Source organism: Primulina huaijiensis, chromosome 3, assembly GCF_012295235.1.
Source record: "Primulina huaijiensis isolate GDHJ02 chromosome 3, ASM1229523v2, whole genome shotgun sequence".
Taxonomy (NCBI): Eukaryota; Viridiplantae; Streptophyta; class Magnoliopsida; order Lamiales; family Gesneriaceae; genus Primulina; species Primulina huaijiensis.
Window position 1 is genome coordinate 4,130,482 of NC_133308.1, and position 70,688 is coordinate 4,201,169.

General features: G+C 35.1%; 7 protein-coding genes and 2 long non-coding RNA genes across 10 annotated transcripts; 6 read left to right on the plus strand and 3 right to left on the minus strand.

Annotated features, from left to right (window-relative positions):
* The first annotated feature begins 2,385 nt into the window (after positions 1–2,385).
* Positions 2,386–3,034, plus strand: LOC140972110 (uncharacterized). Its single transcript, XR_012174435.1, has 3 exons — positions 2,386–2,603; positions 2,698–2,721; positions 2,942–3,034. It is a non-coding gene; the product is annotated as an uncharacterized lncRNA (long non-coding RNA).
* A 5,286-nt stretch (positions 3,035–8,320) lies between these two features.
* On the plus strand, positions 8,321–12,313 carry LOC140973186 (probable receptor-like protein kinase At1g49730). The gene is made up of 7 exons (XM_073435796.1): positions 8,321–8,635; positions 9,449–9,707; positions 10,241–10,293; positions 10,365–10,432; positions 11,342–11,431; positions 11,518–11,587; positions 11,654–12,313. Exons 1-7 carry the CDS (start codon positions 8,563–8,565, stop codon positions 11,956–11,958), a joined length of 918 nt encoding a protein of 305 aa, XP_073291897.1. The 5' UTR covers positions 8,321–8,562; the 3' UTR covers positions 11,959–12,313.
* A 757-nt stretch (positions 12,314–13,070) lies between these two features.
* On the minus strand, positions 13,071–15,763 carry LOC140973188 (dnaJ protein homolog ANJ1). Its single transcript, XM_073435797.1, has 6 exons — positions 15,483–15,763; positions 14,687–14,852; positions 14,450–14,591; positions 14,054–14,330; positions 13,762–13,960; positions 13,071–13,662 (listed from the first exon to the last, which is right to left on the minus strand). Exons 1-6 carry the CDS (start codon positions 15,630–15,632, stop codon positions 13,343–13,345), a joined length of 1,254 nt encoding a protein of 417 aa, XP_073291898.1. The 5' UTR covers positions 15,633–15,763; the 3' UTR covers positions 13,071–13,342.
* Positions 15,764–26,823: 11,060 nt separating this feature from the next.
* On the plus strand, positions 26,824–29,131 carry LOC140973189 (glycosyltransferase BC10-like). The gene is made up of 2 exons (XM_073435798.1): positions 26,824–27,992; positions 28,735–29,131. Exon 1 carries the CDS (start codon positions 26,895–26,897, stop codon positions 27,978–27,980), a length of 1,086 nt encoding a protein of 361 aa, XP_073291899.1. The 5' UTR covers positions 26,824–26,894; the 3' UTR covers positions 27,981–27,992; positions 28,735–29,131.
* A 2,694-nt stretch (positions 29,132–31,825) lies between these two features.
* Positions 31,826–35,527, minus strand: LOC140973190 (outer envelope protein 39, chloroplastic). 2 transcript variants are annotated; one of them, XM_073435800.1, is made up of 11 exons: positions 35,099–35,527; positions 34,949–35,015; positions 34,782–34,823; positions 34,447–34,591; positions 33,758–33,916; positions 33,591–33,661; positions 33,397–33,475; positions 33,175–33,290; positions 32,763–32,910; positions 32,262–32,331; positions 31,826–32,085 (listed from the first exon to the last, which is right to left on the minus strand). In XM_073435800.1, exons 1-11 carry the CDS (start codon positions 35,130–35,132, stop codon positions 31,928–31,930), a joined length of 1,089 nt encoding a protein of 362 aa, XP_073291901.1. In that variant the 5' UTR covers positions 35,133–35,527; the 3' UTR covers positions 31,826–31,927. The 2 variants fall into 2 exon arrangements, with proteins under 2 accessions (XP_073291901.1, XP_073291900.1); XM_073435799.1 differs by having other exon boundaries at positions 31,827–32,085; positions 34,782–34,826.
* A 718-nt stretch (positions 35,528–36,245) lies between these two features.
* Positions 36,246–41,441, plus strand: LOC140973191 (GTPase LSG1-2-like). The gene is made up of 7 exons (XM_073435801.1): positions 36,246–36,665; positions 37,706–37,810; positions 37,896–37,982; positions 38,400–38,493; positions 39,656–39,712; positions 39,977–40,056; positions 40,137–41,441. Exons 1-7 carry the CDS (start codon positions 36,442–36,444, stop codon positions 41,296–41,298), a joined length of 1,809 nt encoding a protein of 602 aa, XP_073291902.1. The 5' UTR covers positions 36,246–36,441; the 3' UTR covers positions 41,299–41,441.
* Positions 41,442–42,907: 1,466 nt separating this feature from the next.
* Positions 42,908–55,802, plus strand: LOC140973192 (serine/threonine-protein phosphatase BSL3-like). Its single transcript, XM_073435802.1, has 21 exons — positions 42,908–43,704; positions 44,402–44,462; positions 44,589–44,667; positions 44,742–44,821; positions 44,937–45,031; positions 45,114–45,213; positions 45,500–45,569; positions 47,051–47,152; positions 47,272–47,353; positions 47,477–47,656; positions 48,249–48,516; positions 48,620–48,857; positions 48,961–49,131; positions 49,559–49,797; positions 51,060–51,144; positions 51,223–51,321; positions 51,401–51,600; positions 51,694–51,769; positions 54,639–54,774; positions 54,880–55,019; positions 55,120–55,802. The coding sequence occupies exons 1-21, from the start codon at positions 43,275–43,277 to the stop codon at positions 55,201–55,203; spliced, it is 3,015 nt and encodes a 1,004-aa protein (XP_073291903.1). The 5' UTR covers positions 42,908–43,274; the 3' UTR covers positions 55,204–55,802.
* Positions 51,776–54,582, plus strand: LOC140973193 (uncharacterized). Its single transcript, XR_012174592.1, has 2 exons — positions 51,776–53,786; positions 54,091–54,582. It is a non-coding gene; the product is annotated as an uncharacterized lncRNA (long non-coding RNA).
* A 505-nt stretch (positions 55,803–56,307) lies between the features above and the next one.
* Positions 56,308–58,340, minus strand: LOC140972112 (protein FAF-like, chloroplastic). The gene is made up of 2 exons (XM_073434581.1): positions 58,182–58,340; positions 56,308–58,059 (listed from the first exon to the last, which is right to left on the minus strand). The coding sequence occupies exon 2, from the start codon at positions 58,015–58,017 to the stop codon at positions 56,539–56,541; it is 1,479 nt and encodes a 492-aa protein (XP_073290682.1). The 5' UTR covers positions 58,018–58,059; positions 58,182–58,340; the 3' UTR covers positions 56,308–56,538.
* Positions 58,341–70,688: the final 12,348 nt, after the last annotated feature.

Below are 70,688 nucleotides of genomic sequence, written 5' to 3' on the forward strand. Positions count from 1 at the left end.
CATGGATGACCCAAATAAAAGATCCGTTTCACAAAATATGAATCGTGAGACCGTCTCACACAAGTTTTTGCCATATAATATTGATTAAGTTTCATTATCTTATTTTTTTAAAATATCGTTTATCCCAAAAGTCTATTTATGTTGATTAATATCAAATTATGGTTTCCGATCCAGATAAAAATCAGTCAAGACATACCAGAATATTGAACCAGATGAGATATTACCCAGCAGAAGAAAGTGACTACCTTAGTTTAAGGAAAGATAACAATTAACATGTTAGACGTAACTGTCGATTAATTTTTAAAAATCTTTAGACGGACAAAAGATAATTTTCTTACTCGGAAAAAAGACTTTGTTATCTGAATATTGAATATCGAGACATTCATAATTTTCTAATTGGATCATTTAAAGGTTAACTTGTCTTAATTAATAAGTACTCGAACAAAATTATCTTGTATTTGGGATTCCTCCCAACTAAAGTTGTATTACATGTCGAAGTGAGTTGTAGGTTTAAAAAAATAGCTATATCACAACTAATGTTGAATATTAAAAAAAATATTTCCAAAGAATATTGTAAAAAATGTCAATAATTTTAAAAATAATAAAAAGATTTCTTAATTAACTAAGAGATTTGAAATCGATAAAAGTATCGTAATTATAATTTGACAACCATACCATTTTTTAAATTTTTTTTTTTATGTAAATGTATCAAACTTAGAGAAAGTCTATCATAGAGTACATAGAGAATTAATTTGGTGGGTACTTACAAGGGTTTTTTTTTTTATTATTATTATTAATTTAAAAATAAAAAAAATATTTCAAAATAAAATAAATTTCAAAATTACGTTAAAACGTTATCGAAAAAACGGATGTTGTTATTCCAGTTTCTCCATATGTGCACGGTAATATTTAAAATTTGTTGTCGTAATATAATATATATCTCATATAATTTTTTGATATGTAATTGTATTTGTTGAATTGTAGGTGGAAAATTGGACTTACTTACACACATTCGTCGACACATGCCGTATGAATTATAAGGGATTCTCTGGATCGTATGAACAATAATGAGGTATTATCGAATGTTTAATATTTTATTCTGATTAAATGAATTTTAAAATTTATTATGATTAAATGAATTTTAAATTTTAATCTTTATATTTTTTACAGTTTAATTAGATCGTTTACAAAAAGAATGACATAGATATAAAGACGATTATTAATTCATACGACAACAAAAAATGGCGATATGTTTGTTCCCTTATTTTGCTTTGACATCGTGGAGATGCATCGTCTTAATAGGGTGATGCGACAATTCAAAAGACGACAATCTATTCAAGGATCTGCTCTTGACAACGATGATCTTCATAATAGCACGAGAACAGGTCATCGAAACACAAATTGGATAGAATATCATGAAAATTCAATTATTATGTGGAATAGTAGGTTGAGATATGTTGCTAAAGGAGGACGACACGAGAGATCGAGGCAAACTGATTAAGATTATTTTCGATGGTATAATTGAATAAATGTACGCAATATATCTCCTACAGTTAATGCTGTTGGTTTTCAACCATATCTATACAATACTTTTGCCGGACAATTTAATGTCCAACAAAATTTCAGTACATCTTCTCTTTTTTCGCATCAGTCATCATTTGGGCAGCGAAGTGATATGGTCAGGCAACCAAGTGGGTTTGCCACTAGTGTTCCGTCAACTGAGTTTAATATTGCAGGACCTTCTACTACTCCACCTTGTTTTTTCAGTTATTCAGGGATTTCTAGTGCATCAGGTTTTATTGGTAATACTTGGTCATTAGGTGCTGACTTACATTCGTTTGGTCATCAGGTTATCAAATTCCATTTTGGTCAAACATACAAAGTTTCACAAATCTGCTTAATGTTGGTCCTCAACATTTTGTCCATGATATGCGACCAGAGAGGAATGTTATTTCACCTATCATTTTTACAGGTTACTCATATGAGCAAAATTCTGAAGATGTTGGATTGCGTAGAGGGACGAGAAGACGCAATTCACCCGGTTGTGAAACCGGGAGTCAAGTGTATTATCGCAGATATAAGAAGTCTCAAGCACCCTTTGACACATTATTTAAACACTCTGACATATTGGTCATCATCACCCCACGATACCATCCACCGTCATGTAATGACCCGATTTAATTATATGTTATTTGACGATAATTAAGATTAATTATTTTAAATTCATCAATTTAAAANTAATAATAATAATAATAATAATAATAATAATAATAATAATAGGAAAAGATAACCATCATCATCACCGATTTCACCTTCTTCCCGTAACTCTCTGTACAAAATTGTCAAACCACTTCCGTCCCTTTGACCGCTGATTGTGAGCACCGGTCGCCGAAAAATTTAAATAAATATACGGTTGGAAAGCTCTCGACGTAAGCTTTCCGTTGATACCACGTTTGATAGGACAATCGAGATTCCCGAAAAACCATCGGAAACCCGCCGCCCTTTTCTCCGCTGAATCGTCACCGTACGTCGCCGGAGTTCGGAAATTGATTGAGGGTTTTTGTTCTTTGAGTCATAAGCTTCGTTTTGATATGTATATTGAGGTATAAATTATGATTCCAGAAATTGTTTAAGGATTGCCCCATTTTTGGTTAAATTTGATATCAATATTGATATTGGTTATATTTTTGGATGTAGGTACAAACTTTGAATTGATTCGAGGTATCGAAAAAATTTCAGAATGTTTAAATTGAGACTATAAATCGAGTATCAGCGAGTTCGATGCCTTAGAATTGTTAATTATAATTGATTTTAGGCATTTTAGGCGAATATTGGAATTTTAGAAATTAAAATGCCTAAATTGTTGAAATTGGACTTTTAGTGAATTTAAATGGTTCTGGAATTTTTATATGATAATAAGACCATTTAAATTAATATTCAGGTGATTTGTCTGAGTTGGCATTTCCAGGACTTTCTTGAGGATTTAAGATACTGGTAAATGAGTTGAGGTACGTAGAAATCAGTTATTTTCACGATGTCTGACAGAGACATCTGATGATCCTATGTATGATTAATGATTTATGTGTTATTTGTTGATTTATGTGATATTATATGTTGACTCGCATATTATCAGTTAATAATTGATGTGCAAAATAAAATAAAATATTTTTTTGGTTCACACACATTTTATTTTAGTTAGACACATCAATACCACTGAACATATCATATTGAGCCTATCTGTTATTGAGATCCAGTTATATTTCGGTTGAGATCCGTTATATATATGATATGATATGGTGTTCTGCAGATGTTTGGCTACCTTGATTCGGTCCGGCTTAGGTAGTTGCTGGCTTCGAGGCTGGGCCATATCCCTGGCACGGTCCGCTGAGTCGTGGACCAGCTCGAGCATATATGTATGATTGTTGATATCGATCATTTGATTCCTGATATCCTGATATCTTGCACCTATACATGCATTGCATTCATGCATGGCATCATTGCATTTCTATGTCATATATCGTGGTTTCTTGATGTCTCGTACTGGGGTTTCTGACCCCCGAGAGGGGGCTGTCGTGTCTTTTGTGTGTGGACATGACAGGTGGTTCGACCTCAGGCGCTCGAGAGGAAGCCTCAGGAAGTACCAGAGCTCTTTGAGAGTAGGTTCAGTTGTATTTAGGTACTGCGCGATGTTGCTGTCTCCCAGATACTATATGTATATATTTGGAGGATTGTATTATGGTATTATCGAGCCTTGTCGGCTCTATGATATTTTGGTTTGTATATGTCATGATTGTGTGTCTGGCTGACACATGTTTATGTTGTTGTGTTTATTGAGGGCATATGTTGTTTATTTTGAGTATTTGATTTTCTGGTATGTCCTGTTTATGAGAAGGTCATGCCGAAATTTTTATAGGCCCAAACGCAAATTTTTAACTCATTTTTCGCTGTTTACTAATTAATCATTAGTGCATGTTAATAAATTGTGATTAGGATAACGGGCCCTCACAGTCATGAGACATACTCCATTTTTCTTTCACAATTCAGGCCAAATATATGTGCGCCAAAATGTTTTTGTTCTTGACTGCCTCTACTGTTGTTTTAAACTTACAAATTTGATTTTGTTTGCCTGACTCCAAGTATAAATCTTTCAAATGCACGTCTTTGAATTTAGCATTAAAATTTGAACACACATGTTTCAAATAAAAACAATACACACCATAAGGAGGTTGAAAATAGGGTAGATCTTTAGTTGCTCGCACAATTCTCTTATGCTTATCAGAAATTTGGCACACACCATTTTCACCATAAACGACATGTCGTCCAAGATTCTCCAAGAACCATTTCCAAGAATCTGATGTTTCTTCATCCACAATAGCAAATGCTAGCGGTAGAACCTGATCGTTCGCATCCAGAGTGACAAAGATCAACATTTTGTGCTTGTATTTGGTATACAAGTGTGTACCATCGACAATAATAATTTTTGACAATGCCGAAACCCATCAATACACGGCTTGAACGCCCATAAAACATAGTTCAATGTATTTATCATTTCAATGTTGGATCTGAGATGCTTCCACTCCAAAGCTGTTCCCGGATTATATTTGGACAAAGCACGCATATATTTTGGAAGTAATGGAACAGAGCTATCTCATGTACCATAAGCAATTTCTACAGCACGTTTCAAACTTCGTCATGCCTTCGTATACGAGATTTAATATCTATATTTATCTTTCACATTTTCAATGATATATTTAATCTCGTACGAAAGATCACAACGAACAATTCCAAATAGTGTTTGTGTCACCATATCACTGTTCAAGTTCGATGGTCTATACCAACATTGGTAGATATACTTGTGTGAGGCCCGCCATATTTGTTATTTTTCAATAACCAGTTTTGAACTTTAAAAAAGCGCGTAGACCCCATCGACAAATGACCGTAGAAGAATGATTTCTGCAAATTAATTTCCACAAACTGCGTGTGCTATCCACGACACGATACTCACGCCTGACAACTCTAACGGAATAATCCTTCACAGATGCAATGAAATCATTCTTATCTTTAAATAACATATTTACGCATAATTCATCTCTCCCCAGATTATAATAGCTTGTTCGCATTCCAGAAGGTATACCGACATAACCAGGAGTCTCTTCCCCAAAAACTTTATCGAAAAATGATGGCTTTTCAGAAGTGTTAGAAAAAAATGGTACGGTTTGCCTCTCTAACGTCTCACGAGGTGATTGACGAGATGATGTCCTCTCATCAGGATTTGAATGTGTATTCACATCTTCATCATCATTCACTTCTTCTTCAAACTCGCTATATGACATATCGGGTTCAATATCACTCCTAGAAATATTATCATTAGTGACCAGATCCGGACAACGAGCCCTCGTATCTAATGTCGTATTCGGCCAATATGGAGCATGATTTTGTTCCGACGAGCCAGTGATATATTGATCCCACGACCCATTTACATTATAGAAATTTATATTGATGTCCTTCAGTGACCTGTGGAACATAAGATTCTAGATCCTGAAAACCACCATATGTAGAAGTATCGGGTTTGTTATTGAACCTTGAATCAGATGTATGTGGAACGTAGGATTCAGATTCATCAAAACCAACATGATGATCAATTGAATTTGTTTCCACGTATAAATGCAACATATGCATATTGTCATATTGCATTATAAACTCTAAAGCATCATCATCACCGAAATTGACTTGAATTTCATGCCAAGATGATCTCTCCATGAATGAATATTTGGTTGACAACTTCAGAGTAAAATTCATTGGATCGATTCCTAACATTTTATGCACAACTTCAACCAACTCCAATAAATTAATAGATCATAATACTCGTATCTGTCTAATATTACATGGAATACTATATTCGACCGATCCATTATCGATAACTACATGACTACAAAATATAAGAGTACATCGATATGAGACATTTTCTCGAAGAAATTTGGGAGAAAATTTAAGCAGAATGCTCGAAAAAAATATCTTTCAGACAATAAAATTCAGAACTCATTGAAAAATTATCATTGTTCACAATATTTTATAGATTTTAATACGCGTCTATAAAATTAATAATATATTGTGTAATGTTCAAAATGAAAAATTATTCGATTATATTTTACGCGTGATTGATCCGACATATTTCAGAAATCACATGAAAAATTTGACAAACGATTCAATCATTCAAGGAAAAGAACAAAATGAATTAATTATCACGGACTTCCATATCCAATTTGTGTAATTCTTGAACGAAAACAAACAAATTTATGGAATTATTGAACAGATACGAACAAAATAATTAATTGACGTGGCAGAGCATCCGTGCTTACGAAGCACGAATTTGGTTTGATGGAAGAGCGTACATGCTTCGTAAGCACGGATTTGGTGAGTTGGCGGAGCATCCGTGCTTTGTAAGCACGGATGGGATGAGTTGTACAGTATTCACGCCTACAAGGCGCGGACGGGTGCCACGACACTGCCACGTACTCAGCGTCCGTTGTTTTCGATAATGTTTTAACGCATTTTAGAAAACTAATTTATTTTGAAGTATTTTTGAAATATTTTATATTTTTAAATTAATAAAAAAAACTCGTACTTAGAATGAATTATTTTTCTCAATACTACATCGAGATCATTAAAGATATATACGAAGGTGCCTTAACTAGTATTAGGTCTGTTAGAGGGATATCATGTGAATTTCTAGTGGCAGTTGAACTTCATCAAAGATCAGCTTTAAGCCCTTACCTTTTTGCTTTGGTTATTATTGAGCTAACAAGATATATTCAGGATGAGGTACCTCGATTTATGTTGTTTGCAAATAATATTGTTCTGATAAACGAAACTAAAATAAAAAATTAGATAGATGACGTGAGCTCAGTTCAATTGAGATTGACGGTCGAGAAGTCCCAAAGTCTGACTTTTCGTTACTTAGAATCTACTATTCAAAAGACTGAGGATATTAAAGAGGATATAGACCATATGATTAAAGCATGATGGATGAAATGGATGATGATATTAGGTGTCTTATGCGATAGAAGGATCTCTGCGAGATTGAAAGGAAAACGTTATATGATTACTGTTCGACTAGCTATGTTTTATAGCTCAGAGTGTTGGGCCACTACTTGAATTCATATACATAAGAAGGCGGTAGCAGAGATGCATATGTTAAGATGGATATGTGGTAAAACGCGTGAGAATAAAATTATGAATGAAAGTATTATGAACTATTTAAGGGTAGCTCTCATAGAGGATAAGACTAGAGAGAGACGTCTAACATGGTTTGTTCATATGAAGAGGAGACTTACACGATTCTAATCTGACATATATTAGATTGACATGTTAATGGAAGAAGTAGAAGGAGAGGTAGCTCATTGAGAACTTGGATAAAAATGTTTAAGGAGAATATCTTAGATCTTGGTTTAATAGATATGTGAGAAAATAACTTAGTTTGGAGAATTAATATATATGTAATCGACCCCGTAACTGACGAAAATGTGGTATGTTGATGATGTAAATGTTGCAGACTTCTTTTTAAAAAATGAATGCTTTATACAAAAATAAATAAAAATTTCAAAAATAAAATAAAATAAAGTGATCATTTATTTTTTAAAGAATAAATCTTCTAATATTTTTTTAAAAAATACATTATATTTTTAAGTAATGGTCACCACATTTTGTCAATAAAAAAAAATAAGGTTCTCTTTAGCTCATCGATCCCAAGCTGATTAAATATGTAAACTTTTGACCAATTGTATGTATTCAATCAACCCTATCAATAATTTCTCAACGAATTTGTTTCACACAATGTAATTTATCTAACTAATAGAATTTGTAAGTTGTTTCAATTTTGTTTCATATAATACAGTTTATCAGACTAACATAATTTACAAATTGCAGTTACCATGAATTCAATAGTCAAAAAGTTAATAATTATAAAATGAAATGCCATGGGGCCTCCCACTAAATTTTTTTTTTTATGGGAAATTGGCATTCAGTTCTCAACCGTCGTTTTTTTTTGTGTTCAGTCCCTGGGTACTTTTTTAGTACCACATTTCTGCATGAAGTGTACCACATTTCCACATGAAGTGTACCACAATTTGTATCACATAGTACTACAATTTTGTGGGTAGGGAGAGAACCCAAAGAAATGTTTTGATTGGGGATTTTTCACTAACTTCCTCTTTTTTTTATTATACTAAATTTGATTTGAATTAAAATATTATAATGAATACCAAATGTCGGGAATATCATCATATATACGTATATATATCTTGGAGTTCGATGCCACGCCAGTGAAGTTGAATTGAACTTCGCAAATTCGGAATTCTTTTTAACGGAACAAACAGAAAAGTAACTAACGCTGCCGAGGAAAAGTTAACATTCGTACTCAGATTTTAAGGCGAAAGCCATGGATACAACGATTCACAGTGCCAGCTTATATTCCCACAATAATTCCCATCACTTTCACTTTCATATTCTATATCTGTCGTCCGTAGCTCCAATCAGAAACAATTAATTTTAGGGTGAAAAGTAATGGGCTCTGAAAACCTGGTTCTGAAGATCAGACTGCTGCTATTTTCTTGGTTTCACCTCCGATCCAAACTCGGTAGGTTATTCATTTTGAAAATTTTGTGGGATTTGTTTCTTCATTAATTTTATGGGTTATTTGGTAAGTTCCTTGTTATTATTTATATATTTTTTGAGAAAGTTATTGTTGTTGTTTTTGTGATGAAGAAAATAGATAACTGGTGATGAATAGTTTTATGTTTTCAAGAATTGTGTTTGAATCATGGGCATATTCTGCTGCGTTTGAATATTAGTTTTCAGAATCGTTAATGTATGAATTGATTCAATTGCCACCTTGCATTGCGATGTCAATTGTGCTAAAAATGTGGTGGAGTTATTTATTTTATGTTTTATTGATTTGAACTGTATGGTGGAGAAAGAAATTGAGTAATTGACTCTCTTTTTATGACCAACATTGTAGAGTTGATTGTTTGAACTTCTGTCTTGAACCCATTCCGCGAGGTTTTGCGAAACAAAATGGCATGTTCAGACTTGTATATAAAAATGAGAACCTTATTGAAGTTTATATAAAGGCATTATCAATACTGGTAGCTAGCACAAGTCATCCATGTGGAAAATTTTATTTTATACAGTATTGTAGAAGTGAGGATGTTCAATAGGCTCATAATTTCACCATGGATATGTTCTCAATACTTGTCTGTTGTAAATTTTCTTATTTAAGTTGTTTTTGGCAATACTTTTTTGGCCTACTTATATGGTTACTTTGACGTCTCTGGATAATATGGTGGCATGGTAATTAACTGTGCTTCATAGCAGCTTTTGCATATTCTTGATCTTGGTGAGTGTAGGTTTCTAAATAATCTTATAGATTATTTCGTTGAATATATTCAAGGCTCGCCATCTCTTGTGAAATGCTTCTCCTACAATGATATAAAGAAGGCGACTGATGGGTTTAAAAGAGTTATACATAACTCTCCTGAAGGAGATTCTTACAAGGCTGTATTTCGAAATGGTCTTGTCGCTAGGGTAAAAGAAGTCAAAGCAATTGACGAAGAAGATGATGATTTCTTCTATAGGGAAGTTGAACTCTTGGGATGTTTGAATCATCGCCACATAGTTGCACTGATTGGGTTTTCAACTGGTTGTAGGAGGTATTAATCTGGCCGAGGTTTATTTCTGACTCTTTCTTGAGCTCTGATTTTCTAAATGATGGGATTGGTCATAAGTAATTAGATCCTTTCTCGGATGAATATTCTGAATCAGGTATTTGTCTTTGATCTATTATCTCCGTGTTCTGGGTATCTGTAAGCTTCCATACTACATTTCTAAGTCTTCCACACTCTGTTTATGATTAGATCGACTTATAGAAAATTTATATTCATCTGATGAACGCTCTTGTTGCAACCTAAGAAAGGGATATATTCTGTCAATTTTTTACCAGTATGTACTGTATTTTCGAAGAACTTATCATCTGATCTTGGGACTCGACATGTTAAAATGAAATAAATCTTCGGTAAACACATCTTTCTTTATGTTCTTGCCTCAAAAAGGTTGATGATTTACTTATTTTCACGTTCACTGTAGATGCAAATATTCCCGAAGTTAATTTTCATTATCTTTTGATGGTATACCTGGTTAAATGGTAAGATTTTGAGTCTGCTAGCATTAATTTGTGGATTTACAGGTTTCTTGTTTTTGAAAACAGTGAAGACACAAGTCTCATGGAGCATCTATCAGGTAATTTGGCAGAAAAACATCTTCTTAATCACCCTATTTGCATTTGTCTTGAAAATTCCTTCCCATTTCAGATCCCCTTAAGACTCCCTTAAATTGGCGAACAAGGCTGCAGATAGCCATTGGTGTAGCAGCTGCATTGGTTAGTTCTTAAAGTTTATTACCCCCTTGTGTGTAACATTCTACTTCATCAATTAACCATACAATTTACACTTGCATTGTGATGCTGATGAAAATCACGAGAGGTGCTAGGAGGTCGGATCTCGCTTTGGAAGCTCGGGTCGGACTTTCGAATCTGGAAGCACAAGTAGGAACGTTAGAAAGGGCCCGGAATGTTGTTCCGGCGTAGTCCTTTTGACACTCAAGTCAGAGAATAAGAAAATAGAAAAACTATTGTGTGTACAAAATGAGTGAATGTATGAATGCATAAACAATGACCGGAACATGGTATATATAGGAGAAGAGTCCTTGTGAGACTAGAGTTTTTTGACGAGTAAAAATCTGATCTTTGTAGAGTTCTAAATCTGTTGGACTCTGGATTCTCAGAATCTTAGATAAGATTAAATTAAATCTCTACGATCTTTAATTCTGTGGACTATATATTCATATATCTGAGTGAGAGCTTCTTGAGACATGAGCTCGTCTAAAATGTACTGAGCGGGTCCAGGATTTCTATGGGACCTCGGCTCGAGAAGTCGGCTGAGACCTCAATCGGTGCGATAATATATCATGGGAGGTTGGCCAAGACCCTGCTGAGAGGTCGGCCATGTCTTACTGATCGATGAGATTATGGAAGTATGGGAGGTCGGCAGGGGTGAGCTCCCGGATAAATGAGGTGACCTCTTGATGAACTCTAGCCATTAAGATGACCACCCGGAATTATCTGGATATTGGGCCTGAATTCCCACGGGCTATCATGAGTGGGTCGAGCCTATCTCCTGGGATATCACATTGCATTCTTCACTTATATTTGAATCGATGATTGATCTTTGTCTATACCAAATTGTGGTTCACACTTAGAATCTTAATAATGAACTATATATTGATGCAGGAATATTTGCATTTCTTCTGTGATCCGCCTGTTTATCTCGTCTCCTTGAGTTCAAGAACCATTTTGCTGGATGAAAACTTGATCCCGAAGGTAGTTTAAAAAGATTTTAGTGCACTGTCATTGACAAAACTGTTCAAAACAGACATTCGGAATAATTATCCAATCCCTTAATACAGATTTCCGATGTTGGTTTTCTTGGTTCTGCCGGAAATGATGTGCTGCCAACCTCTTCTTGCTGTTCAAAAGGTATCACTTTAACTCGTCTGATGCAAATTAGGGCTCTACCAGTTTCTAATTCGCGTTTTATTACAGGATGTACGAAGCAAGAATGTAAAAACATGATCTTTCAACTTGGGTTGCTCATTCTTGAGCTGGTTACTGGTCAATCCTCAGAAACGGGTGGCGTTGATTTAGCCCAATGGGTTCAAGAATCCAATTTTCCAAGATCAATGCATAAGATGATAGATCCCGATCTTGGTAACAACTATGATCAAGGAGAACTCGTTGGTCTTCTAAAAGTTGCAAGATTATGCATTCGGTCTGTGGATAAAACTAGGATCCATACACCCCAGATACTGTGGTATTTGCAGAAGAAGGTTGGAATCGTCCGAAAATAACTTGTGTAATTGCATTGTTTTCTGCAACATCACATGCCTACCCATACACTCGGTGGCATACATGTTACATTACCGCTGATCGAAGATGGACTTGGCATCGTTTATCTCATCCAAGAGTGAAGGTCTCAATACCCAACTATCACTCAGAACAGATAGCATAGCGCAATGAGCAGCAGGAGAAATATTTATTTCGCGGCTTTAGAAGAACAACCATTTAAGATCTTGATCACTTGTATACTTCAGGGATTTTCGTTAGATATTTATTTATTTAATCAGTTCCATTTTGCCATTAATTACATGAACTGAATTTTAGTAGTCAAGCAAGTAATGCTCTCTAATTCTTTACAAGGGGGTACTAAAGACTAACTCCATCTTTTTCTTACAATGTTATATTCATCCGATCCAGTCTTATGTAAAATCATATCAAATGGTGGCAAAATAACCTCCACTCCTCCCTGCACCACATTTGGCCCTGCTCCAAATTTTTAGTGACTATAAATATTATAATATAACTTATAAATGTATAGTTTATATGAAAATTAATTTAATGACAATTTTAAAAGTCTTAAATTAATAAAAGATAATTAGTTAGTGTGAATAATTAATACTACATAATTTATCAATATAGATTTACAAATAGCATATAGTTTAACCGGAAATTGGCCTTCAGTCCCCATCCGTCGATTTTTTTTGTGTTCAGTCCCTGGGTACTTTTTTAGTACCACATTTCCACATGAAGTGTACCATATTTTGTATGACATAGTACCACAATTTTGTGGGTAGGATTTTTCACCAACTTCCCCTTCTTTTAATTATAATTTAAATTTAATTATTTTTACATTATTAAGTTTATTAATTATATTACATAAATAATAAGAATTCATGAAAATAAAATGAAACAAATATTCCATAAAAATTTTTTAGGGTAATAATCGAATGAGATGGATTGAATTGTATTTGATACTATTGTTTTGCACTGTATACGCTACACATGATATTATATTACTTCCGGTATTAGAAACTATATGAGATCCATAATTTTTTTATAAATATTTTCAGACGTTCATATAAACATCACAGTAATAATGAAGTATAAACAAGCCACTCAGAAATTTACGTAATGATGTCGATCGCAGTAGACATGGTTCTCAATACTTGCCAAACAAATCCACAATAGGAGCTACGAGCCATATCGCACATTTTTACTATCAAAAGCCAAAACTAGAACACCAGCAATTTATAGGGAAATATCATAGAAATATATGGTCATAAAGGTCACAATACTTGGGGCCATACAAACACAGTTTCAAGAAATAAAAACAACCGCAATAACACTTGCAACACTTCTAATTCAGAACATCATCTCTGAGTCCCCACTAAAACATTACTGCTGGGCACATTGCACTCTTTGAGCTCCTCCATGCGTATCATCATCATCATCGTAAGCTTCCTGCTGCTGAGCCTGCTTCCTTCTCATTTCTTCATCAATGTTGACATCATGCAGAGTCGTCTCTTCGCAATCATCAATTTCCATGTCTGTCAGCTGCGAAACAGGCTTGGGAGGAAGAATTTTCTCCAAGGACTGAACTTGATCTGGATTTAGTGTATCTGGGAACTCAACGTTGAAATGAATATAAAGTTTACCCCTCATGAATGGCCTTTGATACATTGGCATTCCTTCATCATTGATGGCCTTGTAAGAACCTTTAAAAATATTAAGCACAAAGAGAAGCTGTGTGAGTAGTTCGTATAAACTAGTACACTGAATGTTCATGAAGCAGAGCGTATAACGAAATATATTACCTGGCTTCACGACCTCTCCAGGTTGTGATTTGATAAGTAGCTGTCTACTGTCTAAGTGAGTTAATACAAATTGGAATCCACACAATGCCTCAGTCAGAGAAAGTGTATGGTCCACAAAAAGGTCGTCACCCTTTCTTTTGAATTTAGGATGCTCCTTCTGCTGCAGTACAAATACTATGTCTCCAGTGACTGTGTCAGGCTGCAATGAAAACACAAATTCGAGAACATTTTGATCAGGGAAATTCAGCTAGAATATTAATCCTAAAAAACACTTAAGATAATGCCAACATACCGCCTCATCAGCTTCCCCTGGGAATGTCACTTTCTGTCCGTTCTGCATGCCCTTTTCAACATGGACTTCCAAGACCTTCTTCTCCTGAGAGACCTTCTCACCTTTGCACTGGGGGCAACGATCTTTATCATTAATAGACTCACCAGTGCCTTTGCATTCATTACAAGGATGCTGCATTTGCTGAATCATTCCAGGCCCAAGTTGCCTAATTGTGACCTTCATACCAGATCCTTGACACCCTGAGCACTTCATTGAAGCTCCTGATTTCGATCCTTTACTGCAGAATTTGAAGATTGACAGTTATGCTAAAAAACAAGATAGAAAGATGTAAACTCTGCAACCAACGAAAAAATCCACCGCAACACACTCAAACCCAAAGAAAGGATGAATCCCTACCCATTACATTTCGAGCATATTACATTTCGGGATAGAGAAAGCTTCTTAGTTGTTCCAGTATAAAGCTCCTCAAGAGACACCTTCAACGGATGTACGACATCCTCACCCCTTCTTTGCCTTCGACCTCTGCTGCTACCACCCCCTGGTACCAACAAAACAAGCGCTTAGAGAAATATAAGCAGCCAATTAAAGCAATAGCTCAAATGTCAAATCAAAGTGTACTGAAATGTGCCCAACCTCCAAACGGGTTCCCACCAAAGAAGGACGAGAAGATATCAAATGGGTCATGCATGCCGCCACCGCCTCCCATTCCTTCTTTAAGTGCATCCTCTCCATATTGATCGTATATTTCACGTTTTTCAGGATCACTGAGCACCTCATAAGCATGGGCAAGCTCCTTGAACTGCATCATAAAAACCACTACATTAGGTTTCAATTATGACAAAAAATATAAATAAAAAAACAGCTGGCAGAGAAAATTGAAACGTCATAATCTCAATCGAAATTTAAATCACACAACACAACAACCAAGAGAAAGCTGTATCATAAAAATGCCCACAATCACAAGCTACATACCGCATGGCTAATAGATCCAATACACAGAATGTCTAAACAAAGGCAAAAACCGAAAAAGAAAAACACGAAATTATTGGATTCGCCAGAATCTTGATGTGAAGATGTATTGTTCGTCACAGATGCTATTAAAAAAATTCGCTCAATATCCATCATGCAGTTGCTACTAAACAATTCGATCAATATCCATCATACTTCTCGAACGATCTTAAGTTTTCACAGGCATAACACTGCAACTACCAAACTTGTAAACTACTATATTTAAGATCCAAAGTTCATCAATGCAAAAAACTTTCGTCACTCATAGATCACGTCTGCCCATTAAAAATCAGCAAATAATCAAGCACAACAATCGCGTATATATCGACATCATAAAAGAATCTACCGTGTCAATTTTTAAGTCAATTACCGGAAAATACCAGCAAAACCTAGATCATCTAAAGGAATTGAGTGTAATTACCTTCTCTGGATCACCTCCCTTATCAGGATGATTTTTAATAGCTGCTTTTTTGTACGCCTTCTTCAAATCATCAGGCGTCGCAGCTTTAGGCAACCCGAGAATCTCATAATACCTCGAATTGTCACTTTTCTTCGGCGCCCTCCCAAACATCGTTGATCTCAGTCAAATTCACCTAGTATCCAATCAATTGATCTAACGCGCAACCAGATCGAGAAACTGAAATGCGTTCTTCGGAGGAAGAAAAGGAAGAGGCTGCGAACAGAATTTTGAGTAAGGTAGGCGTATATGGCTTTATATATATATTGTTGTTCCACGGTAGAGATTGAGAAACAAACGTATCCTGGCCGTTGAATTTTAGACTTGCGGGTTGTTTTGTCTTACTTTATTGTATTGGGTAGAAGGATCTCGAATGCTCGACCTCTTTCGTTGCGTTTTCCCTTCTATAAAAAATGTAATTGATTATTAATTTTTGAACCGTCGATTGAAATCAACGGTGTAGATGATTCAGTTGATAATTTATTCAAGCAACCACGTTTTTAATGAGTCTTCGGCCAGTTGGTTCTCGAAAACGTTTCACCTAAACGCGATTTCAGATTTTCTGTAGTGCTATTTTATTTTCTCGCCTTTCGTCGACATTTCTCTCCTTCTTCGTCCGGTTTCGAAATTTCTCGAAGCTTGAAGCTGTAATCAACCATGGAAAGAAAGTTCTTTCCTCTCATGGCAGAAAATGCATCTATTTTATGAAAGGCTACAATCCCTTGGTCTATCTTGTCGACAAAATTAACACGTTGAATGGCCGATAGATATCATTTAGTCAAAAGAATTGGCAAGATGTTTCTTAAATTTGGCTGCAAATTTGGCCGAATGATATGAGGAATTTTTGCATTCAGACATGAGAAATTAGTTTTTAACATCCCAAGCATCTCCTTCGAGTTCTTTCTCTTTATCTCATTGCATTTGAGTGTTTAGCTCTATAATATTTGTGAGGTGCTCGCTTTTTTATATTAAGAGAGTGTGTGTTCTCCTCGAAAATACACTACAAGAAAAAAGGCAAAAGACAACGGTTAAAAACCGTTGTCGTAGGTCAAATAAAACCGTTGTTAAAAGCCCTGTGGTTAAAGGGTGTGCTCAAAGACAACGGTGAAAAACCGTTGTCGTAGACGTCTAAAGACGACGGTGAAAAACCGTTGTCGTAGGTATGTAAAACCGTTGTTAAAGGTCTTGTGGTTAAAGCATTTGCTAAAAGACAATGGTTTTGGAGAGATGTGGTAGTAACAATTTGCGACGGTTTTTAAAAAACCGTTGCAAATATATTCACGACGGACATCATCCTAAACCGTCGCTAAAAGTAGCGACGGTCTTAATGTTACACCGTCGCTAAATAGCGACGGTGTTTTATAAACATCGTCACTAATTATAGCGACAGTTTTGTATGTTTTCCGTCGCTAATGATTTTAATAAAATAAAAAAAATTCTCGTTTAATATTTTAATAAATAAATATACAAAAAAACTCAAAATCTTACTATGCTAACTATATTCTTGATTTTAAAAATTTATTAATATTTATATTTAAAGAGAAAAGATTTATCCTAATTCGAAACTAAAATTGTGTGAGGGAGAAAAATTTTAAGTGTTGTGAAGTGGTGGGTAGAAAGTGGACCGAAGATGGGGATATTTATAGAACGTTTGCGACGGTTTTGTCTTTAACCGTCGCTCTAACTGTCGCCGATTTAAAATTAGCGACGCCTTTACAAGAACCGTCGCTATATTTAGCAACGGTTATTAAAAACCGTCGCTAAAAATAGCGACGGTTAAGGCTTAAATGTCGCTACTTTTAAATCGACGACGGTTTTATGAAAACTGTCGCTAATATTAGCGACGGTTAAGAAAACCCGTCGCTAATATTAGCGACACTTTTTACAAATCTGTCGCTAAATTTAAATCGACGACGGTTTTGTTTAAAACCTTCGCTAAATTAGCGACGGTTATACTTTAACCGTCGCAAAGTTTAAATTCGCGACGGTATAGTATAACTGTCGCTAAAGTTAGCGACGGATTTTGCTTAAACTGTCGCAAAATGTAATATTTACAACAAATTTATTAAAAAACCAGTTGAAAGACAACGTTTTTTTACAAACCGTTGTCGTAGCTTAAAGAGAAACGCTAATAGACAACAGTTTATAAACCGTTGTCATAGCCCAAAAAAAAACGCTCATAGACAACGGTTTTTATAAACCGTTGTCATAGCACAAAAAAAAACGCTCATAGACAACGGTTTTTAAAAACCGTTGTCGTGGATATATCAAAGATAACGGTTTTAAAGAAACTGTTGTCTTTGAGCGGGTTTTTTTAGGCTACAACAACGGTTTTTGTTAGAACCGTTGTTAAAAGTAAAAAGACAACGGTTTTAATAAAAACCGTTGTCTTTGATGTGTTGTTGAAACTGTTTTTTCTTGTAGTGATACTGTTAGTAGTTGTGTGTCATAAAATAATATAGTGAAATTTTTTTCATCTTGTCCGTGATTTTTACCCTAATAAATTTAAGGGGTTTTTCACATAAATCTCAGTATCTAATTTTATTTTTTATTTTCATATTTATATATCAAGATGTTGCACGTGAGACCAACAAGTGATATCAGAGTCTGAATTTAAAATTTCTTAAAATTCCAAGTATGCTTTGTGATTGCAGCTTAGACTGATCTTCCACATCAGAAAAAGATTTTTTTGAGAGTTTTTTTATTAAGACGAGTTCAGTCTACTAAATTGTTGTAGACATAATGGCAGACATATACAATAAACAAAATTCAATTGAAGCTATTTTATGATGTGAAAAATAAAAATACAAGCAGTTTTAAGAAATGATAATTGCTTGGTGGTTATTGGAGATAGACCGATGAAAATGATGGAAGGTGAAAAATGGAATGAGATGTATGATAATGTTGTTGCCAATTTACACTTGGCTATAACAGACGAAGTACTGTCAAGTATATCTGAGATAAAAACAAAAAAATTTATCTGAGATACTTTGACAAAGATGTACGAGGATAAGTCACTACACAACAAAATTTTCCTAAAGAGAATGCATTATACGCTCGGATGGTGGAATCTTTATCGATGACCAACCATATCAACAAACCAAATACTTTATTCGCCCAACTCACTTCTTTTTTTTTAACTCCTATTCTAGGGGGTGGGAGAACTCGAACCTGAGTCACTACAAGAGAGAAACAAGGTGAGACCATCTGACCCAAAGCTCGGTCTCATTTGCCCAACTCACTTCTATGAGACATAAAATAGAGAAAAATGTACTTGCGGAACTTATATTTCAAAGTCTACCAGATTCATATGATCAAATTATCATAAACTTAACCAACAATATTCTTATGAGCTCTCCAAAATTTGACAATATCTTAAATGCGGTTCTAAGAGAAGAAAGTCGGAGCAAGAATAAGGAAGATAGGTTGGTAACTTCAAAACAGGCAGATGCTTTATTGATGATAAGAAGAAGATTTATGGATCGTGACTCCAGTGGAAGCCACAGACGAGGTAGATCAAAGTCGAAAAGTAAGAAGAAAAATATTTACTGTTTAAATGTGGCTGTAAAAGGCACTTCAAAAAAGAATATATGAATGTCAAGAATAGTTCTCAAGAAAATATGGTCAGTACTTCAGGCGGTGGTGAAGTGTTATTCATCGAAGCGGCAACAATTGCAGAAGACAAGCACAAATTTTGTCACACGTAGATTATAGATTCAAGAGCGACGTGGCACATGGCATCTCAGAGAGAATGATTTATCATTATGAATCAGTCTCAAGAATATCTGTATTCATGAAAAATAATCATGCCTTGGAATTCCATGGAGTCTGTACTATCAAAATAAAAATGTTTGATAGCACTATTCGCACCATACAAGAGGTACGACATGTGAAATGGCTGACGAAGAATCTTTTGTCTTTGGGGAAATTGGATGATAGCGGGCGCAAACCTGTATCGAGAACGAGATCATGAAAATTGTAAAGGGTACGCTTGTGGTTATGAAGGTATAAAAGGTTAATGCAAATCTGTATTACTTTTGGGAGAAACACATAAAAATGCGGAAATAATTGTTGTATCAGTTGGTTCAAGAGAAGAATTAACAATGTTATGGCATAGAAAGCTCGGACATATGTTAGAACGAGGGTTGAAAATTCTCTCAGTACGAAAGCTATTGTCGAGACTTGCAAAGGTGTCATTATATTTTGTGAGCATTGTATTACCAGTAAACAATACATATTAAAATTTGACACTTCCAATACAGAAGCAAAAACATATTAGAGTTGATTCATTCGGATGTTTGGCAAACACGAGTTGTATCCCTAAGATGTGCGAAATAATTTGTCTTGTTCATTGATGATTTCTCTAGTAGATGTTGCATGTATCCAATCAAGAAGAAATCAGATTTTTCCAGATCTTCAAAGAATTCAAAGCGCGGGTTGAACTTGATTTAGAAAAGAAAATCAAGTGTTTGAGGACTGACAAGCGCACCCTTCACAATTTTCATGATCTCGTTCTCGATACAAGTTTTGCACCTGATGTCATTCGATTGCCCTAAGGACAAAAGATTTTTCGTCAGTCCATTCACATGTCGTACCACATGTATGGTGCAAATGGTGTCATCAAACATTTTTATTTTTATAATACCGACCCCAGCGATTTCCAAGAGATGATCATTTTTCACTAATACAGATCCTCATGAGACTGGCTCATAATGATCAAATCATTCTCTCTGAGACGTCATGTGCCACGCCGCTCCTGAATCCATAATAAATGTGTCACAAAATTTTTGTCTGCCTTCTGCAACTGTTGCTTCGCTGGATAATATTTCACCACCGCCTGAAGACTGGCCACATTTCCTTGAAAACTCTGGTCGATACTCGTACATTATTTCTTAAAGTGCCCTTTACCGTCAAAATTAAAACAGTAAATATTTTTATTCTTACTTCTCGACTTTGATCTACCTCGTCTTTGGCTTCCACTGAAGTCACGGTCCATAAATCTTCCTCTTATCATCGATAAAACCTTTGCATGCTTCGAATTTACCAACCTATCTTCCTTATTCTTACACCGGCTTTCTTCTCCGGGAACCGCAGTTAAGACATCGTCGAATTTTAGAAAGCCCATAAGAATATTGTGAAAGGGGATCGGTTACGGTGACCGGAAGTGCAACGGAAGTTTAAAAACCATATTTTAAATGAATATTTTCGGCCACCACACATATTTGTGTAACAAATACAAGATGCACCTTGATATGTCATACATAGGGTGTTAAAGAGTTTTACCTATCAACCTCTTGAGGTTGATGATGGCTCCAACTTTGTTGTTAACAACAAAGCTCTTGAATGGCAAGAAGATCTACAAGCCTCCTCCTTTCTTCAAAAATTAGGCCCACCACTAGCTAGGTAAATCCCCTCTTAATTTGCACTAGAAAACTAAGAGGATTTTTCAAGGAGAAGAATATTTATTCCTCAACACTTGAAGAAGAAAAATGAGAGAAAAACTTGGGGAGAAAGTGAAAAAAAATTTCGGCCCTTGCCTCTTGGAGTGAAGGGGAGAATGACTTAATTTCTTGTCTTGGTGTTGTAAAAAGCAAAAGTGAAAAAGTTGCATGCCATGCAATTTTTTAATCAAAAAAATTATCCAGCCTTTCACCTCCCAAGCATGCAAAACCTAAAGGGCTTGTAACATTTACAAACGGCCCATGGACTTTTAATTTAAATTGTCTCAAACACATTTGAGCCCAATTAGACTTTACTTGATTTTACTCAAGCCCACTAGTTGAATAATTATTTCCAATTGGGCTCTACAAGGCCCAATTAATTCAACACTTGAATTAATTTAATTATTTGGACTCTACTAGGCCCACTAGTGTTTAATTAATTCAACACTTGAATTACTTTAATTTAGTCCATAATAATGTTTATGAAAATCAAAATTTTCAAACACATCATTCACTTGGCCTACTTTTAATTTAGGAACGCTTCCATAAATTAAAATTTATATTTCTTTCATAGAAGTCATGCTTCTATTTTTCCTTACGCCTATAAACTCCTTTATAAGCCGTTCAACACATTGAACTATGTTAACTTCTCAACGGGATATAGAAAGCTAGCACTTGTGTGGCCCTCAATGGTTCATTGATACATCTAGCCGTGGGTTCACATCTCCATGTGATTCGGACTAAACATGTCTTTATATGAGCATACCCCAATTGCTCCATTCTTACTTATCAACTCCTTGATAACAAGAATGTCAGAACTCAAGTCTGATAGTACCCAACCAATCATGTTAAACGCCTAGCAGCATCGCTTACATGATTCCCTAGGTATCAAATGATAGTGCCTGCAAGAATCATTCTATTATGGTTAGCGTACAGTACGGTCCCTTCAACTCATATATCCCGACCGATTCGACAACCATTGGTTTATCGAGAGTTGTCAATGAATCGATACTATGTGTCATGTCGTAGTTGCATCGATGGTGTAATCTATGAAACCCCTTTCATAATTACGACCATACTCTGATCAGAGATTTCAAACTACACGCACATGAAAACACATAGGATATCCATACCCGTAGGTAAGCGGTGAATCCCCGACTACAATGCATCGACTCCTATATGTTTCGACAGAACACCCAACCTTGCCACCTGATGACCCCATGAGAGTCGGTAAACAAGTCAAAGTGTAATTCTAGCACATAGAGTCTCAATGTTGTCCCGGGTCATAAGGACTAATGGTGTACAACCATAAACTAGGACGTTTCCACTCGATAAGTGAGAACCACTTGGAAAGTCCTTTATAGAGGGTTGTTCAGTGCACTCTACAAGGAGCACCTATCTGCATGCTCGGACATCACAATGTCCCCTACCAATGAAACATGGTACTCACATCGCAGATACTAGTCTCGAACTCGAGCGGCCTATATCCTTCTTAGTGGCGGCTGAATCGACTAGGAACTGTTTAGAATATACAGTATTACAAATATGAGTTTCATGATACTCATCATATGAGCATCTCATATTCTTTCTACTATTTGTATATTCAAGGGCTTTATCTATGCAACTAGCATGGGTATACAGATAAAGAAGTGCCAAAACAATAAATTCAAATATTATTAAAATAAAGATCGTTTATACATAGAGTCTCATTGTGAACACTCGGCCAACACTTGGCTCGACGTGCACCTACTCTAACATATTGTTCGTAATGTTGATGATAAGTTGATCATATGAATCTGGTAGACTTTGAAGTAGATTTTTCTCTATTTTATATCCCACAGAAGTGAGTTGGGCAAATAGAGTATCTAATGTGTTGAAATGGTCGGTCATCGATGAGGATTCCGCCATCCGAATAGTATAAAGCCTTCTCTTTAGGAAAATCATGTTGTGTAATGACTTGACCTCATACATCTTTGTCAAAGTATCCCAGATAATATTTGTTGTTTTTATCTCAGAGATACTTGACAATACTTCGTCTGTTATAGCCGAGTGTAAATTGGCAACAATACTATCATTCATCTCGTTCCACTTTGCATTATCTGTAATTTCCATTGTTCTATCTCCAATAGCCGCCAAGCAATTTTCCTTTCTTAAAAACTACTTGTATCTTTATTTTCCACAGCATAAAATTGCTTCTATTGAACTTTGTTATCTCATACCTGTCTGTCATTATATCTACAACAATTTAGTAGACTGGACAAAATAATCCCGTCTTAATAAAAAAATATCAAAAAAATATTTTCTGATGTAGAAAATCAGTTTATGCTGCAACCACAGAGCATACTCAGAATTTTAAGAAATTTTTAACAAAGGCTCTGATACCACTTATTGGTCCCACGTATGGAAAACCCCTAAAAATTATTAGGGTAAAAACCACGGGCAAGATGAAAAGAATTCCACTATAATATTTTATGGTGTACAACACAATCACTGTATTTTCAAAGAGAACACACACTCTCTTAATACAGGAAAACAAAATACCTCACAAATATTATAGAACTAAGCACTCAAATGCTATAAGATGAGAGAAAACTAGAAGAATGAATGATTTCAGAATGAGGGGGCTCTATTTATAGAGACATTTGTCAGTGTGAAGACTCGTATAAAAACACGTTATTTCCGTCTGAATTTTCCTACGGCTTATTTTGACACTCATATGCCCACTAAATGAATGCATTTATTGTCGTCATTGTTGAACTTTGCTAACCTCACAGTTAATTGCTGATAGCATATTCGAATATCCAATATTTTATTATATATTATGAGTATCAAATGTACCAAATCAAGTATTTGTAATATGAAATTAGGTACTTCTCAAGTAAAACTAAGTACTTTAAAATTTACATGCTTAGTTGGGATTTTTTTTTACAAAAAAAAAATTAAATGAGATGAATATGTCATCAAAATGCATCTTCCATGGAAAGACCAACACTTGGTGAACTTACGTTGCCTATTCGAATATCCAGTATTTTAATACATATTATGAGTATGTCATTTACGATATCACGTATTTGCAAACTCATATTAGATATTTCTCAAGTAAAACTAAGTACTTTAAAATTTCAATACTTAGTTAGAAATTTGTTTTTTTTTTTTGCAAAAAAAAATATTAAATGAGATGAATATGTCATCAAAATGCCTCTTCCATGGAAAAACCAACACTTGGTGAACTTACGTTGCATATTCGAATATCCAGTATTCTATGACATATTATGAGTATATCATGTATCAAGTCAAGTATTTACAATATGAAATTAGGTACTTCTCAAGTAAAAATAAGTACTTTAAAATTTTCATACTTAGTTGGGAATTTGTTTTTTGTTTTTCTAAAAATAAAATATAAAATGAGATTAATATGTCATTCAAATGTTTCTTTCATAGAAATAACAACACTTGGTGAACTTACATTGCCTATTCGAATATATAATATTTTAATACATATTGTAAGTATCTCATTTACGATATCAAGTATTTGCAAACTCAAATTATGTACTTCCCGAGTAAAACTAGGTGCTTTAAAATTTTCATGCTTAATTGAGAATTTTTTTTACAAAAAAATATTAAATGGGATGAATATGTCAGTCAAATGCATCTTTCATGGAAATACCAACACTTGATGAACTTACGTTGCCTATTCGAATATCAAGTATTTTAATGCATATTGTGAGTATGCCATTTACGAAATCAAGTATTTGCAAACTCAAATTAGGTAATTCTCAAGTAAAACTAAGTACATTAAAATTTCTATGTTTAGTTGAGGATTTATTTATTTTTATTTTTTTTACAAAAAAAAATTAAATAAGATTAATATGTCATCCAAATGTATCTTCCATAGAAAGACCAACACTTGGTGAACTTATATTGCCTATTCGAATATCATGATAATGATCTTATATGCAAAAACAGTTTATGGTTCCCAAAATCATGGACATTAATATCAGAATTCGGTAACAAAATTCAAGTTCAGAATAATGCGCCAAAATTTAATAACAAAAAATAACCTAAATTGGATTTTATCAAGCATATTACCTTGTTCAAGCTTCTTTGCACAAATGATGTTTGTCGAGCAAATTTTCTGGCGTAAATTCAAGATTCTTTGCGCAAATTGCAGCCCTAAACTTTGCTTGCTGTCATCTTGAACTCTTTCACTTCCGAAAATGTCACTAGTGCTCAGGGATGGGGTGCCGATGGTTTTTTTTGGGACCGAGCAAATTGTTTAGGACAACAACGAATAAAAACGGACGAGAAAGGGGTTGTGAAAAAACGACGAGTAGGAAAGGATAACAACGAGTGCGTACAGCGTAATTTGTTACAGGAGAGGGTTTCACCGGGAAGGGGAAGAGGGAGTCAAAGTGGGTGTGAGAAAACCCATTAATAATTGGGATTTTAAAAAAAATTGAAAAAAGGTAAAAATATCAAAATGCATGAAAGAGGGAGTAAAAATCATTTTCGAGTTTTGTCAGGTATTAAAACACAAAAAAAAAAAACACATAAGAACTGAATCCTAAATAATACATATGCAAATGTATTTTTCTCCAAAATTACGGTTAAAGGAATATGAACTCTGTTATCAGTCTTTCAAATGCAAAACCAGCAATCATGCCTATCTATCTAGTTCAGGATACTGTGAATTTCAGTTGAATTATTTTCTCAATTTGTTTTGAGGGCAGAGATCAGGGAGCACAGATAATGATAACTTTATTCTTGGCGATGAGTTGAATCAAAACATGACTGACCTGTGGCATTAAAATATGCCAACCTCCAATCAGTTTCATATTCAGCCAGCTTCCTTTCTACTTCACATCTGGTGCAAAATGCAGCTAACAGAATGTGCAGCTATATGAATCCGAGCAGCTTTTAGAGGATTCCTGGTACACACTCGATTTAAGTTTTGGATTTCACGAGTAGTACTTGTTCAAGCTGCAAGCTGATAGTACTCTCCGTTGTGGGCAAGTTTTGGGAAGGATGCAGCCACGTGTTTCAGCACGATGAATCCGCTTGGCATTAGAGAATCAAATTGGGCAACAGAAACTTCTGCAACTTGAACAAGAGGATCGAGCTAAAACAATTGAAAGTAAGCTAGCTACATTTGAAAAAATGCATTGTTTTGCATTGAAGTCTCATCCATTAGATTTTTGCCATGTATTGTGCATAAACTACTAGTATACGAATAATGACAGATTCAGGGCTAAGTTTTGAGGTCTCCCGGTATGTAGCTATGTAGTGATATTGTTTTGGGAAACATTTAAAACTAATAAAATCCATTAGGCAAAATCATGAACGATTTAACTCAAGATAAACCATTAGGATGATGCAATATAAAAGTATACAAGTATACTAATATATGTGAGACGGGCCAATCATACTCAAATCTATAATAATAAGTAATACTTTGAACCTAAAAAATAATATTTTTTTTATGGGTGACCCAAATCGTCTAACAAAAATTTTTATGTTTTTAATAAAGAGGTTGTAAATTTCTGATTTTAATCTTATTTAATTGATGTTCTAATAAAATAAAAAAATTTGTTGGAATTAGTTGATATATTTAATAATTTGGATTATATATTTGAGATTGATGAAAACAGAAAATTATAAGAGAGAAAAAAATAAGTAAATTTTGAGATAAAACAGAAGAAGTTGTATTTTTAATTAAAAATATATATATATAAAAGAGAACCTCTGAGTTATGAGATATGACAGAAATAAGTTGGAGAGATTAAGGATAAACTCACAATATCGAAATTATGTAGGGTTAATATTGTAAATAAATTTTGAGTCATGTCCACAATTACGTAATATAAACTGACACGAGGACATCGTCAAGTCCGACATCCAATTCCCCTCGCCACGAATTCTCTCCTCCCCCGAAACCATGGTTTCCGCTACCTCTCCCTCTTCCCCCGTAATCCCTACCCTTGTCTTCCTACTCTCTTTGCCCGTTCTGTTCTTCTTCTTAGCCCCTCATTTTCTCCCCTCTCGACAAAAAACTGCCTCCCTTCTTGATGAGATGGATGATATATCTCTCTTTCAGAAAGCTGTATCCATGGACACTGCAAACTACTGCCGCGGTCCCACCCGCCTGCCCGCTGCCAAATCCCTCCTCGCATCCACCATTATTCGCCCCAAAATTGCCTTTCTCTTCCTTACCAACTCTGATCTCCAGTTTGCTCCCCTTTGGGAGCGCTTCTTCTCCAATGTCAGCGTCAAACACTACAATATTTACATACACGCAGACCCTTCTGTCAAAATCAGTCCTTTGGAGGGTGTGTTCAAGGACAGAACAATACCTTCCGAGAGAACTCAAAGAGCGTCGCCTAGTCTCATCTCGGCGGCGCGTCGACTCCTCGCCAATGCGATGCTCGACGACCCTGCTAACACGTACTTCGCGGTAATCTCGCAGCACTGCATACCGCTTCACTCCTTCAAGTATTTTTACAGCTTTCTTTTCTACGTTGGGAGACTGTCGAGGAATTTGAGGTTTTCTAGTTACATCGAGATTCTTGACAAGGAGCCTACTTTATGGGATAGGTATAACGCCAGGGGGGAGAATGTGATGCTCCCTGAAGTAAATTTCCATGAGTTTCGAGTGGGCTCGCAGTTTTTTGTGCTGACGCGAAATCACGCTCTGATGGTGATTAGGGATAGGAAGTTATGGAGGAAGTTCAAGTTGCCCTGTTTGAACGTACATTCTTGTTATCCGGAAGAGCATTATTTCCCTACAATGTTGTCTATGCAAGATCCGAATGGTTGTACGCATTATACATTGACGAGGGTGAACTGGACTAATACTGTGGACGGGCATCCGCATACATACCACCCTCCTGAAGTTTCCCCTGAACTGATTCACACGCTTAGGAAATCGAGTTCGAGTTACTCTTACATGTTTGCACGTAAATTCTCCCCTGATTGCTTGAACCCTTTGATGGAAATTGCGGAATCAGTTATCTTCAAGGACTAATATTTGTCTCTGGTGAGTAAAGATATTTACGTTTAGTGCCTTGTGTTTTTACATTGAACATAGTTTGTGAAGTGAGTTGATTCAGTAGCGCTTTGGATGAGTTATCAATAAAATCAGTGACATGTTTTTTGTGTTGATTCGGTGTTTGATGATTAGTAAGTAATCTGATGATTAACAGGTTGATCTGGTGATGATTTTTATTCTTTTTAGAGAGCTGGTCTAGTTTACTCATTTTGAACTTTTATACGATTTGGAAAATCTGTGGTGCTTAAAAGACGAAGTAAAATTTCACTTTTTGTTCTCTGGTCATTGCTTTTGGTCGAGCGGATAGAATCCAACGGTGAGAACTTGGGTTTTGGATTTGAGCACCACCACAGTCATGGTTCACATGATCTAATGACTCTACAGTGAGGATCCTTCCTCGAGACGTTGAGCATACCTCATGGGATGTGCAGGATGGATGCATCATGTGTTTTCTTGGGATTTGGTTTTTGGAAGGGTTAAGAGTTTCAAACCTTTGTTTTTATATAAAGTTCTAGAGGATGCTCTAGGAACATCTCTTTTAAGAGGTTGATTATATTTCTTTTTATAGCTGGTGAGTTGATTTTATTAGTTCAGGCTTTCATAAGTTTTCTATTCCAGAAGTATGCAAAAATGGCCACATAATGTGTTTTTTGAGTCTAAAGATTGGCTTTGAATAAAAATTCAAATGATCATGATCTAACTTTGATTTCTACCACATATTTTGTTGCAGAAATGGGAGATGCAAACGCGAAGAGTTTGAGGCTTTTGAATTCAAGAAAGTTGGTGTTCCCGTATGGGATTAGGCTTTTGAGTGGCTGTTAACAATATGGTGCCCTCAACCTAAGGTAACCCGAAGGGATCCGGTCCGACTTCAGCGACGAATTCAGTAGGTCGAAACTATGTTTCCGATATGTAATTTTATGGTGTTTGAATTGGGTTTTTAACACCCAAAATAATGGTGGTTTGGTTGTGATTGCTCCCTTTTTGTTGTTATCTGTACATATGTATGAATGGATGGACGAGTGTTCATGTTTGGGAATGAACAATAACTGGCTTAGTATGTAAAGAATCAAGAATGCCCTGCTTTCTGAGGTGAAAATACGTTTGGTTTAAAATTCTTTATGAATTTCAAAGCTGTGAATGCCCTTTTTGACCACTTGGTAGTACTTTAGTTAAAAGCATCTGACAATTTCTTGCTTTGTCTTGGCTTTGGGTAAATTACTTATTCCATGTCCTGATTCTTCAGATTTTTTTATTTAATATCATCATCATTTTTTAAATGTGTACTTGCGTCATTTTAAAAACTATGAAATTGAATATTATTTAAAATTTGACTTGGAAAGAGTAAAACGAATAGTGATCAAGAACGTAGCTACTTGAAATGAAATAATAAAATTTAGTCCATTTTCTCTCGAAGATGTATTGATGCATGAAACCTACATGTCTTGTAAAGTACACAATTTGTGGATGCGTTACAGGATACTGGTTTCTTCGATGTTATCTATGGGTGTAAACGGATCGAATCGAACCAAATATGAAGAAATTTTGAAAGCTCAAATTCACATTGAATTAGTTCTAATTGAGTTTGAGTTCGAGTTCGATTCGAAGTTCGAAAATTTTAAAGTTTTTTGCTCGAATTCGATTCAAACTAAAGCTCAAGTTCGACTCGAAATATTTGAACATGTTCGCGAATTATTGCTAAAAATAAGTAATCGAAAAGTTCGAAATTTATTTATTTAATATATAATTATGTTATATCAATAAATTATCAAGGGTCTCGAGTGGCTCACGAGCTGTAGGACAAAATAAATTGAGCTCGAGTTCGGCTTGAAAATTTTTCGAACATATTCGAATTCGGCTTGAATTCGATAAGTTCGAAAAAGAATCAAATATTTTTCGAACCGAGTCGAAATTCGTTGACCGACTCGATCCGTTTATTGCTTATGCTATCCTACCTCAACATCTAATTCAAAGGTCGATAGTACCCGAACACTTAATTCAAATGTCATGAAAGGACAATATGTATTTTTTCATATGGATCCACACGACAAGTTACATGGGAAAAAAATGACTATCTATTTAACCCTTTAACATTACAATGCACTAAAGACACAGAAATGGGTGCATAGAAGCATATCCCTCGTTTAATTATGGGGCATTGGACAAGCGCAAGTGGTGGCATTTTTTTTAAAATATGAATTTATAATTTAATTTCTGAAAAAATAATTTATTTTTAGTTCAATATGCCATACCATTTTAACAGAAGCGTATATAAAAGATAATTTATGTTTATATATACAAAAAGAAAAGAAAAAGGAATGTATGGCTTTTGAGTCGAACATATAATGCGGGGCCTCCATAAGTATCCACGTGTGGTGTGATGTACCAGAGTAAGTGATCAACCAGTCAATTTGCGACATACTATTGTGTAAAAAAATAGTTATTTTAATAATATTGTATTATATTATCTAATTATTACATTTAATTTATTTGTATACTCATGCAAGCTTATAGATAAAATCATTGAATATAATATAAATACCTTGAGGTCCACAAGTTACGTGGATAATGAAATTCATTAATAAGCATGTTGTATATTCTAAATTAATTTTAGTCAATTCAGTTGCTTAAAACAAAGATAAATGTCGCTCGATGCTAACATCTGCGATGTAAACGCCACGTTTCATTGGTAAAGACGTAGAGTTGTTCATTCATGCAGATGAGTGCTCATTTGATGAAGAACTAAACAACCATCGCTCGAACTTTTCAAGTGGTTATCACTTATTGAGTGAATTAGTCTGCAGTGATGGTCGTACACCATTAGTCTTTTTACTCAAGACAACATGAAAGTTTTACGTACTAGCATTGTACTTTGATTCGTTTATCGGCTCCATGAAGGTCATCAGGTAGCGAGGTGGGATGTAGTTCGACATACATATGAGCAGATGTATTATAGTCGAGGATTCACCGCTCGTATACGAGTGTGAATAGAATATGTGATATGATGAGTTAATAGTGCAAGAAATCTCTGGACATAATAAAACAAATGCATTATGGAAATGTGTCTTCTTAGTTGTACATAAAATGCACTGCCTAATTTAGTGAGGATAATACAACGGCCTAATTTAGTGAAAAAGTTTTTAAATGTGTTTTAAAATTTAATTATGTGTAATTGTATTTTTAAATAATGTTTTAATTATTCTGTTTTTTAATTACCAAATTATTATCCTTCCAAAAAAAAAAATTACCAAATTATTATATTGAATAAAAAAATATTATTTCAATATTATCTCTACAACTTTGTCTCAGTTCCTACAGTGAACTTATCGCTGACATCAATATGAAATGAAGTTAATAGTTTCATCTCACCTACTTCTTCACATCATTAAACACACTTTTAAAACCATTAGGTCAAGTAAATAATTATGTTCTACATCTTAGTGTTTCTAAAAAAAGCAACAGAAATGGGAATAAAGAAAGTGAGTTTGACAAAATCCATAAAAGCCACGAATTTTTTGTCTTTTTTTACTACCGAAAACATGTAACCGCTACTTTTCCATGTTTATTGAGTAAATTTTCAAATTCATTAACTTAGAAATCACGTTATTCAAATAAATCTTATTAAACAAATCCCATACAATAGATTTGTCCAAAAAATGTTGGGAAAAATAACCCAACTCAAAATATTCACTAATTCCACCAAATTTGTCTTTAATGTGGATTTTGTATCGGTAGATGCATTAAACATTTTACATATTTCACTTGTCACAATTCTCAATTATTAAATTCACAATATAATCCATATTGATTTATTATTAAATTATTATGGTTTGAACGTAATTTTGATGAATATATCATTCACAATACACCGGTTTTCAAATGTTACATCCATTTTGGATATTATGACCCTCCGGCAGAGAGGGTCATCGAGCAAGGTTACTGAACCCAAAATATACGGTTCTCTGGTTAAAAGCATTGACAGCATAGTCGACCTGCAAGTGTCCCAAATGAGACTTAAACCGAAGTCCATATCCAAACCCCACACCCCTTCCAGGTTTACCATGCCTAAGAGAAGGATTTCCTGGAAAATAAAAAAAACAAAGCCCCTTTAGCTCTCAGAATTTGGAGCAAACTGCATGTAATAAAGATTTGACATCACCATACAATAAGAAAACAGCCATGAAAGTTTCTTGATAGACATTCAGATAAGACTCATTAATCAGTCCGACAAACAAAGTTTAAGAGATCAAAACTGACCAGGGACGAGACGACCAGATCCCAAATCAGATCCTCCATCCAAGAAAATTGCACCTTCTAAAATTGGGCTCTGGATACAATAATATACACGACGTCAATGACGAGCAACACTAAGTAACTGATGTAGAAATAACATGAAGAAGTGGTTATTTAAATTATCATCAGGCCAACGTCTATAAGAATCGCCAGACTGTCTTTTTGAAAAGCAGGAGAAAAAAAATACAGCATAAAAATCAAGCATACTGAAGAAATCGAAAAAACTGAGCAGCTATCACTACAAGAACAACTATAAAAAGCTATATTTTCTAAAACAAGGTGTCTTATAATAAAATATATATATTGTAAAATGTGAACTATCCAGAATCCTGAAACATCCGAGCTTTTGATACAAGAAATTAAGTAAAGGACCTAAATTCTCTAGGAACACTGGACATATAATAGATGTAGTTCACATAATCGTCAAGAACAAGCGTTTTCATACGAAATTATGAAATCACAAACCAGTGGCACTGTCAATTCACTGTTTGCAATGAGGCATGATCTACCACATCCAACGCCACCTTCACCGTAGCCTCGCACACTACCAGGTCCTCCAATTGAAAAGGCTTGATAAGGAGCAATGTCCCCCACAATAGAGCCACCTGTAAGGCTACCAGAGGGCACATATAGGAGCACAAATTAGAACACTAAAACAAATTCACAAACAGAGAAACACAATGAATTATGATCTCATGTACTGGCAATGCTTTCAAGTCCAGGGCTTGCATTCCCATAGCTGTTTGTCATTTAACTATTCGGAATAAAGCTTTCATAATTTATCAAATATCTTCTCTCCCTCTTCCTCATTTACAAGATTTACACCCAAGTTCTAAAATCTTACTAATCTTTTGTTGACAGGCCAAAAGGTACTCACCTTGTCAAGAAAAATGCTGGACCAAGCCTTATTCCCTTTGATGCAGCAAACTTGAACCGGTTGAAGATCAGCCACTTAGAAAGAATAGGAACCCCTTGTTCTATTTGCAGACTAAACTACAAAAAATTCATCAAGTACTTTATCACAACCTGCACTTGCTGATTTCTTATCTATATACACATATGTAAGATCTACTCCGGTTAGGTAAGCAAAAGGTAGTACTTGAGTAAAACTGCGGTCATCTGCTTTTGCAAATCGAGATTCTTGTTTGAGCACTACCATACTATCACTATCACCACCACTGAAGAAAAAGCATCAGAGAGGAATTTTTTTATTTACTATCCCAGAAGAGAGAGAGAGAGAGAGAGAGAGAGAGAGAGAGAGAGAGAGAGAGAGCATGTAGCGGCTTCAGCTACCTGCAAGTAATTGGAAATCCTTGAAGATCTCTGCTTATTGTGCGCCCATCATCATTAACAGGACGAATATGCTGCATTGATATCCATTTCAGTTGGCATAAAAATATAGACAGGTTGACAGAACTGTCATTCAGAAACAAATTAGCACCACTTGACATGGAACACACCTCAAACTTTACGCTGGTTTTACTACTCCAATTGGAACTTCCAGGCTCACTCAGATCTACTCCAGCAGACAAACGATAGAGATTGACACCTCCACTCCCTGTACGAGAGAAATTGTCAACCGGTAGGCCATGAATCCCAATCTCCGGGGAAATGCAGTGCTGGAGAACAAAGTAATGCTAAAATTAATTAGACCCTATAATATCATGGTCAAAATAAAACTAGATTTTCAAAACAGTAAAATGAACATGCGTGTAAACTGGACCAAGTGACCAACTTATCTATAAATCGTCTTCAGTATCACTGAATAATAATGAAAAGCGTCATAAGAAAACTAATCCAATTGGTTGAATAATTTAATTGGCTGAATAATCCGCTCAATAATAAGCCTAGACTACTGCACGAATTGTAACAGAGAACCATCCCTTGATAACAAAACTCCATGTTTGTTCTTGCATTGGTATAAAAGCCAAAATTTCCAAAACAACCGTTTCACTACCAAATCACAGCATGAAAAAAAATAAAAAAGGACTATTTTATAAATAGAAACCAAAGTCATCCAAACCTAGAATCATTTAATATAAACTGAAGTATGAAACTTTGTATAATGTGGTTTCAAATATCAGACATCAACCAATTCGTTTGTTATCCCTACTGAAAAAGTGTATAAACAACTGCTAAAAGTAGAAACCTGAAGGACCAATGCGTGTTGTGGAAGCCATTCTGGTCTTGGCTTCCTGTAGGTGACCAAGATATTGGAATCACAGAGCCCCTTATCCCACGAGACATCAAGCTTCTCACTCTTTCCGAACAGATTTGGGTGCTTAACGCAGAGGCTGTCAAATGATGCAAATTCAACAATCATCATTCTCAGTCTCTTATTTTCGTTGCAAAAACAAATACATTTCACTAACTAAATAATAACAGCACAAACCCATCCGTCCTCACCCCACCTCAATAATCCAAAAACACAGAAATATCTATATAATTTCCTTATGCATTCAGAAAAACAAAAAAAGGGGTGACCTTCCAATAACAAGTGAAAATGGACTCCCCACACCAGCATCCCTGCTGACATAAAGCAAACGAAGGGGGTTTCAACAAACAGAAAAAGCAAATAAAATGGAACCTTGCCCAATATGTACACTCGATATACGTTTGAAAATAGATCATATTTCAGATAGAGAAAAAACCTCAGGGGATGGAACATCAAAGCGGCGCATAGTTTGTGGGTGAAATCTACATTGAAGTCTATCTTCGCTGCAAACACATTTTTAAAAAAAGAGACGATAAGTAAACGATTCGCAAGAAAAATCTTGAAATTTTCCGGATTTGTTCCCAACCATTGCCAGCGTGAATGCTTTTCTGGGCTCCCATCCCGTTACAAATTCACAAACTGCCGTTCCATTCGACTATTTGACATTTTGACGCAATTCCAATTCCCTTTATTTCACCTTCGGGAACCAAATATTAGAAAATCTTGAGCTGGGATTTGCCTAAAGGGGCACGTTAAGATGTTGGGTTTCCGACAATCTGACGTCTTTGGTAAAGGCAGCACTGACACACACATCCACACACTGCGCAGAATCTTGCTAATTCTCAAGTTTATCTCTTTCTTTACGCAAACACATTACACGCACACTGCGCAGAAGCTTGCTAATTCTCAAGTTATCTCTTTCTCTCTCTGGACGGGATATGAGATTCTTGAATAGCCCACACGTGGACAATTTCGGGCTCTTCACGTTTCTTTCGTCGACTTGGACTCCATGGCTGGGTACATTTTACTGGGTGGGGTCGATGTATGCGAGTTAACGGATTACCAATTGTGTGTGATTATCTTTATTCTTTTATAAAGAAATTATATACTTAATAAGTCGCTTGTTTTTATAAATGAAGGAAAGATTATGATTTTTGATCTTATGTAGAATGAAGATTATACCCTCTTCTCTTTTTAGTTAATATCACATTTAAAAGTCGATTTTTTTTAGGACAAGAAACTCACAAATATTGGGTAATTTCAAATATATTTAGTAGCATGTAAACAATCAGATAAAGTAGTTGTCAGATTGAAGTTATGCCAAACTTATCAAAAAGACTAAAACTCATTTTATTTTATGAATTATAAGCTCAATCAGTGTTTATAATCAAAATCTAAGAAAAAAATTTGTGTGAGACGGTTTCACGGGTCGTATTTTGTGAGACGAATATCTTATTAAGGTCATCCATGAAAAAATATTACTTTTTATGCTAATAGTATTACTTTTCATTGTGAATATCGGTAGGATTAATTCGTCTCACAGATAAAGATTTGTGAGACCGTCTTCCACAAAATCTAATAGATATTCTTATGGGGTAGAAAATCAAATGCTTCAAAATAAAAACTTTTTGGGCCACAGATAGATATGGGCCGTTTGAAGTAGGTTAAACAAATCAATGTTTAGGGCAATTTGATCATGAGTCAGGCCCAATTAACAATTCTTAGAAAGCGTCGCGATTATTGCTTCAGCTTAGCTCCGCTCCGCTCCTGAAACACCGTCCTTCCCTTGCGCATCCACACAAATATATATAACCGAGCCCAGCCGGAGTGACCGCCGAGGGTTTGCATTTTCTGCGTTCGTCTTTAGCTGATTGAATTGCAGAGAAAGGGTAAAAGAAAGGACAAAGCAGGGGGAGGGAGTATTTCGTGATGGGGAAGGGAGAGAAGACCGGGCTGGGGCGGGCTTTGGTGAAGCACCATAATCAGATGATACAGCAGTCGAAGGAGAAGGGGAATTATTACAGGAGCCAGCAGAAGAAAGTGTTGGAATCGGTGACGGAGGTTAATGATATCGATGCAGTTATCGAGCAAGCCGACGAGGCGCACCGCCTCTTTTCCTCCATCAACAGCCCCGCAAACCTCGCTATCAATCTGTAAGCTTTGCGCTTTATCCAATTACTTATGTTCAGTTACTATTACCATTGGGACCGGAAATTCATGAGTTGTTACTCAAACCCACGGATTTGGCGGGTGTGTATTGGAGCTTATGTGCTCAAATTTTGTTGAATAAACATCATTATTATGAATTTTAATTTTAGGAAAATAAGACTAAAATTCGAATTTCATTTGTAAGCATGAAAAGAGTAGACGGTCTCGCAAAGTCGGTTCCTGATGTCAGGGTGCAGCGTAAGAATGATGGTTATCTAAGTTGTTATCTGTTTAAATTTAAGGGAAAAATAATAGGCAATTCCAAGGCGTCTGCAACTCTTGAGAAATGGAAAAGAAACAGCAGACAACCAAATTTTTCATACCCCCATTTCGTTCTATAGTTCCATACACTAGTTGCCTAGCTTACCGCCAAATAACTCAGTTACAGACGTGCTAACAATAATACTTGTCAGCACTCGGTGGATATATTTGATGCTCTCAGGTGGATATATTTGATGCTCTCAAGTGACTCTGCGTGAGTTGTTAGAAATTCCTTTTCCAAGAAAATGGATTTCACTACCTCTTCGGTATTTCATATTCATCATTTCCTTTCCCCGTTGAAATTAGGCCTTGTCCTCAAGGTCAAAACTTGGAAAAACTTAGAAATGTAAATTGAATCTTTTAGGTGGTAAATCCTTCAACTGTGCAGCAGCTGTGTCTCAAAGATGGCAAGTTGCTTAATTTCTCGCACTTGAATGATGCTGCTAGGTTCTCTCTTTATGAGTCATTATAAAGACCTTTTGGCAAGCAGGTGGATTTATTTACTTCTTTGGATGCCTTATGTTGTATTCACGATAATTCCATATCAAAGCATCAATTTGGTTAGCGTATAACAATTCAATTTTTTGTTCGGCCTTCAGCTAAAGATTATTACAACAACAACATCACTCTCTGTTATCCCTACAATATATCACATAATCCATGAAAATTATATAATTTCTCTGGTTATCTTTTGCACTAACGTTTTGTTTTGTTGATTGCTCAGGGACTCGGTTTCTAGCACCAATAATGAGATGACACCTGAGGAAAGAAGGGAGCAGCAAAAGAAAGAGGAAGCTATGCATGCTAGTAGCCTAAGAATTCCACGCAGGTGTACTTTTTTTTTTTTTATCTTGATACAGGATGGATCATCTGTCATTTCATGTTGAGGCTAACGATAATACTTGTATTTCTAGGCCGCCGTGGAATGCAAAAATGTCTGTAGAAGAGCTTGATGCTAATGAAAAACGAGCTTTCCTAGTGTGGCGTCGCAGTCTTGCAAGGTCAGCTGTCTAGACAAAATGAGAACTGATTACATTAATGATTAATCTACGCTTTTTATGCGTGAAATACATTTGTATAACTGAGTTTGTTTACGGTTTCCCAGCACCTTCATCTATCTGTAAGATACTCATATTTTTTATTTCATCATCTTGTTTTATGATATCTGGGTTTTTCAGGTTAAGAGGTGTTCGTTTTCGTCTTTGTAGAATTATTGGATCAGCACAAATATGTCCATATTCTTTGGATATCTGTGTCTTGTACTTCTAAAGCTATTGATTTTAATTTTTTCTGGTCATGTGCAGTTTTTCCATCTGTGCATGGATCCCAGGATTTTGGGAAATCTAAAAATCATGGTTGTTTGCATGTGCATTTTTTCCCCTTGATTTACCAAAAATGCATTGTCTATTGCCTTTCAGGCTTGAAGAGAATGAGAAGCTAGTTCTGACTCCATTTGAGAAGAACCTTGATATCTGGAGACAACTTTGGAGGGTGCTTGAACGTAGTGATTTGGTGAGTGCACCACTCCAAGTTTTTTTGTGAAACTTTTAGAAATTTGAAGCTTGATTTACATATTTTGGCATATTGACATGGTGTGAAGTCTAACCTTAGTGGTTTGTTCATTCAGTAATGCAATTTAGTATTGAAGAGAATTGTGAAAGTATTAGGATTCTAGTGTTGAAGGTTAAGAACCTCTTTTCGGGTTGGTTCTTCAACATATGGTCCCATATTACTGCTTGTTTGCTACCATTTTTGTTGGGTCAAACTTTGTTGTTTTTACGGGGTTAAATTTTAAGATTACTTGTATCTTTGGCATGTTTGTTCATCCGAATGCTAAGGATTAGTCACATATATTAGTATTGAAATGTAGATTTGTCTTTTTTTTTTTTGGGGTAAGGAATAAAAAGAACTTGATCTTTATTTATTTTTTAAATTGATGGTATGATATCAGTTACAAGATTAATTTTTTTCCCTTTTGGTGGTTGGCAACTTTTGGTGCGAATAGAAGTTAGATTTAGTTTTCTATTCACAATTTTCTGTCCATTTATTAAGTGTTCGAAGATTTATTTTTAATCATTCTTGGTTTTTTTACCTAATGACCTGGCCACGTTTGATCGTTTTCACTTTTACGTTTTTGTGCCTTCTAACAAGCCAACTCCTTTAAGCTCAAGAGAAATGTGTGATATTTGTTTTTAGGGTTGCCCTTCTGCTCCCTTGCTTATCTGTTAACTTTTCCACTGTCACCCCTGAAACACCAAACTCTACCTTACGTAAAAGTTGCCAGAGTATGATTAGACTCTGGATCTGAAAGCACTGCTGTATATGCCAAGTATTGACAATCATTCACAAGAACATTCTTCAGTCTCGGCAAGAAGGGAAAGAGCTAAGGATTTACCTGGTGCAGTGAGTTGAATTCCTCTAGAAGCTAGTGTCTTGAATGTGTTTTATAATCTTTCTTGCCTAAGAAATAATGTTTCTACGAGTCTCAGTAGTGGCCCTTGTGGGTGATAAGAGTCTGCAGCCTCAATGAAAGTGTCCTCTGTAGTTCATTTTTTGAGCACCATAATTATTTTTTCTTTTTCCCTTTGTTCTTTTTACAAGATGATCTGCAATTTTTTTAGTGTGACATTTGGTTTAACTAAATACTGATCTGTATTCACATCTCTTCTTGAAGTTGGTAATGGTTGTTGATGCAAGGGACCCACTCTTTTACCGATGCCCAGACCTTGAGGTGATACTGAGAATTAAATATTTCTTTTGGTAATTTAGAACACTTATAACTAGATGTAACCGTAATATGAAGAAATGTGCAAAATGATTTAATGGCAGCATAGAATAATGGCTGTGCACCATGGTTATCACTAATGCAGAGACCTTTTAAGGTTTGCTGCATGATCAGAATTGAAACACCAAAAAATTATGTTTAAAGAAGAAAAAAATATTTGCCTCGTATTGGCTAGTTTACCGGCAGAATGATAATTTTACAAATTTGCAGGCATATGCAAGAGAAATAGATGAGCACAAAAGGACATTGCTTCTCATCAACAAGGCAGATCTTCTACCATTTTCAGTTAGGTTAGCATTTTTAACACTCTAATGCTGTTCCTTGACTTGTTTCCTTGCTTGATAATTATACCTAATATGTGTCATGACAGAGAAAAATGGGCTGAATACTTTCATCAGAATGGGATTCTCTTTCTTTTCTGGTCAGCTAAGGCTGCTTCTGCAGCTTTAGAGGGGAAAACTCTAAGTCTCTCATCTGGTACGCAAAATATACAGCAAGAGTTGGCCTGTGTGGATGCTAAAGTATGTGGAAGGGAGGAGCTACTCGCTCGTCTGCAATCTGAAGCCGAGGATATAGTTTCAACGCGGAACAGAACGAGGTCGAGTTCTGCAGGACCACCATCTCACATTCATTCAGACGATGAGAATCTTATTGGAGGTGTGTCCTCTCGCGGTGTAGTTGTAGGATTTGTTGGATATCCTAATGTAGGAAAGAGTTCCACAATCAACGCTTTGGTTGGAGAGAAGAGGACAGGTGTAACCTCGACTCCGGGAAAGACAAAGCATTTCCAAACATTGATGATATCTGAAAAATTTACTCTCTGTGATTGTCCTGGATTGGTGTTTCCTTCCTTTACCAGTTCAAGATATCATATGATTGCATCAGGGGTCTTGCCTATTGATCGCATGACTGAGCACCGAGAAACCGTTCAGGTTGTGGCTAACCAAGTGCCCAGATCTGTTATTGAAGATGTTTACAAAATCTCTTTACCACAACCTAAGGCTCATGAATCACAATCTCGGCCTCCTTTGGCTGCCGAATTTTTGAGATCATACTGTGCGTCCCGTGGATATGTTGCCTCGAGTGGACTACCAGATGAAACTAGAGCCGCCCGACTGATATTGAAGGACTATATTAACGGAAAGCTTCCCCACTTTGAGAAGCCACCGGGAACGTCAAACCACATGTACGACTCCGAGGTTGCTGCAACGACAACCATCTCATCAGAGATGGGCGAATCAGACTCATCCGATGATGAAGATGACTCTTCCATGACGGAAGACGAATCTGCCCAACCAGAATCTAGTCTAAAGCATGCCTTGGACGATCTGAATTCATTTGACATGGCCAGTGACTTATATCCCAGTAAGGAAATCGCAAAGAAGTCCTCGAGAGCGCCTCATAAACAGCACAAGAAGCCTCGGAGAAAGAAAGATCGAACATGGAGAGTAAGAGGTGATGGAGGTGATGGAATGCCACTAGTTAGGGTTTTTCACAAACCAGTGAATGCAGGTCCTTTGAATGCTGCATGAAGAAGCTCTTTTTCTTGAAAGATTGGCCTCTTTTCCAGCTTGGTTACTGTATCATATTTTTCTTTGGAGGGAACATGCTGCTACCTCTTGAATCTTGATTAGGTGTTCCTGTTCTTAGTATAAACTCTGAATTAATATGGTTTTGCAAAGTGTTGAAAGGTCAATTATTTTTAAAAAAATTCGAGGAATGTTCATTTTATTATCGTGATTTTACCCCAACAAAAATCTTTAGGAGTGGAGTCTCATGGAGACAATCATGACTAAAAATCTTTTGAAAGTACAATGTTTAATGCTTCATGAAAGCTTTATTTAACCACCTTTTTTCCTATCTTTCTTTTTTATAAAGGAATGCGTTTGCATTAAACGATTTGGCTTTTCCCCATAAAAGCTTTTAACTTTGTCTTAAAAAATTACTATTCTTAGGTCCGAACTTTATGACCAGCAAACTTTAATTATATGTGGTAGGATACACTATATAATCCGAACAATGGGAATCCCATTTTGAAATTAATGAACAATCATATATCACTGGCATTTTTATCACCTCAAGTCTAATAATATTTTTTCACTTTCAAAAATAAATAATTTATCAGACACAAATTGTTTCACCCTTTTTATATTTTGTGTTTATTAGTTTAATTTGAAACAAAAGAAAGTTTTAACTTGATAATTAAAAAAATGATATTTTCCCAACTTAATAAGACAAAGTGTATTCTTAATTTTCAATTTAATTTTAAAAATTAAAACGTGTGAATAAGAAAAGTTACTATTAAATAAATGAACGAGCTCGAAATCAAATGTGTATTTTTTTTAAATAATATATTAATTAATATATGTTTTGTGGGTGTGACACTAGCTTTAAAAAAATGATGGATGTGTTTCGCAACGTTGCTGAACAATTTTCTAATTGTAATAGAGAATTTTAACTTATTGGATACATCCATTATCATTATACAATGTAATGTACGAAAATCTAATTGATTTTTAAATGATAAGCCAGAATCATAGTTGTCAAACATTTATTTTTCTACGCTCCACATCGGCGCGTCCGTCCACACCCGACCAAAACTAGCATTTTTTTAAATAATATAACATATATAATTCGAATTTCCGAGGATAGCAAAACTAATTTAAAAATCTTTACTTATCTTTGTTATATTAGAACACTTAAACAATTTTGTTTTGGTTCGATTTGATTACATGTCAAATTCTATATGTAACTTTGAAAATAGTTCTTGTTAAATAATAATTTATGAATAAAATATCAAAAATATATTTTATTTCAAATTTTACTCTACTAATCGTTGTAACTTTTAATTAACATTAAAATCCCTCGTCTTCCATTTCATATTTTTTTCTTATTTTTCCTAATTTGTTAATCTTAGAATTTCAATCTAATTTATTCGTCTATTTTTTTTTTATTAAAAAGGACAATATTCATATATTATAATTTACATGCGTGCTTGGTTAATAGGTTATATGATAGATGCCACAATTAAAGTAATTAATTTTTCAACGTAGAATATACTGATGAAGAGGTACAAACCTTAGTTTGGACCGAAAATTTAGCTAAATCCCGCCGCCGTTGTATGAAGTCTACGGCAGTCAATAAAAGCGAAAAATATATCGAAAGAAAATGGTAAATTCCTCTCCTTTTCTCCAGCGCTCTTTCTGAAAGAGAGAGAGAGATACACAGTATATATATATATATACATATTTATACATATATATCCGTAGAGAGAGTAAGTAACGTGTTTGGATTGAGGGAGGAAGTGTGTGCTCGGAATTGGATTGGCCGTCTCGCCTGTATTCTTCGTGTCCACTTCATAAGAAAGCGGCTTGAAAAGGAGTTTATTTTCTTGGTGAAATTTGGAGGATTGGAGCTAGGGCTTTTCGTTGGTGGTTTTCGGTAATGCGAATTCTTGAGAATTCAAGCTCCGATCTTGTAGCAAGATTTTTTAGGGTTTTGAGTGAGAATGGACGTGGATTCTGCTATGGCTACTGACAAAGATCACGATCCGTTGCAGCAGGCAACCACTGCTAACGGTGAGGACCAGCATACGGAATCCGGGTCCTCGTTACATGCGCCGCAGCAGCAGCAGCAAACTGATGGTAACAACAGTGTTAGTAATAGTAATAGTAATAGTAATAGTAATAGTGGTGGTGGAGCGTTGCTGGCGGGGCCGCGCTGCGCCCCTAATTACAGCGTGGTTAATGCCGTCATCGAGAAGAAGGAAGATGGTCCAGGGCCTCGGTGTGGCCACACTCTGACAGCTGTGCCAGCTGTCGGGGAGGAGGGGAGTTCCGGGTATCTTGGCCCTAGATTGATTCTGTTCGGCGGGGCTACAGCGCTTGAAGGGAATTCTGCATCTGGAACCCCATCCTCTGCCGGAAGTGCCGGAATTCGTATGCTTTTTCAACCTAGGAATTATGGAGGATTTTTTATTTTTTGTCAATTCATTTCGCGTTTCCCTTCTTGTTTCAACTATAGGAAGATGATGTTTTTCACCGAATTCTGGTGTTGTGTTGTGTTTAGTTTAAGTTTAATTTTATAGCATTTTAGCTAATTCTTTTGTTGGAAAGTTTTAGAGTTTTAACCTTTGTTTTGTCTCTTGGATTATTGTTTAGGATTCCTCGGTGATTTTTTCCCTGCGTCAGTTCAAATATAACGTGGTAAATCAGAAATTGAAAAGTGAATCGATTATCGACTCTTGTATCTGAGACAGTAGAGATCAAGATGGAGTTTATTTGCCTCAATTTTCTAGAATAGTTATCTTGCTTGTGTGTTAATCCTGAGTGTGCCTGCTTGCTTTGAGATTTGTAGATTTTCTATTATGAGGTGAAGAATATTTTATCTTCATTTACTTTGTGGAGTTATATATTTTGATACAAATTTAAATTATAGTTGTACTGCAGAATGTTGTCTACACTATTTTCTATCTAGCTAAGTGTGAATTTCCTCTCTATGTTTGTTTAAAATTGTTTCAGTTCTTAGGCACACATTTTTCCCTTGTTATGATGTTATGTTGATCTTAATAGTTAAAATGGACTATTACCTTGTTATAGGGATGTTAATGACATTTAAGCGTGCATTTATTTGCAGGATTAGCTGGAGCTACTGCTGATGTGCATTCTTACGACGTGTTGACAAATAAATGGTCTCGGTACGATGAATCGATTATTCATCTATTTGGAGCCTTTATGCTTCATCGGTTACTTTTCCTGGCTTGCTCGCTCTTTGTCTTAGTTTGAACTTTCCTAATTGTGACATGGGACTTTACTACAAGCAGAATCACACCAATTGGAGAACCACCAACACCTAGGGCAGCTCACGTTGCAACTGCTGTGGGTACAATGGTTGTAATTCAGGTGTGTTGATGCAGAATGATGTTTAAATACTCAACTGTGATTTGGATATGATGCTTCAACGTTCATCTTCATAGGGTGGGATTGGTCCAGCTGGTTTGTCTGCAGAAGATCTTCATGTTCTCGACCTTACGCAACAACGGCCAAGATGGCATAGGTCAGTCATGAAAAAGTGAATTTATGCATGTTTGGCACCTTAACTTGTGAGTAATTGTTGCTTCACTCTGAAAATTTCATCTATTAAACAATTGCTGGACTGAAATTTCTGTTAGGGTTGTGGTCCAAGGCCCTGGACCAGGACCTCGATACGGTCATGTAATGGCTTTGGTGGGGCAACGATATCTTATGGCAATCGGCGGAAATGATGGTTGGTATCATGCGGTGTTTGGTCGTTTCTTCTTTCTGCTTTGTAATATCTATAGCCCAATATATCTGTGCATACTGACTAGGAAAGAGGCCTCTAGCTGATGTATGGGCTCTGGACACCGCTGCTAAGCCATATGAATGGCGTAAACTGGAACCTGAGGGCGAAGGTCCACCTCCATGCATGTGAGCTCCAGATACTTTCTCATAGACTTGAGTAAATGTTTAGATTTTTTATTACCTTTTATTTTCACTCTGGCTTTAGGTTTTACTTGAGTACTTTATATTATAGTTCTTATCTAACATACGGATATGATTTTTGTATTAAATAAGTTTTCATCTGATTATGTTGTTCGACTTTATTTTTCCTGAAAAACAGCTTCTATCTGTTTTTAAGTGGAGGATTGTGGTTCAGTTACATTATTTTTCTGTCCACTCGTTGATTATTCATCTTGCTTGTGTGTTGACCTAGGTATGCAACTGCAAGTGCACGTTCTGATGGTCTTCTTTTACTCTGTGGTGGAAGGGATGCAAATAGTGTGGTTAGTGTGATTTCCATCAATAATTGTATCATCATGTTTTAAGGGATCGACTTATTATTGATTTACTTATTTGCTTTCACATGGATTTGTTTTTTGCCTCTATAAACTATTTTACTTGCTCTATTTCCTTGGTCCATCATATTTTTTTCTTAAAAGAAAGTGGATCTTAGATATGGTTTGCTTAGATTAAGGGAACGGAGTTTCCAATAGTTTGCTCACATGCACTTGTTTCCATATAAAGCAGTGCCCTGGGTAAGTGGTGTGGAATATATTCTATTCAAAATAACTCCTACTTTTTCGACATCAAGTTTACTTAAGATCCGAAAATTAGAAAATCTCAATGGTTGTTGCAGCAACTTAATGGCTCTCTATGTCTGCTATTTCGTGCCGCCTTTCGAACTCTATTCCAAGAAGGATGATTAAGTTTCTTTTTCTGTTTTTTTTTTTAAAATGCCCAAAAGCAATTGTATTATGTAAAAGAAAAAACAACAAATAATTCTATAGCCGAAGTTTTTATGGCATCTGTTATAGGATGGAGTTTGTTTTCTTCTTAACCAGTAGATTTAACAACTTGATCATTGTTTTTTTATTTTATAGATTCTCTACGATTCGAGGCAATTAATGTAGTTCTATTTCCAGTTGTTCTGAGTAAGGGCTAATATTGCTAAAGGTAGACAAGGACTTTATTCTTTTAGGCTTTGTTTCTTGTGCAGAATTAGAATCTGATTATTAACTTATCCGCATCCGGTAAGATCCAATATATGGTTGCATAACTTAAAATCCTGGGCCTGCAAATTGCACTCCTATTTGTGGAGCACTCCTATTTCGCCTTATCCCTAAGCCATGATTAAACAGTTCCTTGGGTTACAGTATGCTTTCACAATTGTGCCCCTTTCCTGATCAGTTTCTTAGCAAAACCCTTCCCAAAAAACAAAAAGTAACAGGAGTACAATCACAACCTAATATCACATCCAATTATTTACACCAAAAAAATAATTAATTATCACATTCTACTTCTTATCCCATCAAATCAAATTATTTATCATTCCATAAATAATCATTCATTACTTAACTTCCAACCAAGCACAACCGTAGGATTTTTTTAGCTATAGAGACTATTATCCTTGACAGGGTTGATCATATTTTAGATAACATTTGCAGTTTGAATCTGTATTTTAACATTTCTGTCTTATTCAGCTATAAATCTTTACTTGTTTAATTCTTAATTTGAGATCTTGGTTTGGGTAATTCTTATTTTTCAGTGGATGAATAATTTTAATTTAAATGTTTATTTGACATAAAGATATCTAGTAGCCTTCGCAAGCTTGAGCACCGATTGCGTGTAAATACATTCGTTTTACACTTCTAACTAATGATATATTTTGCTAAGTTGCTGAATAACACTGTAATCTCCTTAACAATAATTTTTTGGCATTTCTTTGCTCTCTGTTTACTGCTCTTCTTTAAATGATATCACACAGCCACTGGCTAGTGCATATGGCCTGGCCAAACACAGAGATGGTCGTTGGGAATGGGCCATCGCGCCTGGGGTGTCACCATCTCCCAGATATCAACACGCGGCAGTAAGCTCTTTATTTAATTAGTCTAGCAAAATTGTGTTTCATTTTTTTTCATTGATAAATAAGGGTTAATGATACTTCTGTTCTGTGGATAAAACTTACAGTTTATATTGTCTTTTCAGGTTTTTGTTAATGCACGCCTTCATGTATCTGGAGGGGCACTTGGCGGCGGACGCATGGTAGAGGACTCATCAAGCGTTGCTGGTATTTTCAGATACACGTTTTATATGATAATTTCTCACCTACCAAAAATTACTTTATTTCAAAACAAATCTCAAGTTCATTTATATCTTGAAATGATCTTTTGATATTTTATCCCTTTTGCAGTATTGGATACTGCAGCAGGAGTTTGGTGTGACACAAACTCTGTTGTTACAAGTCCCAGAACTGGCAGATATAGTGCCGATGCTGCTGGTGGGGATGCAGCAGTTGAATTGACGAGGCGTTGTAGACATGCGTCTGCTGCTGTTGGTGATTTGATCTTCACATATGGTGGACTACGTGGTGGTGAGACATTGTATTACTAAGTAAATAATTTTTTTTAATTTCTCTGCAGTTCGCACCAGGGATTAATGGTTTGTTATTTTGCTAAGCCTCTTGAGAATAATGGATCATGTGAAACGCTGTGGCTAGGCTTGCATTTGTTTCCGGTGTCTCTGTACTTTGTTGGAAACAAATGACTGAATGAGAATGAAGTAATTGGTTTTGTATGTTTATGTATGCATGGTAAATGATTGCCTTATGAACAACTTTCCATGTATTCAAAATAAGTTAAATTTTTAGAGCGCATAATGGTAAAAAAGTGTAACAACAAAGAAGAGCTGGTGCGGGCTTATTAGCTAAGTTGCCTTCTGCTACATCTCTCAGAGCATTTCTCTTGTTAAGCAATACTGACGGTCTTTTAAAAATCTCACTCGTTAACTGTCTGTTACTCGTAACTTGGAATCAAATGCTAGCTTTTGTTGCTAATTCTATTATTGTGTTTCTGCTTTTCAATCCTTGGCCCAGAACTTTATACAGGATATTGCTCCTGACACAATTTAACAAATTTGGATGTGTCGTTTACTTTTATTAACAATTGGATTGGTTGTTTCTTTAGGGGTTTTGCTTGATGATTTGCTAGTTGCTGAAGATCTGTCCGCTGCTGAAACGATGAGTGCAGCTTCACATGCAGCTGCTGTATCCAATATACAACAAGGAAGGCTACAAGGAAGATATGGATTCAATGATGATCGAACCAGGGCATCAGTGCCTGATGAAGATACTGATAGTTCAGTTGTGGTAGGAAGTCCTGTTGCTACCCACCCTCTAAATGGTGATGTGTATACAGATATAAGTACAGAAAATGCACTGCTCCAAGGTTCCCGGTAAAAATATATTTGTATTTTATATGTGATGTATATTTTGTTCATAAATTCGACTATACTGGTTGCTGCAAATGCTTTATACTAAATAGAATATCTCACGCAGGAGACTAAGCAGAGGTGTTGAATACTTAGTTGAGGCAGCAGCAGCAGAAGCAGAGGCTATTAGTGCTACATTAGCAGCTGCTAAAGCTCGGCAAATTAATGGGGAAGTTGAACTGCCAGAGAGAGATCGCGGGGCGGAGGCAACCCCGAGTGGGAAACAGATATCTTCTTTGATTAAACCTGATTCTGCAGATTCAAATATTTCTGCCCCAGCTGGAGTTAGGCTTCATCATCGTGCCGTGAGTATCTATGATACTGAAATATATTGCTTATGTCCATTTTATAAATCACCACTGTTTTAGTTGCCAATAATTTGTTCACTTGCTGTAATTACATTTGCAGGTTGTTGTAGCTGCAGAAACTGGTGGTGCTTTAGGTGGTATGGTTAGGCAGCTTTCAATTGATCAATTTGAAAATGAAGGCAGGCGGGTTAGTTATGGAACTCCAGAAAGTGCAACAGCAGCTAGGAAACTATTGGACAGACAAATGTCTATTAACAGTGTACCGAAGAAGGTAGTTTGGCCTCCTCACAATTCTATGTGCGTTAACATGAGGTTTATTGCGATCTGAATAGAGGGATGTTGGTGATGAGTTCTGAATTAAATTTTTGATGAATGATATTTATTTCTTCTTCCACTTTAGATTCTGTAGTTGTAGTGTTGGATGGCTGTTGACCAATTTCATAATGCATGTACAGTCAAAGTGCATTTTGCAACATAAGAGGGGATTTATTTTCTTTAAAATGTGAATGCTCTAAAAATCAATCACATGGTTATGTTTTTCATGTCTGTGTAGGTTCTTAAATTTGTTTTCAGTGATTTATGTAGCTATGTTATCATATGTTTTTGGTTGCTAAATTTAAAATAATGACCGTTGCAGCTTAGATATTTATTTCTTGCTAAAAGGTTATTAGGAAGCCTCATGATTGCTTATCTCTCAGGTGATTGCTCACCTTTTGAAACCTCGTGGTTGGAAGCCTCCAGTTCGGCGGCAATTTTTCTTGGATTGCAATGAGATTGCTGATCTCTGTGATAGTGCTGAGAGGATATTTGCCAGCGAGCCTAGTGTATTGCAGCTGAAGGCTCCTATTAAAATATTTGGGGATTTGCACGGGCAGTTTGGGGATCTCATGCGTCTTTTTGATGAATATGGATCCCCTTCAACTGCTGGTGATATTGCGTAAGTTTTAGACTCACATCTGAGTCCATGCTCTCGATTGCCGACCCAATTAATTTTTTCAGAAAATTGTGTTGTTTGTTGTCTAAGTTATTTCCTGATAGACATCTTTATTGATGTCTCTTTTGTGAAAATGTTTTTTACCATGAAATTTGAATTTTCTTTCTAAATTTATGCTACCTCTTATGTTATTGCATGCACTTCTGGATTGGCTGTACATGTTTAAAATTTAGTTTGTGTAACTCACCTTGGTTTTCATAGTGATGTATTCATGTTTGTAATATTATATAAACACTGCCCACTATTCTGATTTGGTGTTGTAACTTCCTAAACCACGAGCATCAATACCCGTTTTCTCATCTCATACCTAATGTTTTTCCTTCACGGGTATTTTCTGTTTAATTATTCTATGGAAACATCTGAAATATGGTTGATTTCATCAGTAATTTATTAGGCACTTTGGAATTTGGATGGTACCTGTTGTCAGGTTCCGTTCAGAAGGGTACATATCTAGGTGTTGGAATTGATATTGTTGTCAGCCCTCCTTTATGAATACCACGTGACGGACTGCATCAGTGATTTTACATTCATGTCCTTTCGAAAAGCACCTCATGACTCTTGTTCTGATGACGAGCCTCATTATTCGCATTTTAAATACTTGCTTTACTATTAGCCTGATTGGGCTTTTAGTTGTTGCATGGTAGTGAAATTCTGTCACTGAGTCTGCGTTTATCCACTCTGAATCCGCTTCAGTATGTATGGGTTCAAGGATTTTTTGTTGCAGAACTTGGGAATGAAAAATAGTATCAATGTTAATTAACTTCCTTCGCTTGCTCGTACCATTTCAATATATTGAAAACATAATTTTAAAAGCATTTTAAATATAGTTGGATACAATGGAGTGTGAAAAAATGAAAGGATAATTGGTAGAAGATATGAAAATAGATTGTTCACACACTACAAATGATGGGAATGTTTTCTTTGTTTCTCTGTGGAATCTGATATCCTCAGTTATCCATTGGTATCTGTTCATGTTATTTGCCTTTTTGTCGTTAATTTTGTGAACATACTCTACCTGCTTTAGAATGCAGCACAGTAGTTTTGTCAAAAAGGTTTAACGCGTTTCACAAATTCGTCAGCATTGCTTTGCGATAATAATGGTTTCGATGAGTTAAATCTAATGGAACACATTTTGTGATGTCTATCTAATTGACTCTTAAGTTTTTCGTTTCCATGGGATACTGACTGTTATAGATGTCAATCAGATATATTGATTATCTTTTCTTGGGAGATTATGTTGATCGTGGTCAACACAGCTTGGAGACCATAACCCTTCTCCTGGCTTTAAAGGTGCCTGACACAGTCTCAAATGCTGCATCTACCCTCAATGCACTGCTCTAATGTAAATAAACTGTTGATCTATTTTAGGTTGAACATCCCCATCAAATACATTTGATCCGTGGCAATCATGAAGCTGCAGATATCAATGCACTTTTTGGCTTTCGAATTGAGTGCATAGAGCGCATGGTGAATTATCGTTTACTCTTTTTGGTTTTGCAATTTTATCTTGAACAAAATGTGGACCTTGTGGTTGTTTCACGGGCAGGGTGAGCGAGATGGAATATGGGCCTGGCATCGTATAAACCGACTGTTTAATTGGCTTCCTCTGGCTGCATTGATTGAGAAAAAAATTATTTGCATGCATGGTGGTATTGGGAGATCAATTAACCATATGGAACAGATTGAGAATATTCAACGGCCAATCACAATGGAAGCAGGTTCCATTATTCTAATGGACTTGTTGTGGTTAGTGCATGCCTGTTCTGGTCGTGTTTTTAATTCTTGTCCTTGTTCTAAATCTGTGCATGACGTGTTGTTGATGTGAATCTATCATTGTAGGTCCGATCCCACTGAAAACGATAGTGTGGAAGGATTGCGACCGAATGCAAGAGGTCCTGGTTTGGTTACCTTTGGGGTAGGTGTCTCTCTCGACAGTTTGCTGCACTGTTCAATCATAACTTGTAGGGAACGGGGGTGCTTCAAATACCCTTGCGAGGACCATTAAAGACCTCTCCACTTTTGGAACTTCTTGCTACTACTGTTCATGCTTATGCTCTTGTGCTTGAGTGCAAATATGCCAAGTTATTTGTTCAGGCATTTTTTTGCTTGTTCCCTTTTTGTCATTTTATAGTTGCAGAATTATGCTTCTTTGTCCGTGCTAATCCCATTTTACATTTTAGCTTTTAGAGTCAGGCAAATTGGATGGGTCCTTGTGTTATGAATATTGTGCACATTATTTGGCAAAGAATGATATAGATTATAGGTTTGATAATCTTCTAGTTTGGGGTTCAACACTTCAACTTTAGTGGTTTCTTTCTTGCAAGTCGAGAAAACTCGCGTTTTGGAAACTTAAGGAACATTAGTTTAAAGAGACTGTAAATTTACATCAGTAAATGATTTTAGTCCGATGAACTGTTAGAATTTAGTTCTCACTCAGTTATCTAATCAATCTGCTGGAATACTGAGTAAATGCAGCTTAGTCAGCCTGGCAGATTCTTTTTATTATTTATCTTTTTGTGTTCTGTTGCGTGAACTAGTTAATAAATTTATCTCGATAAACTTTTATTTATTTTTCTGCTTTCGGGGAATAAATTTGGTAGGAGATTAAGGAATCTTCATTTTAGGAAATCTTACATAATTATCAAATTAAATTAGGGGTTTTAAGTTTATGGAGAACTTTCCATTACTGTAGGTTAGAACTTTTGTATGTGTAAGCCAGTTATGATGAATAAAAATGTCAAGAAATTTCCTTCTAAAGAGTATTATGAGATCGAAGGGTTCTCTCATTAACCGAACCATTACCACATTTATCACAATAGGAAAAAGGGATGCAAAACCTCTAAAGGGATCACCGATCTATACGATGAACCCATTAATCGTCCCATAACCGATTAATATCCCTGGGCCGTAACAAATTGTTCCAGAGCCAGCAACCATGGGCGATTATAGCACACTCCAACATTTTGAAGACTTTCTCAAGGCATATCGAGAGGACCAAGTTACAACCGAACAGCAGCAGCGAGCATTGACCGTTCAACCTGAGGAATTGTCCAGAAACTTGTCACATATGAAAGTGGAACTCTCGAACAAAGGAGGGGAGAACAGCAACACTCGTGAATCCTTCCAGCAGCTCACACATGAACCAGGGAGAGGAGATCCCTTCATCAGTCCCATGCTATGCCAATCTGGATTTCCCAAAATATGATGGCCTATTCGATCCGCTAGAATTGCTCAACAGGTGCTAACATTTTTTCTTCATCAGAGAACTCCAGATGAAGATAAGGTTGGGTTGGCTTCTTTCCGTTTAGATGGAGACAACCAACTCTGGTTCTTGAAATTAGAGCGTGACTGCCAAATTTACATTGGGAGGAATTCAAAAACTCAAATGTAATTTATGTTGTGGTCCGTCCATGCAAATCAATAACCTGGGGGAATTGTCCAAATTGCACCAAGATGGTACGCAGATGATTACCAACCCCGCTTTGAACAATTAGCCGCTCGAGCAACATCTTTGTCCAATGAACAGGAGGTTCAGATATTTATCAGCGGGCTCCATGAACAAATCGCCAAAGAAGTTGAGCTGTGACATCCTCCTTATCTTATTGGTGCCATGAGCCTTGCGAGACACTATAAAAGGACGATCAGAATTTTCAACGAAGCACCAAAGCAGCCAGCAGCTAATTCTTCGAAGCCCCCATTTATCAAGAGGCTAAGCAGAATTGAAATTGAGGAATGGAGGGTCAAGGGCTCTGTTTCAAATCTGATGAAATATATAATCGCTGCCATCCAAGTAAAAATTAATTTGGCTGGAAAGAATCGAAGATGTTAATCGCATGGAAGATGACCATGGAAACAATGATGTTTGCGTCTGTTTGGTTCCCGGCTCTCAGGTTTGTGGGTAAGCACGTTTTCCAGGAGGGAAGTGATGTACGGTTCTAGCAGCCCAACCAAGAGGGATTTTTCTATGCTACACTTACACTTGGAGTGTTTATTCCTTTTGATGTAGTGAAATTTTTGTCTTTGGATCATTAACACGTGATGTCAATTTCCATTGAAATGTGAGGACTCACATTTTATAAAGATATGTACTGGGAGAATTACTCTCGGTGGAGGATAGACTAACTTGATCCAAGAGCCCAAGGACATTAAGATATTTATTGGCTTCCCTAGATAAACTTTTGTTTATTTATCTTCTTTCAAACAGGGATAACTCACTATAATTTGGGTATAAATTAGGTAGGAGATTAAGCGGTCTTCATTTTAGGAAATCCTTCATTATTACCAAATTAAATTAGGGGTCTTAAGTTTAGGGATATATTTCCATTACCGTTGGTCGGAACTTTTGTATGAATGCAAGTTTATTCATCAAGAAATTTCCTTCTAAAGAGTATTATAAGATCGAAGGGTTCTCTCATTAACGAGCCTCACCACATTCATCACAATGGGGAAAAAGGGACTCAAAACCTCTATAAAGGGATCACTGATCTATTATACGATAAACCCGTTAATCATCCCATCACCTTCAAATTCCATGTGCCGAAATAGGTTGCGCATGGTTGGCCATGCAGCACTGTTTCTTTCACATTTTTTTTTCTTAGTCTTTACCCCTTTTAAGAACAAAAAATGTTTGCTTTGACATCATGAATTCCGCGACTCTCTCTGCTCATTTGGATGTTATAACGTTCGTGTTTATTCTTCATAGCACAGATTGAAAGGCGCTGCCATCATCACGTGTTTAACAGCAACTGATACTTTTTGTTTCATTGCTGTTCGATTTGTTGCAGCCTGATCGTGTTTTGGAATTTTGTAATAACAACGATCTTCAGTTAATTGTTCGAGCACATGAATGTGTGATGGATGGATTTGAACGATTTGCTCAAGGGCATTTAATTACTCTCTTCTCAGCGACGAACTACTGTGGTATGTTCTAATTCACTAGATATGTACATAATTTGTATATTCGCCAAAAAATCTTGACTCGATCCTCTAAAGTTGACTTTTTTATTTCTTGATTTGTTTCTTCAGGTACTGCAAATAATGCCGGTGCTATCTTGGTATTGGGCAGAGATTTAGTGGTTGTTCCAAAACTAATTCATCCACTACCCCCTGCGATTTCATCTCCGGAGACTTCTCCTGAACGCCATATAGAAGACACGTGGATGCAGGTGCTTCAGTTACCTCGTACTCGTTTTTGAAACTCGTCACTTGTTTAACTAAACAAGCTGTTATTATTAATTTTGATATGGTGCCTGTTCTTGGACATAGGAACTCAATGCCAACAGACCACCTACACCCACTAGAGGTCGTCCTCAAGTTGCTAATGACCGAGTTTCTCTTGCTTGGATTTAGATTATGCTCCCAGATTTTTCCTATACTTCTTCCAGGCCTGTGTTAATACCTGGAATTTCCATTGATTTGTACATAGCATGATGCTATATGGAGAGTTCCCGGTAAATCTACATTCCTTAGACGAAGGCTATTAGCTTCTGGTATGTACTCTTTAGTGGCTTTCGGAAGATGAAGACTTGATTGATTGAAGAGTTACTCTTGATTGTTGCGCTGAAAGAGTTAATGGTCTACAAGTGACATCCTCTGTACATGATTCTTGGACCCGTAGAATCAGTGTTATTTTCTTCATTGGATGGGTATTTCTTGGCAGTTTTATATCTTTTTTTGGTCCATTTAGGTGTATTATTTTGTGTTCTGTATACATGATCGTTGAGATATATCAGGTACAGTCCATGTTTTCTTGGTCGTTGATGAATTATAGACGGTGTTGGCTTGTGTAATTCGTGTTTTTACTTTGTATAATATAATATAATGTAAAAGTTGTGTGGTGATATCTCGCCATTGTCATTGGCTGGGTGTCTAATTCGATATACGTGTTTGAGCATCGAACGACTATAATTGTTGGTGTTCCGAGTAAATATAATGGTCTTTAACTTGTTTGCATTTGTGTTTGCATTTGGCCTTCATTTGAAGTTCAGGTTTCCGTATATATTTCTTTGGCGCTAATTTTGGTAAAGTTCGGAAAATAATGAAGTTGTATAGATAGTTAAACATACATTGTGAAGTGTTGCAGTATTTTATAATGAAATTGTATAGATATCCAAAAATAAAATAATGGACCAATTATGGCCATTAAATCTACCCTAACGTGGCTGTACTCTGGGAGATAAGGAATCGAACCCTTGAAATGAGAAATACAAGATTTCATAACGAAGTCTTAAAATACATAATCCGCATATCTGCCATTGGTAGGAGCTAATTTTGAGGGCAAATACATCTATGGTGCATGAGTGTCTCGTTTGCTTATTCAGTTCCAAAATTGCAAAAAATTTAACATCTCACTCATGAGCCTCAAACCAAGGGGAGCCTAAGACAAATCAAGAATGACGGATATTGTGTTGCCCAGAAGATTAAAAGTAAAATTGATACGAAAGGGTGATGAAAAGTAGTAGAATTCCATTATCATGAGGAAACAATACAGGTAAAACCAAGCAAAAACAGATATCTGACTCAAATTGTAAGGAAAAATAGGTAATTTTGTTTTTTTAATCTCTTAATTCATGTTTATTCGGATACACAAAGCTCCTTAGACATGATTATACAAGACATGCAGATTAATATTTTAAGGGATTAATCAATATTTTATGTATGTCAGCACTAGTAATTTTTTGCAAATTAGGAGGTTGCAATGCAGCATGGCTCCCATATTACTAGAGATCTTCTTGGCTCCTTATTGCAGCCCCTCAGATTAGGAACAAAACACCCTATTTTGTTTCCTTTCTTGACTTCCATTACTTGATTTGCACCATTTATCGTGTAGTTTTTTAGGACTGTAGCTTGCACGGTACTGGTCTTGTTCCGCCAGAAGTACTCATAGGCATTGAATGTTGTAGCTGCAGGTACTGGCTGTGGTGGTGATGAAGATGGGATGAGACGTGCCACAGATGGCGGCCGTGGTGGGAGTGATTGTGGGATAGTGAGTTCTTCCTCTATTAATTTGGCTGACTTGTTGAACCCGTGGCAGTAATTTGTGTTCTTGTTGCCTAATCCCATGAATTTTTTCATCAGCAGAGCTGATTTTTGCATACTTTCGTTTTGATGCATTGAAAGTTCAAAATTTTCAGTCATCACCTCCGGGGCTTCCTCCTCCTCCTCCTCCTCATCCACCTCTTCACTATCATCATCATGGCAGCCGAGATCCAACTTCCCCTCTCCAATACTTCCACCATCCTCCTTCATATCATCAAACACCTTTTCAAATTCTTGCCCCCTATTTTCTGCTTCATTTACTTGAGAATGGAGACGATCAATCAAAGTTAAAACAAGGCGCCCATCTTCACGTTTAGCGTGGAAACTTTTTCTTGCTGGGACAGAAACAGCTTCAAGAACCAACCTACCATTTTTCCTGTATGCATGCATGTAGAGTGAAGGCGCTCCATCTCCACCAGAAATGGAAGATAGTGCCGGTGGAATTGGCCGTGCCGGAGCATTCTTGTACTTCACCATATGCAAATCCTCGAAGGGATCCACCGCCTTGATTTTAGCAGCTTCTTGTACAGCCCTTTCCCTCTCTTCTTTAGCGTCATCCCCATTGCTCAGAGTTGTTGAAGAAGCGTATGAACAGAACTCATCAGACCCAGTCTCGGATCCAAGACTCTCAGTGCAAATTTTAAGACTCCTTTCACTCATGGCGCTTGCTGATCTTTTCACAAGAGGATGAATATAAGGTGGTGGCAAGAGACCTCTGGCAGCTAAATTTTCACTCTTTCGTGTAAGAATTGTTTCCCAAACATTTGTTTCTTCTTGTTTATGCACCTTTTTCTGAGATTGAATTGACCTCCAAACGTCGTCTTGTGTCGGATTCTTCTCAAATTTTTCTTCACTCTCAGATGAAGAAGAATCATTATCCGGGACGACCACCACTTCTTGAGAAGAACAGACCTTTTTCACAGGCAAGAAAAACCCATTTTGGGAAAGCCATTTCTTGGAAGACATATCAGCTGAGAGTGTTCTTCTCAAGGAGGATCCTTTGTAACTTCTCTCAAAATCTGAGCCAAGAATGGTGACTATACCTTGTTTCATTGGTTCCTTCCCCTCAACTTGTACAGATAGCACTGAAGCAGAAAGGTGACGCAAGCTCTTTCTCACAGACATGTTCTTCACTTAAAAAATAGTGAGCAAAAACACTTGTTTTATCTGCACAAAGTGGTTCAATTATCAGCACAGAAACACCAGAAAACAAATATACACGCAGCAATAACTAAACCAAATTTCTGACGACATTAATGATACAACACAGAAAATACAAGTGAAATAACCTTAAAATAATCAAGAAACAGCATCCAAAATCAGAGGATGGTGTCTCCAGGGAAAGTCTTGAACATAAATGGTGTGTATTTGTGATTGACGCAATAGAAGGACTCGGGGTCTCGGGTATTTGTAGGAGACCAAAGGGTATATGTCATCACCCTAATAATCATATTTTTTCATACAAGTTGTTAAAATGAAAGGTTCGAAAACATCGATTTTACTTCATTTATTTACGTACGTATTCATTATCAATAATAATGTTATTATTTAAATATATGAACACTAGGAAGAATGTTTAAAACACGTACGTCAGTAGAATATATTTTGCTGGAGCAATTATTTACAATAAATAAAAGCAATGAAAATGGCTTAAGAAAGAAGCCGCTGTTTTCTCGACAAATTAATTAGTGCCTTATTCATATTTTTTTATAAAGAATCAAGATGGACGTCTGATGAATTAAAAAAAAAAATTTGGAAAGAAATTTATATTTATGCTTCCATCCACAAACGAATAAAGATTAAAGCTCAACATATTAATTATTATATATTATTCAAAAGAATGGCATACGTATATAAGAATACGACAAACCTCCATTAAAAGGTTATTTTTCGTAAAGGACTTTCTCTCAAGGCTTTGTAATGAAAGTTAATTTCTTTCTTAAAAAAAAAAAAAATTCTTTTTGTTTTATTTGTTTTTATCTTTCAAAGATTAGCTTTACGATCAATGAATACTTCAAACATACAATAATGTTAAAAAAAAATTGAGGAATTCGTATGAACACATAGTCCCTCCAACTTTTTTTTTCAATGACAAAGAACTTCGTATATGTATAGTAGTTCTGCAAACACCATCGACACAAGTTAAATCTGCAGAGAAGACTTTTTGTGAAATTAGAATTTGAAACTTTGTACTCAAACTTCATATATATACTTAATCAACTCAGCTATCCATTAGGGTAAGCGGGTCATTTTCATTTTACAAGTTAGGGTTGCAACTTGTAACATAACATTAAATATCAAAAATCTACAATTATCTTAATTAATTATTGAATAACTCAGTCTACGGTTGCATTTGTGAAGTTGAATTTAAAATCAATTGATTTCGATTATATTTTTATTGTTTACAATAAAAAAATATATCAAATTAGCTTATAACTTAGTTGTTTATATTTTATTAGTAAAAAATAAAATGAATTTCAAATGACACCATAATTAGGTGAACTTGAAATTCATCCTAATTAACATGAAATATTATATAAATATATAAGAGGTTGATTTAAAGTTTATAATATTACTTTTTTAAACAATAAAAATACATTTGAAATTTATGGATTTAAAATCAATCAATTCAAATCGTAACCTAATGTTATCTTTGTCGTTTAATCTCGTAGCAGCAGTTAACTTCAACATCTTCCTTTTTTTCTTTTGACATCATCTTTTTTCACAACCATATATTTTTCAAATTATAAAAAAAGTTAACAAAAAAAAAAGATAGAAAAAGTTTAGATCATGAGATGACAGTAAATTTCGGAGAATGGATTTTGATTACGACGCGTGATATAGATTTTATGTCAGCCAAAATCCAAATTATATGCTTTGTCACATGAGACCAAGTGTAAGAAACAAAAAAATTTGATGATACTTGTCCCCCTCACTAATATAATTAAAAGTAATATCCTTAAAAAAAACATTTATCTGCAAATTTCTATTTTTTTTTTGAAATTTCTATTTCTACTTTGATCCAAGTCAAGCCATTTTGGCTATAATTTTCTCCCAAAAAATTGAATAAATTTCGAAGTTTCAAATTTAAATTTTGAACACCAAATTTTGTTTTAGGTGGAACTCGGACAAATATTATCGTACCTTTCAGGGGAAATTTTTTTGAACCTCATATTCAAATGTTTAAGTTTTTCCATACCCACTTTTCAGTTTTATACTTTAATATTGAACGTTTTTCGATTTATCAAAAGTTAAAGTTAGTAATAATTGTACAAATTTAAATTTTTTTTAAATCGTACAACATCATAAATACTATGTTTCGATTATTATCTTAGTACTACAATTATTGCATCACAACAATCCTCAACCTTTTAATTATACTATGGTTCGTGTGATAGGATAAGTAAATGAAATATAATAAGAGTGATTATAAAATAAAAAGTAAGGATAAATAATACATTATGATAAATTATATGATGTTTGACATGATTTTAACTTGCTCGATCATTTTTGTTAATTATATTATGATTACTAAAATGTCCTCATCATATATATATTAATTAGTAATATATTCTTAAAATGATTGAATAAATAAATAAAATTTCTAGAATTAATTTATTTAAAAAATTATAAATAAAAATAAAATTTATATTAATTATTAAATTTTTCATTGATTTCATTTTCCGAAAGCAGCTAAAAAATCGATTAATATTATAGAAAATAATTAAAATTTGACAATAACATAAATATGTATTTATTGTGATAATTAAAATAGTAATACAAATTTGAATATTAAATAAATGTTAATAACAATTATAATATTACGGTTAAAAGAAAATTTAAATTAATCAAACATTATCTCTTCTCATCCAAAAGATTATATAACCACCAACAAGAGGATAATAATGCATGCATTGGGGGCCGTCTGCGGGCTGAATGGGCCTATCACAATCTTATTCATTCACACCAAATACATGATAAGTGAATGATTAAAAATCAATAATCCTTTATCATGCACACCAAACAATGCCTTACTTAATCCATGATAATCAAACACGTGTTGATTATCATAAATATAGCTGGTAATAAAGATAAAACTTCAATATTTTAAATCGAACAAAATCACAAACGTCACGTTTCGATTACTCTCTTAGCATGAGCAATTAATTACACCCAAACATATATGTCCTTGAACTTTTTTAAATTTAAATGGTGCATGTCTATTATATTTACAACAATAAACATTTTAAAGTTCATACCAAAATTTACATTCTTTATAGCCGGAGTACAATAAAAAATCTACTAATATGTACCTAATGAACTAAACACACAAATAATCAGGTAGGAGAGAGTCTCCTAGTAGTTGCACGCGATCGATCAAAAAATTATTTATAGTAAATTTCGAGATTATAGAATTTATTTTCTTAAATTTTAGAATATTTTCTTAATGATATACGTGGCTTCTACTCATAAGTCACATTAGATGCTGATCTTACTGCAAAAGAAAAAAATATTACTTTAATAAATAAATAAATAATTGAACTACAACTTTCTTCGCAAAAAATGTTGGAATTTATGCGAAATTGATGGATTTATTCCCAGTTGACCAAATTATGTTCATCAACGAAAGGAATATAGTCTAGCAATTAAATAAATTGATTCCACACTAAGAATGCAATTAATGCTTAATTGTTCTTGATATATGATCAATATACTATTTAGACACAAAGCCTAGGGATTAGAGGAGTATATATCATGAATTTAATTTGTGTAGAGCTACTTTGTGCTTTGACTCTTGATATATTTTATGTTAAAATAATCCTAATCAAGTCAACAGTTTAGGGATTAATTATCATGAAAGTTCAAGATTTTTATAATTAAACTTATCGTTAGAGGTTCGTTTTCGACTAAATGGTTGATTAATGGATACTTAATTCTTTACATGAATTCCATTAATCTATGCAAGTAATTTTCTTTATTTATATGTTAGTCAATTATAACATTTTAAAATTATTATGGATACATATATATATAATTTCTTTCTCCGAAAAATCAGTATATATATCTTGAGTAGGTCTCTTATGAGACGGTCTCACGAATCTTTATCTGTGAGACGGATCAACCCTACCGATATTCATAATAAAAAGTAATAATCTTAGCATAAAAAATAATAATTTTTCACGGATGACCCAAATAATAGATCTGTCTCACAAAATACGACCCGTGAGACCGTCTCACACAAGTTTTTGTCATATATCTTTATTGTTATATAGAAATGATTTAACGAAGTTTATTATTTAATAACTTATATTTTTATAAAAATTTGCTTCGTATATATTCACAACTAAAACATGTTTTTGATTGTACATTTTGTATGATCCAACTTATTTGTCGAATTTAATAGATTTTGGACATTAAATATTAATTTTGGATGATTGAAGCCTCTCTTTTTCTCTCAATTCCTTCATTATTTCCGCAGCATTTACTCCCATTCTTCGCGGGTTTTTTTCTTCTTTATGTTGATATATACATAATATTCTACACTTTCAACATTTACAAATTACAATGCATTGAATTTTGAAGTTTTTCTAGTTTAATTTTTGTAATAAATATATGGAAAAAATTTAAAACTATATAAAAAAATATTATGAATATAATTGTCTGATGGGTCTAACGAGTCAAACTACTTTCAGGCGTGAGTTGGGATGGTTAGGATTTGTTTAAACGTGTTGGTGCATGAGTTCTTCATAATCTTAACGGATCTGGTCTCGGGTCATAGCAAATCCGATTCGCATATTGTCATCCCCACGACTTCAATAAGTATGATCACGAACGATGCATGGTGATATTGGTAATGGAAACTATACTGATATGAAGGCTATATGATCGTGATACATAAAATTTTAACCACTTTTATTTTATTTGGTGAATTCTGATTTTGACACAAAAAGAAAATGGCTTGTTACGCTATAACTTTTTAAATAATATTATATAATATCAATTTTATCTCTAATTTTCCGGCATATTCGATGGTTTATTACAACAAATGATCCAAGTTTGCTGTCAAGCATATATGCTCATTCATCAACATATAACAAGCTGTACGTATATATATATCACCACAAGAAATTTCAATATGATAAAATTATTTATATTTATATTATATTCATTAGTGGGAAATATAAATAAGAACTGGTGAGATTAAAGTATAATATTTTTGTATAAATTAATTATATTATATTTAAACTGCTGTTAAATTGAGAGCATATGGTTCTTCACTTCTTCCCACTACGCACCACCTTTAACTCCACGAACTTTTCTTGGTCTGTCATTCCAACTTGTTCTGTACAATACTATTCACTGGGAGAAACCCTAGAATATATACATATAATAATATATATATTATATGTATGTATATATTAATATATAATTTAAATTATAGATTTATATACTTATTGTATATATTCTCCTTTTAAGTTTTGAAACTTTTGTTTTGCCCGTGATCATTCATTCCGTGGCTATGGAGAGGACACTATAAATCCTTTTTGTAAGTAAAATATACAGATCATGCACGAAACGATCACTCATAGTACCATTTAAATTTATAGGATGACTGAAGTCAGCATTCCCATTAACCTGGACCAGCGCCGGTCGCGGTTGGGGCCAGGAGACCGACAGCGACTGTTGGTGTATGAGAATGATCTTATAATTTATTTTCGCTCATTTCGATTTTATTGTATGTAACGTGGGATTGTTAAAATAGTGTAATATATATATGCTATACAAAAACTATATATTCACAAATCATCATACTAATATATTCTATGTCTTGTCTGAAAAACGAAATTGGCTAGCTAATGAAACGATCAATACGATCGATGTAATTGCATTCTATATATTTTAAATTGTACTAATTAGTTAATTAATTATTTTAGCGAAGGTATTTGGAGAAATTTGAATTACTCGAAAGACGAAATTTGATTTTTTTTAATTAAAAAAATATGTTTATAAAAGAGAAAAAGTGGTGGAAATTTAGGAAAGGAGGAAGAAATAAAGAAATGGGAAAGTGAGATAGCTTCTTTATAGGAATTTGCTTTTTGGAGAAAGGGTTGGAGCACTCACTCACCTTGGTGATTCTCTGGTCACTCTCATTTTCCATTATTAGACTCATTGGAATGATTGTCTTTTGTTTTTACAATTAATCTATGTTTTTATTTATGAAATTAATCTATATATATTAAAGACAAGGCAAAGATAAAACAATACTTTTGCTACAGAATCAAATTTTAATTTGGCAATGAATTGAAGAGAATTTTATTTTATTTTGGGAAAAAATGTAACTTTAATTGGTTTATAAGTTTGTGTCTTTGTGATTTTGTTTGTCTATATTATGAAATTCAATTTTCGTCAAGTATCTTTTAATTTTTGATAATTTTAGTTCTTCATTTTCGATAGTGCTGATGTAGCACTACACACACCAACATCTCGACGCCATGTCAAATCTTCATAGATGTTACGTTGGAAAAATGAATAAAATTGCAGATTTACATATTTTATTTTCTTCTTCTTGGTAATATATGCGAAAACATATGATAATCCTCCATATTTTTTAATTAAATTTAAGACATTGGTGTGGGCTGCTAATGTGCCGTTTTGATTCTTAGTAATTTGGAGCCAGCCAAGAAGGAATCCCATTCAGTGTATATTCCTAATCTTGCTCTAAACCTCGATCGTACACTACGTGCAATGTTTACGTACATAAATTGTATTTGTTGCGAATTTTTATGAAACCTCAAGAAAATTAATAGCAACCTGAAATATAAAATCAAACNGAAATTTATCAAATTTTCAAATTGAAATGATAGAAGATAATAGATAGGATATTGGAAAGAGATTTGTCAGTAAAAGATAATTTAGTAAAATCATATTTAGTTTGATAAGTTGGAGGGTAATTTAGGGAAACCCAAAATTATATATTGAACTCATTTAGTTAAAATACTAATAATTATAACAATTTAGATCAAAATAAAATATTTGAAAATTCAAAAAAAGGGATGATGTTGATTAAAGATATGATGTTTTATAAACCATCATGGATGTGATGAAATATTATTGGAGATGAGTTTGAGGGGTGTTTAAAAGAAAATAGAGATTTAAGGTTATTTATATAAAATTAAATAAAATTTTGCTAAATAGTGATACTCAACTTTGATAGAATATATATATACAGAAAAATTCATATGAGAGGTCTCACAGGTCGATTTTGCGAGACAAATATTCTATTTGGGTGGCTCATGAAAAATTATTAATTTTTATGCCAAAAATACTAATTTTTTTACGTCAAAATAATTATTTTTTACATCAAAAGTATTTTTTTTAATTGTAAATATGAGCAGGGTTGACTCGTCTCACGAATAAAGATTCTTGAGATCGTCTCACAACAATACGTGTGTTGTCTTTCCAAATCGAGTGCAACATCTGCAAATGCAAAGGGTGTACATATGTGTGTGTGTTGTCTTTCCAAATCGAGTGTAACATCTGAAAATGCAAAGGGGCAGTCATTTGTGGAACAACAGTTGTGTACCATGTAAAAGGCATAAAGCTATGCCAGAGTTCTTGTGCCGATGCTCCGCCTGATGGGACGCGAAGACGATAAGATTATAATCAAAACCATTCGTTTTACCACCTATTGATTAGTAGGAATATTCATGGCTGTACAGAATTGATATCCTTAAGTAATGTGTTTAATCGACCTAGCTATATCGATATATCCCCAGGTCGAATTCTCGGATATATATCGATAAATATGTCTAATGTGAAACGATCAGACCTATATATGTGAGATGAGTTGACTTAGTCCACTGTATCGAGTACATCATTTTGTAGATGTGCCATCACAAATTATTCATTCTACCATCATTTTTTCCGGTTGAGCATAAGATTTTTACTTGTAAGTCAAATAGCTCAAAACTATTTTAAGAAATCATAAAGCAAAAGCTAGTTTATGGGTTCTTTGCAATTGTGTCGGTTGTGGCCTTGCTTATGACACTGGCCACACTTTGACACACATACAACTTGAGATGATATCCTTTGAGTTCTTCTTCGGCCTAGTTGACTTCGAACATTAGGAGGATTGATTATAAATGGGTGCTCGGGATTGGACTCATGCATCTCAAATGTACATATCGGATTTAGGATTTAGATGGAGTGCTAGATATTGCAAGGTCACAATTTTTGGAGAAATTTTCTTGCATTTTCTTCCAAAATTAATAAACAACTTCATTAGACTAGAGCCATTAAAAATTAGAATCATACAGAGCTCATCTTTATACTCATAGCTACCCAAAAATGAAATTTTGATGATCCAGATTCCATTTCTCCAAGAAATCAAACAAAAACATGTGTTACCTGAGTGGCTGAAAAATTACGACAGAAAATAATATTTAATAACACATCATATAATAAAAAGTTTTGTAATGAATATGAGATTTGAGATTATAACTTCTTACATTATTTCCAAGTTATTTTTTGCTATTCAAATGATTCATTTTGTCTATTTTTGCTGTTGTTAAGTCATGCTATCGTTGGATGGAATTCGTCTATCAGAAGATGGTCCGAAGTTCAGGTACAATAAGAGATTTGGTTAAAATCCATGAACTTTTATTCTAAAATTCACGAATGCATTATCAAAAAAAGTCAATAGATTTTTTGGCAATTGACATGTTATATGAGATGCTGAAAATCTTGATTTTTTTGTCTCATCACAAAATTTAGCTTCTCATATCAATATAACCCAAACAAAGGTCTCTAAATTAGAATTTTTTTTTTCAAATCCCAACATAACCTAGTGGATATGAAAAAGAGAGGTCTTGACTTTTATATTACTGTCTGGTGAACTAGTTCGTGACTTGGTTCATATATCTTTTTGTGTCCTCTTGCACTTGTAAACACAAACTCTTTTCAACTTCCATCCAACGATGTCATAAATTAACACTACATATACTGAATACAATTAGAAAAAAAATACACAAAAATTGAATAAACAACAATAAATCAACAAAACAATCGACACAAAATAAGACAATCAAGCACAAATCGCAGAAAACAATCAAAACCACAACAAGATATTATTTCACCCCAATTTAAAGCAGATCCCGCAACCCAATTGGATCTACATAAACGTGGTGTAACGTCTCAAAAATCGAAAAGTCCACGTGAACCACATTCATGCAAGTTATTAAATTTCTTCGGTGTTTTATTAAATTGTTTTAAAGCTTTAAATGCATGTTTATTTCGTTAATTGTGTTTTAATCCATTGTTTATTTAAAGTTCATACAATCTAGAATTTTTATTTAAATTATAGATTTAAATTATTTTATACATTTTATGTATAATTCATGCATGATATAATTTAATTCATGAAATTTTAAAAGTTCACGCATTAGGGTTTCTAGGTGCATTTCACGTTCGAACGAGGATCGTAGACCGGAGAATTTTCAGGAAAATTATTTTATTACACGATTTATTTTTATAAATTATGTTAAAGCGTTTTTAAGGGTATTTTTCAAAAATGGGATTTTATTGGGTAGTTTTACCCGCATGATTTTATTTTTAACGGTACACAAATTTTATCGAATCGTTAGACGTTTTGAGGTTTCGGCTAATGTTTTCAAAACCTTTCCAATACAAAATATTTTTCGGGAGTGTGTTTGAACTTAATGGGCCTACTTTAAAGCTTGTTGGGTTTAATTAACTTTTAAACCTTTAATTGTTATTTTAAAGCCCATTATCTATTATTTATCTATTTAATTAACAATTAAATACCCATTAAACTAAACCTACCCTACTCCAATAATTGAACCAGCCGACACCAACCCCTCAGCTCCTTTTCCCATCGGTTTCCTCACCAGCAACCTCAAGGCTTCATCGGTCTCACCATTTCTTCAAAGGAAAAATCATTTCGGGTCTCCATCGCATTGTTCTCGTTCTTCAATCATTAAGGCACGCCCCGTACCCTTATTTCTGCATCACATATGTCATATACATGCTGTGGTGATTTTATGTGTGCGTAAGTCCCGATCCAGCCATGCACAGGGAAGATTTTCGGCTTTTTGTTTACATACATGCATTCTTTATTGTTGACTCACGGTTTTTGCTCCTGTTTGTGCAAGGGGACTGTCATGTGGTGCGTTGAGGTCTGTGAGCACTGAGAAGAAGAGAAATTGTAGGCTGGAAACGAGACCACTGCGTTGAGGAAGAGTGGTTCACGTTTTTTGAGGTTTTGGAGTTCGTAGAGGGTAGATCGGTGGAGTGGTGGGGGACCAGCGGTGCAGGGGCCATACCAAGCCATGGACCAGACCCTGAGGTGTCTGAACCACGGCCTGGAAAGGCTCGACCAGTGCTGGAACGAGCCACGAAGCGGGTCGAGCACGGGGTAGGAGAGTTAGCCGCGGTAGGAGTCTTTTGATGAGTTTCGGTTCTCAGCGGCCAGCGGTGTGCTTGGGGCTAGTGGTGTGGTTCTAATAGGTTCCTTAGGGTCTGGTCAAGGTCCATGGTAGGCTGGTATATGGCTGGTGCGTCGGGTTAGGCGAGTGGCGTGAGCTTTTGGGAAAGGGAGTGCACGAGGGTGCCAAATAAGGAAAGGCCGAGAATTTGATAAGTTTTGGAATTATCGTATGTGAGATTTTGGGTCTGGTGAATAGGTTTAGGAGCATTATTGTGTTTTTAAGATATGATAAAAAGTTGGGAAAAATTCGGTTAAGTTTCGAGTTGATTCAGGTTAAAATCGTGACCTCGGTCCAAGGTTTAAAACGAATCGATTAAGTTTGGTATTGGGCTCGAGTTTACGTCTAATAATGATTTTAAATATGTTTTGAGATGTTTTAAGGATTTTGGTAAGCTTCGGGTCAATTTTAGAGGTCCAGCGTTGAAACGATAATTTTTGGGTTTCTAGGGGCAAAATGGTCATTTTGCACCCGGGGTGAGATTTTGGTCCTGGCAGCGTCCTGAGCACAAATTTATGTTATTTTAAATGTTTATGCATCATGTTTACGATTTTTACACAGTTATGATAATTATGGTGCATGCTTGGTTTAAAGGAAAAATTACGTATATACATGCTTTTATTTAAGTAATGAATATGTGACACGTTTTGAAGGAAGTGATTTAGTTGTGACTAACACGATGACACGATGACATGTAAGGCCGGGACTCAGTGGGCGGGTAATGCTGTCGCTGATGATCCTCGCCGCAGGGTACCGCGGTTACACGTAGATGGATCCATCGACTGACATGATGCACTACAAGAAATTCTGCATACAACAACGCACATACGACAACGGTTTTTCACAAAAACCGTTGTCGTATGTTTTTTAACAACGGTTTTATCGAAAACCGTTGTCTTTGGGGGTCAAAGACAACGGTTTTTGGGATCAAAGACAACGGTTATATAGAACCGTTGTCTTTGAGCGTTTTTTTTTTGGGTCAACGACAACGGTTCTATGAACTGTTGTCGATTAGCGTGTTTTTTTGGACAAACAACAACGGTTTTGGAAAACGTTGCAATATTTAGCGACGGTTAATTCAAAAACCGTCGCTAATTTTAGCAACAACCGTCGCTACGTTTAAATTCGCGACGGTTTTAAAATAACTGTCGCTAATTTTGGCGTGGTTTTTTTGACAAACAACAACGGTTTTGGAAAACGTTGCAATATTTAGCGACGGTTATTTCAAAAACAGTCGTAAATTTTAGCGACGGTTTATTATACCGTCGCTAAGTTTAAATTCGCGACGGTTATTTCAAAAACCGTCGCTAATTTTAACGTGGTTTTTTTGACAAACAACGATTTTGAAAAACGTTGCAATATTGAGCGACAGTTATTTCAAAAACCGTCGCAAATTTGAGCGACGGTTTATTATAACTGTCGCTAAGTTTAAATTCGCGACGGTTATTTCAAAAATCGTCGCTAATTTTAACGTGGTTTTTTTGACAAACAACAACAGTTTTGGAAAACGTTGCAACATTTAGCGACGGTTACTTCAAAAACCGTCGCAAATTCCGTCGCTAAGTTTAAATTAACGACGATTTTGAATTAGTCGTCGCTAATTTTAGCGACATTGTTTCAAAACTGTCGCTAATTTTAGCGACAGTTTAAATCTAAACCGTTGCCAAATAAAAATATGCGACAGTTTATCATTTACCGTCGCTATTTAACCAAAACCCGTCGCAAACTGTCTATAAATATCTCATTTTCATTCTATTTTCCTCCTCAACACTTAAAATTTTTCTCTTTTACACCATTTTATCACTTCACACAACACTTATAATTTTTTTCATCACTTCATAACACTTAAAATTTTTCTCTCTTACACCATTTCCTCACTTCACACAACACTTAAAATTTTTTTCATCACTTCATAACACTTACAATTTTTCTCTCTTACACCATTTCATCACTTCCCACAACACTTAAAATTTTTTTTATCTTACACAATTTTATCATTTTTACACAACACGTAAAATTTTTCTAACCACTTTACAACACTTAAAATTTTTCTCTTTTACACGATTTTACTACTTCATAACACTTAAAATTTTTTTCTTTTACACGATTTTAGTTTGGATTATTAGTTTCTTTTAGATTTATTAAATTATTAAAATTATTTTTTTTATTTTTCGAAACAAATTAGCGACGGAACTATTGAAAGATTAGCGACGGTCGTGATTGCTACCGTCGCTGATTTAATTAGCGACGGTTTATGTAACCGTCGCTAATTTAAAATTAGCGACGGGTAGA

What these genes read in the sequence shown, in the direction of transcription:
- LOC140973192 (XM_073435802.1), top strand. Translation starts at nt 43,275, where the DNA reads ATGGACGTGGATTCTGCTATGGCTACTGACAAAGATCACGATCCGTTG. An exon ending in TCAACTGCTGGTGATATTGC is followed by an intron (nt 49,798 to 51,059) that starts GTAAGTTTTAGA and finishes GATGTCAATCAG; the next exon opens with ATATATTGATTATCTTTTCT. An exon ending in TAGAAGACACGTGGATGCAG is followed by an intron (nt 55,020 to 55,119) that starts GTGCTTCAGTTA and finishes TCTTGGACATAG; the next exon opens with GAACTCAATGCCAACAGACC.
- LOC140972112 (XM_073434581.1), bottom strand. Translation starts at nt 58,017, where the DNA reads ATGTCTGTGAGAAAGAGCTTGCGTCACCTTTCTGCTTCAGTGCTATCT.
- LOC140973189 (XM_073435798.1), top strand. Translation starts at nt 26,895, where the DNA reads ATGGTTTCCGCTACCTCTCCCTCTTCCCCCGTAATCCCTACCCTTGTC.
- LOC140973186 (XM_073435796.1), top strand. Translation starts at nt 8,563, where the DNA reads ATGGGCTCTGAAAACCTGGTTCTGAAGATCAGACTGCTGCTATTTTCT. An exon ending in TTTTCAACTGGTTGTAGGAG is followed by an intron (nt 9,708 to 10,240) that starts GTATTAATCTGG and finishes GTGGATTTACAG; the next exon opens with GTTTCTTGTTTTTGAAAACA. An exon ending in ATGAAAACTTGATCCCGAAG is followed by an intron (nt 11,432 to 11,517) that starts GTAGTTTAAAAA and finishes CCCTTAATACAG; the next exon opens with ATTTCCGATGTTGGTTTTCT.
- LOC140973191 (XM_073435801.1), top strand. Translation starts at nt 36,442, where the DNA reads ATGGGGAAGGGAGAGAAGACCGGGCTGGGGCGGGCTTTGGTGAAGCAC. An exon ending in TGGCGTCGCAGTCTTGCAAG is followed by an intron (nt 37,983 to 38,399) that starts GTCAGCTGTCTA and finishes ATTGCCTTTCAG; the next exon opens with GCTTGAAGAGAATGAGAAGC. An exon ending in CTTCTACCATTTTCAGTTAG is followed by an intron (nt 40,057 to 40,136) that starts GTTAGCATTTTT and finishes GTGTCATGACAG; the next exon opens with AGAAAAATGGGCTGAATACT.
- LOC140973188 (XM_073435797.1), bottom strand. Translation starts at nt 15,632, where the DNA reads ATGTTTGGGAGGGCGCCGAAGAAAAGTGACAATTCGAGGTATTATGAG. An exon ending in TGGTGGGAACCCGTTTGGAG is followed by an intron (nt 14,592 to 14,686) that starts GTTGGGCACATT and finishes TGTTGGTACCAG; the next exon opens with GGGGTGGTAGCAGCAGAGGT. An exon ending in TGGAGAGGTCGTGAAGCCAG is followed by an intron (nt 13,663 to 13,761) that starts GTAATATATTTC and finishes ATATTTTTAAAG; the next exon opens with GTTCTTACAAGGCCATCAAT.
- LOC140973190 (XM_073435799.1), bottom strand. Translation starts at nt 35,132, where the DNA reads ATGGGAGCCCAGAAAAGCATTCACGCTGGCAATG. An exon ending in TTGATGTTCCATCCCCTGAG is followed by an intron (nt 34,827 to 34,948) that starts GTTTTTTCTCTA and finishes GCTTTATGTCAG; the next exon opens with CAGGGATGCTGGTGTGGGGA. An exon ending in CCAGCATTTTTCTTGACAAG is followed by an intron (nt 32,911 to 33,174) that starts GTGAGTACCTTT and finishes GCCCTCTGGTAG; the next exon opens with CCTTACAGGTGGCTCTATTG.